The sequence below is a fragment of the Liolophura sinensis genome, chromosome 2, assembly GCF_032854445.1.
Source record: "Liolophura sinensis isolate JHLJ2023 chromosome 2, CUHK_Ljap_v2, whole genome shotgun sequence".
Taxonomy (NCBI): domain Eukaryota; kingdom Metazoa; phylum Mollusca; class Polyplacophora; order Chitonida; family Chitonidae; genus Liolophura; species Liolophura sinensis.
This window is the reverse complement of record NC_088296.1, coordinates 10305722-10377810: the sequence shown is the minus strand read 5'-3', so window position 1 is coordinate 10377810 and position 72089 is coordinate 10305722. Positions and strand designations below refer to the sequence as shown.

General features: G+C 39.1%; 2 protein-coding genes across 5 annotated transcripts; both read left to right on the top strand.

The window, feature by feature from the left end:
- The first annotated feature begins 13322 nt into the window (after positions 1-13322).
- LOC135462478 (adhesion G protein-coupled receptor E2-like) lies at positions 13323-32186 on the top strand. Its single transcript, XM_064739703.1, has 11 exons — positions 13323-13443; positions 19514-19645; positions 20708-20851; positions 26205-26333; positions 26805-26924; positions 28610-28744; positions 29069-29218; positions 29706-29840; positions 30360-30498; positions 30671-31042; positions 31861-32186. The coding sequence occupies exons 1-10, from the start codon at positions 13365-13367 to the stop codon at positions 30873-30875; spliced, it is 1368 nt and encodes a 455-aa protein (XP_064595773.1). The 5' UTR covers positions 13323-13364; the 3' UTR covers positions 30876-31042; positions 31861-32186.
- Positions 32187-32615: 429 nt separating this feature from the next.
- On the top strand, positions 32616-62550 carry LOC135462896 (fibrillin-3-like). 4 transcript variants are annotated; one of them, XM_064740195.1, is made up of 11 exons: positions 32616-32792; positions 47679-47810; positions 48870-49007; positions 54235-54363; positions 54835-54954; positions 56628-56762; positions 57087-57221; positions 57725-57859; positions 58537-58671; positions 59109-59232; positions 60022-62550. In XM_064740195.1, the coding sequence occupies exons 1-11, from the start codon at positions 32714-32716 to the stop codon at positions 60704-60706; spliced, it is 1947 nt and encodes a 648-aa protein (XP_064596265.1). In that variant the 5' UTR covers positions 32616-32713; the 3' UTR covers positions 60707-62550. The 4 variants fall into 4 exon arrangements, with proteins under 4 accessions (XP_064596265.1, XP_064596266.1, XP_064596268.1 ...); XM_064740196.1 differs by lacking the exon at positions 32616-32792 and adding an exon at positions 37784-38011; XM_064740198.1 differs by lacking the exon at positions 32616-32792 and having other exon boundaries at positions 47704-47810; positions 48183-49003.
- The last annotated feature ends 9539 nt before the right edge of the window (positions 62551-72089 follow it).

Here is a 72089-nt window from a genome sequence, read left to right as displayed (position 1 = left end):
CTCAGTTGCTATACAAGAAAGTGAAATAACCAGTCCTGTGTCATATCTTCTTCAAGATGTGTTGAGTGCGAGGGCACACATCCGGTCCTCTACAGACGTCTGTGGAGCAATCAGTCGCTTTAGTGACGACGAAGACGACCAGTCTTCACAGACAGAGAAGAATAATGATGCCAGAAATCGTTGCAGCTTAGACAAACAAGCATGCGACGAGCTCTATTCCAACCACAAAATTAGACAGAATAAAGCAAAGCAGTGCACTATAGGGAAAATGCCTGCAGATATCACTCGAAGTATCACTCGTTTTAACGATGACGAAGTCAATAATGCAGTGCAGGGGGGAAAGAATAATGGTGAAACTTGTTGCACCTTAGACATTAAGGAACACAACAAGCTGTATTCCAATCATAAAATCAAAAAGTAAAGCAAAGCAACCCATAATAAACACAGACGTCAGTGGATCCCAAGTTAAGTTTGTCTACAAAGACTGGCCAAAGCAATGAGAGACCCTACTCGGATTTATAATTTAAAGGAAAAAACGATAATTTGGACATGCTTAACGAGAATGTCGGCAACGAATTGTATTCAGATTCTACAATATAACGGAAGACCACACAACATGCTAGGAAGAATTCAGGTGGGTAATACAATTTATGTAAATTATGTGAAACCCCTCTTCTCAAAGTTTTGGAAAAGTCTTTTTTCCCAAAAATGATGACCGACACTTTCACACGAGTCCAGCTGATAACACGGAAATTTACGCGTGACATAAATTTCACGCAGAATCGAGTAGAGCAGTCAATCTGCTCAGGGACAAAAGTAACGCAGGACAGACTGTCCAGACGTAACTCGGACGTCTAGATACTTTCACTCCATCGACCCAGGGACAAGTTTAATGCAGAACAAGCTGTCCAGGCGTAACGTCAGACGTCTAGATACTTTCACTCCATCTACCCAGGGACAAGTTTAATGCAGAACAAGCTGTCCAGGCGTAACGCCAGACGTCTAAACACTTTCTCTTAATATTCTCATGAACAAATTTAATGCAGGGCAAGAAAGTCCAGACGTCTAGAGAGTTTTACTCAATCTGCTCAGGGACACGTGTAATGAACGACAAGCTTGTCCAGACGTAACGCCAGATGTCTACAGGCTTTCACTCAATCTGCTCAGGAAGAGGTTTAATGTACGACATGTTTGCTCAGTGACAAGCTTAATGCATGACAAGCTGTCAAGGCGTAACGCCTAGACGTCTGGATGCTTTCATTCAATCAAACGCCATTCCCTAACGCCGTGGCGTTCCTGCTTTCTGTCAGTCACCTAATATAGTGCAGTCACAGCTTTCTTTGGGTTTCCCAAATACCGTGACGTCCATGTTTTTGGTCGTCCCGTAATACCGTACTTGGTAATGGAACAGGTCGCACAGGAACACTTGTGCGCATATTGTATTGATAATATTCTCCTAAAATCGAAAAATTTTAGAAGCTACTTGTCTTTTACATACATAAATTAGGTTCGCTTTACATCACTGCCCAAAGCAAATAGGTTTGAACTTGTGACGCCGTGAGACCCACTGCTTAACTTCATCACTGATGTCCTCACGCGTACATATAAGCAGCATAAATCAGTAAGTTGGTTTAGTTGTCAACTGAGAACATCTTGTCTATGCTTTCAATAAAGAAAATACATGTGTATCAAGCATTGAAACAAATACGATATAGACAAACCCCGTTTTCTGACATCACTTCCTGCCTCATAGCCGCGACTTGAATAACCTTAGAGTTGTTCACCATATTTTGTCATTCGAACGACGGAGTTGCGAGAATTACGGAGACACCTCACAGATGTGTCGGATTTACGGTAAAACAGTTACCGCCGATACACACAAATTTATGCATCGAAACAGATATTTTTATACAAGACGTCAAACATAATAAACGTTATAGGTGAATAATCACAACGTCAATTCCCAAAAGGAACTACCAAAGAACTAAGAAAGCACAGGACGGAATCAGGCAAAGAGAAGCAGTAAACAGTTTTTAATGACGCTGGAAAGACCCAAGGTATGTTCTAGTCGACCGAGTGAAATCAGTATTTAATTTAAAATTGTGTACCATGTTAGAATAGAAGTTTGCGATAATAAAATGTGTATCTCAGTAATCCGTAGTTATTTACCAAAAATCCGACACACTTAGGGCTATTTCTTCAACAACTCCCGCAACAGGGGTCATTTTTGTTTGTTATCTGCTTAGTATTACATGTGTTGGTTTTCGGAGTTGCTACATATTTCGCTCTTAACATGCTACACGATTAATGTCTATGCCAACCTGTGTACCGACAACTCGAAGGACTCTGTCCCTGTCATAGCAGCAAGGCATGAATTCAGCTTTACCAACAATGCCTTGATATGAACGTTCCATGGGGCAAAGGGTCTGTTCTGAATTAACTCCCTTGTTACCCGACAGCGACTATGACGTAACGCGGGATTAGTTTTTGAGGCGAGAAATTATGCAAAATGGGTCCTCGCCTATAACAGCATGCTGTATGTAGATTATGTCACAACGGTGACAAATATTTTCTAGGTAACATAATGTATTAAAACACGATGTCGGTCTTTGAGAGTGGAAAAAAATGTGAGATCGTAAACGAAGTGGATGTTTTCAGTTTAAAAGTTCGCCGAAATTGCCTAGTGGCATTTCACAGATCCTGTGTGAAGACTTTTTATCAACGCCCAAAGGAATTCTTCAAGTACTACAAAACTATTCTGCAAAACTACAATGTAAAAGATGTCAGAAGGATAAACATTACTGCAACATTTACATTTACATGATTACATAGCTATGTTCGTATTATGTATCTCTATTCCTACAGTAAGTGAATACCTAAATTTATAAATTCGGGAATTAAATTAAATTAAATTAAATTATAGAGCTCTGGCTGTAAAGGCAAGTCAACATCCTGTCGTCCATGGAAGTGACACTTGACTCTTCCGGTAGTATTACGGATTCCGGTTAAGTTAGATTGCATACTCCTAGCTTTTGTTGTAAAGATTGACCAGTAACGTCTTCGTAAGCTGGCCTGGTGACACAGGATTGTTTTTCCTCCGTTTTAAAGCTGACATCTTCACTTGCATACTCCCTCCGACGATTTCGTCTCCTGGAATTCAATGTGTATTTAGTTAAGCAATATTGGAACAACATCTGAATAAGGAATATTTACAAACTCACATGTCCTGTGAGATTGTAAACAATCTTACGCTGACAACATGTACAAATATTTAGATCTGAGATCTTTTTCTGTCTTATCGACTGTAACTACAAAGAGATGGTATGTGGAATCGCTCGCAAACCCTATAAATGATTTTACAATGGATTGCAAAATGAGTTACACCTTGCAGAGAAATGCTAAGGCCATTGTGACTTTTCTGATTTGCAATCTCGATCAAATGCCATATTTTACTGGTACATAATGTTGGTTTAAATAAATGGAAAACGTACCACTCAATAACTTTTCCATGACGGTTAACAACAACCACTAGCAGAACAGCTTTTTGAGACCTTTAAATCGCACAACCGTGTTGAAAACTACTAACTATCAACCAAGTATTTCTGCTTAATGTTGATTTGGCGGATATGGTAAATATTTATATAAAGGGCCCAGTCGATTGTAAGCTTTCAGTTGAAGTCACGATGTTCATTGAATACAACCCTCTCGTGTAAGAGCGTGCCGATTGTCAGTTAGGGTAAATATCGTGATTCAAAGTGTCGCGTACACTCTTAGGAATCTGATCAAAAGCGGCGCACATACACTGCGATGTAATCAAAAGCAGTGTACCTACAGTGCGATTTGATCAAAAGAAGCGTACCAACGTTGTGATTTAATCAAAAACGACGAACCTACATTGCAATTTAATCAAAAGCAGCGTACCTACATTGCGATTTGATAAAATAAATGGCTTCCCTACATTGCAAATTAATCAAAAGTAGTGTACCTACGTTGCAATTTGATCAAAGCGGCATACCTACATTGCGATTTAATCAAAAGCGGGTACGTGGATTGCGATTGAATCAAAAGCTGCGTTCCTGCTTTTTGATATGATCAAAAGCGGCGTACCTAAAGTGCGATTTGATCAAAAGCGGCATACCAGCGTTGTGATTTGATCAAAAGCGGCGTACATATGTTGTGACATAAGACGAATAATTTAAGAGCGTAATTTCACATGACTTGTTGAAGTTGACAACTACCAGTGTCTGAACTCGGCGTATGAAATATATTCTCTTAACAAATCAATGCAACAAATCGCAAAGAGTAAACGCGTCTATATTTAGTTAAAATCAAGGTAGGCGTAAGACCCCTTTTTGCAAACGGCTACAGCATCCCATCACACAAGTAATACAGAACAGTGTTGCTCACCTTAAAACAACAACAACGAGGATGATGATATTCAGAAGAAACATCCCACAAACTGTCAGACCAATCGCCAACGCCGAGGAATCTGTGGCTGTATGAGTCGAACAAAGCAAGGGACAACACAGTATAGAAGAGCGTCCTGGTGAATGGTAAACTATCGTATTCAAAGTCATCATTAGACTTGTAGGACCTGGGTTTTATTCAGTGCTGAGACTAGTGACAGGAGATCGATTTCACCTCTTACGCTTCACTGTTTGCCAACTATTAGACTGTTGTCCTTGCTCTGGTTTTCTCTCAGTGCTGTTGTTTTATATGTTGCGGCAAAGAGCGTTGATTGCTATAAACGTTTTGTTGTCATTTAGGAAAATTTGAAGTTACATGGGGCAAGCATCTAAGAAATTATGAATAATACAGCCTTTTTGTATTGTGTGCCTGCATGAAACAGACTTCCGCCGTTGGGGTTTCCATTGTTTTCATGTAAATGTTATCAAAATTTGAATACAATCCAGCATTTCAAGTAATTTTATGTCAGGGACGTCTAATAAATTGCATTTATCACCAGTTAGTTTTGTCACTAATTCTATTTAAACCAAGTGTGATGTTAGTGACAGTATAAGTAGTATGATAAATGTAATGATCACACAGTATGCGGCGTAATTGTACACCGGTGAAGTCTAATATGTTGCAGTTAACATCACAGCATATTGTTTTAACCTGATTCTGCTTAAACCATTCTGCTAGTGGCGTCTAAGTTGTTGGTATTTATGCAAATACATAAACACTTCGAACAAAACCCCGAATGGAGGTAAATTCACAGTTGGTCGAAATTCTCTGCTTACATGTGACCATTTGTAAACTATCCCACTGTCGTCGCTGCTTAGTTTGTCAAGAACCTGTATAAAGCCCTATATTCATGTCTGCAGGAAACTAGACACTCTCGGGGATAATCACCTTCCAGCCTGGAGGAAACTAGACACCCTCGGGGATAATTACCTTCTAGCGCGAAGGAAACTAGACACTCCTGGGGATAATTACCTTCCAGCGTGGAGGAAACTAGACACTTCCGGGAAAAATTACCACCCAGCGTGGAGGAAACTAGACACTCGCGGGAATAATTACCTTCCAGTATGGAGGAAGCTGGGCTCTCCCAAGGATAATCACCTTCCAGCGTGGCGGGAACCAGACACTCCCGGGAATAATCACCTTCTACCGTGGAGAAAACTAGACATTCCCGGGGGTAATTACTTCCAGCGCGGAGGAAACTAGACACTCCTGGGGATAATTACCTTCCAGCGTGGAGGAAACCAGACACTCCCGGGGATAATTACCTTCCAGCCTGGAGGAAATTAGACACTCCCGGGGATAATTACCTTTCAAGGTGGAGGAAACCAGACACTCCCGAAGATAATTACTTTCCAGTGTGGAGGAAACTAGACACTCCCGGGGACAATTACCTTCCAGCGTGGAGGAAACTAGACACTCCCGGGGATAATTACCTTCCAGCGTGGAGGAAACTAGACACCCCCGAGAATAATTACCTTTCACCGTGGAGGAAACTAGACACTCCCGAGAATAATTACCTTTCACCGTAGTGGAAAGTAGACACTCCCAAGGATAATTACCTTTCAGCGTGGAGGAAACTAGACACTCCCGGGTATAATTACCTTCCAGCGTGGAGGAAACTAGACACTCCCGGGGATAATTACCTTCCAGCGTGGAGGAAACTAGACACTCCCGAGAATAATTACCTTTCACCGTGGAGGAAACTAGACATTCCCGAGGATAATTACCTTTCACCGTGGAGGAAACTAGACACTCCCGAGAATAATTACCTTTCACTGTGGAGGAAACTAGACACTCCCGGGGATAATTACCTTCCAGCGTGGAGGAAACTAGACACTCCCGGGGATAATTACCTTCCAGCGTGGAGGAAACTAGACACCCCCGAGAATAATTACCTTTCACCGTGGAGGAAACTAGACACTCCCGAGAATAATTACCTTTCGCCGTGGTGGAAAGTAGACACTCCCAAGGATAATTACCTTTTAGCGTGGAGGAAACTAGACACTCCCGGGTATAATTACCTTTCACCGTGGAGGAAACTAGACACTCCCGAGAATAATTACCTTTCACCGTGGAGGAAAGTAGACATTCCCGAGGATAATTACCTTTCACCGTGGAGGAAACTAGACACTCCCGAGAATAATTACCTTTCACTGTGGAGGAAACTAGACACTCCCGGGGATAATTACCTTCCAGCGTGGAGGAAACTAGACACTCCCGGTGATAATTACCTTCCAGCGTGGAGGAAACTAGACACTCCCGGGGATAATTTCCTTCCATCACCAGATACCCCTGAAGCGTTTTATATTATTACCAACGACCCAGAGTGAACTGAATACCGGCAATTTCTGTACACATCTACAGTTTTGCTAATACAGTTTTTGTTCTTGGTAATTTCATGACCAATCACCACCGCGTTGAACAAGGTTTACTTACGTAAGCAAAACGCTGGGAAGTTTCCTTTCGCGGCCAACAGAATACCGAATACAGTTTTACAACGACAATATTTTCCCTCCACACATGACGTCCCCTATCCGCAAATCCCACTGCATTTGTCACTCTCCAGACCTGAAGAACAAAGTTTTCTGAAAGTAGAACTACAGAGGGAGAGAACCCAACGAAAGCTAGAAGTAATTTACAGAATGGAATTCATCTTTTATTAAAGGCAATCCTCAGAGGCATATGTACAGTCTGCTGTGGCGCTGTAAATATGTCGAATCGAGCCAAAACTATCACTCCAACATTAGTAATCTTAGTTCCTTGCTGGTTTGTGTTGACAGTAATATACCGAAGGGTCCTGCATATGATGTGCACATATCTTACCTTGTAGCATTTGTTAGATCCTGTGTGTTATGTGACGACTTCAGCCAACGTCAAAAATTATTACTGCAAAAACTAGGGTGGCAAAGTTATTTCATCAAACGCCTTCACTCCAAGCATCTTAAGCTTTGCAATGAGTGTAGTTCTGTTGTAACCAAATATGGACAGAGCGTTCAGAAGCTCTGGCGCTCTGTTTCATGACTATTTAACTGGCGACGTTTTATTCATCGTGTTGAATTAGATCGGATGTTGGATATGTGAACAGTTGCAATCAGAACGCAAATGACATACATATTTTATCATCAACATCTGATATTGTATTATAGTGCAAGATCTGGTTTGCGAACGAGTGTTCCAGAACAAAGTTCAAGACAACCCATAAGACAACTAAGAATGCATGACACAGTTACAGCCTTTGTTTCGGTGTCCAAACTAGATGATCAGACAGTCTTGGCCATCTTTTATCACTTTGTCATTTTGTGAGCTCTGAGATAAAAGATGGCCTCGACCTCAGGGTGATCATCTAACCTTCAGTTACTGAAAAAAGGCGGTAACTGACTTGTACAGTGGTTTTATTGTTCAGAAGGGGTCATTCGTTCAATAAAATCACCGTTTTAGTGATTGAATTTGGAAGAAGTTTTCTAAATATTAATATCCACTAGAATACACATGTGACGCATACTTATAAGCTTGTTATAGGCTTCCATAGAAAGTTTTAAGGGGAGCAGTTTTCTAGAGCTTATACTAGCAGAAGATAAAATGAGAACTTCCCAGTACCTCTGATCGCAGAGAACTGGGCTTCGGAACTAAAAGATCTGATTTTAAATCACATTAAGTGAAGAAGCCAGGTTTTTAATGGAATCTGGGAAATCAGTACGTCACTTGAACACCTAGGGTCCACTGATAACCCGGTGGATACGTAGGGCGAACGGCTGGCGGCAAACAATGGAGACAGTGTGTAAATTGAGAAATTAAGGTGGATTCATGCAGTAAACAGTTTTCAGTGATGAAAGAAAGATGAATATTCTAGGCGAATGAATGTTCTCAGTCAGTATGAAAACCGTGTATCATGCTAGTTTATATAGTGTCGTCAGTCAAATATGACTTTATATTGGTAACGTGGTGTTATATAGGTGACGTGATTTAATATGATAAATATCCAGGGCTTTGCCCCGCGGGTTAAGCTTGCGAGGAGTCAAACCCTGCTCACCCAAATACGTATTAAACCACAGAAAAGCTCGATAAGCAATGCCCTAACACTTTTATGTAACTTACCCGGGATACATGTGTCCGTCAGAATGACCAATGGAATCAGAATCTGTCCCCACCGTTTTAGGAGCGTATGAGATTCCATGGTAGTCTGCTGTCAGCATTCCCAAAAATTGGACTCTTTTGTCTCTTTTTTCATAGTATCATACATACGGCAAGATCCTGATATATACTGTAAGCTATATGTATGTGTATATCCAGCATTTTATGCACAAGAAACTTAAATGGGTTATCGGCTTTGTGCTCACTGCTGATTTGAATGTTTTGAATGACGTTGGTTCTTTACTCGCTGTGACCTCTTTTCCCATACTCACACCTGTTCAGTGTGTTGTTTGTGACGACGTGAATTGGGGAGCTACGTGGGCTGCACGAAGAATACAAACTGATTCTAAAGTTAAAGATTCTAACGTCTGCCCATATTATGAACTGGTTCATTGTGATCGCCAGGGGTTTTGACAGATTTTTCACAAAGCATGTACGTCAACCGCTATGTCGCTGACTGCAAGTCGTCCGCGCTCTGCTGAATGCACCTGCTGTAGTTACCTCTAGCATGAGGCATTAGATTGGACTTGTTAACAAAGTCAAAAAAGTTTGACATCGATATCGATAAGTGAATTATCAATATCGATATATATTTTTCGATATCGGTAAATATTTCGCGATATCGATAATTTTCGATAAAATGTTAATTTGGTTCTCCGTAATTTTTGATCAGCCCGACGACGGTTTGGAATCTGATGTTGAAAATGATGCCGGCAACCAGCTGGAATCAGTGGATACAAAAGACTACACAGCATTGATAGCACAGCCAGAGCAGTGACGACAGTGTGATAGCTGGAAAATGGTATAATTTATATATTCTTGAGCACTGCATAAAACATCAGCTACTTAAAAAAAAAGAAAACACAGATAGATCACTTTGTTTCGACACCTATAACTAATTACCTCGGTAGACATCATGATTATTCAAAAGCATGTTGCATGCTGGACAATGACCGTGGAGAGTAATTTGTTTTACAGTGGCTCACACACATGTTTAAAATAGACCCATTTTCCAACATTCAACTCAAAAAGCATATTGCCAAGAGATCATGTAGCAGAAGAGATAAAATAAAATCCATTTATTAAAGTCATATTATACCAAAACGTGTAAAAAAGTTCAGCCATGGTAGTGTAAAAAATACTGAACTCCGCTCAATATCCAGCATGCCAGTGATTTCTGAATAACTTCTTCTTGTTGAAACCAGGCTTATGGAGCTTAACATAAAGAATAAGAAAAAGAAATTGCATTTCCCTTACAATGATATCGAAAATCAACATATCAAATTGTATATGTTATAAAGTAACGTGTCGGAAACAAAAGGTAATTCCTTTAATAGGGAATACCATAGATTTTATAGGGCGACATATAGGCAAAAAGTGACATTAGCCAAGGTTGGGGTTTCCTGACCCCATTTCCTGTCTCATCACCGTATCCCTGTGACCTCGGCGTTGTTCAAGATTTCAATACAAAAGTTGATAGTGGTGCCAGTGATGCAAACAGAATATGGACACAGGTCCCCATTACAACTTCCGTTTTTCGGGAGGGAGAATGTAATTCTGTGTATTTTAGGGTGTTTTAGGGTTTTAATTGTCTAAGTTTCGGGCAGGTGTGGGATTTAATGATAAAAGACTGAAAATCTGAGCGAGAAGCCTTTCCCCTTCCAGATGTGTTGACGAGTAGAGTTTTCATAACGCCGATCCATGTTGATGGCTTCAACGTGCACAAGCCATCTACGACTTTTGTGTGTCCACGAGCACCTATGTTTTATACAACAGAGCAGTACAATTTATAAACAGTTTTGTCCATTTCACTAATATACAAAGTGAAATTGTCACAATGTTCCCAAATACATCACATGCGGAAAAACTGTTGTATGAAATCCTCTGTGTCTATTTAAGATGTATTTCTCTTAAAACTTCAGGGAAATACTACTGAGTACGGCGTTCTGTGCGTTCAAGTTGGTGCGGTTGGTAGTGGGTTTCACCAGGCTCTGCCCCATTTCATCCGCTGCATCAAAAAAGTCAGCGACACCATTATCAAACCACGACATGAGGAACACTCTAATGGGCTGTTAGAACATCTCAACAATCAACACCGTGCCTCCAATATGCCATGAAGACAGAACCCAAGCAGCAGTTACAATCCTAGAATGAACCATATGTAAGCCAACCTTTATCGAAAACAAACCAGAACACCGTCATCTTATGCTACGATGGCTTGAAGAAGCCACACAACACAAACTATGAAATCACGGAACAAGTTAGTCGAATACCGACTCATTCTTATATCTCAAATCTTTATTTAGCTCAGCCATTTCTGCCTCCCGCGAAAAAGACACATTGGTACATATAACTGCCATGGATAACATACCATCAACAAACAGGGGAAAAAAACAATTATTACTGGTCTAGAGAGCGATGAATTTATCAGCCGGCATAGTGGTGAAAATAATTTTCATTTTGTCTGACAAGGGCTAGGCCACCTACTTCTAATTGTCTAATTTCTAAGTATATTGCTTATTTGTTCATTGTTAATGGATTTTACGTTACGTCTTAGTTCACAATTATTAACATGGCCATTGGATTCCTAATCCCAAGTGTTTGTCAGGCGCTAGCTACCTGCTATCCTCATTGTTCCACGCGTATGTTCATTGCTCGATGTAAATTGTTCGTCACATATGCCCATTGTTCAACACGTATGTTCGTTGTTCTAAACCTATGTCCATTGTTTATTTGTTCAATCCCGGTGAATGTTCATCGATGGAAACAATTTGTTGTGGTTAGAATAAAACCCTGGCTGAGGTAAGCTGACACGAGGCAGTATTTCACCAATTTCGTGTGACCATTTGCGAGCTGTCACGTTCTCGTTGAGGCTCTTGTTTTACTCCTGTGTTGTACGCCTTTAATTAAATTCTAATCCCCAAGGCTTTAAATAATTTCATTTTCATTCACCTGATAGTCACTAGCCAACCTGGTGCTACTTGTTTGACACCTATGACTGTCCCGTCACGATATGGCTGAACTACTGTGAGTTCAATTCCAGCTCATGCTGGCTTCCTCTCCGGCCGTACGTGGGAAGGTCTGCCCGCAACCTGCGGATGGTTGTGGGTTTCCCCCGGGCTCTGCCCGGTTTCCTCCCACCATAGTGCTGGCCGCCGTCGTATAAGTGAAATATTCTTGAGTACGGAGTAAAACACCAATCAAATAGATGCATAAATTAAAGTCATCTCATTTCACCTCTTTCACTATAATGTTCGAAGCCGTCGTATAAGTGAAACAATGTTGCGTACGGCGTAAAGCACTAGTGAAATGAATATGAAATAGATGATTGATTAATTGATTACGCTCAATGTTACCCAAGTGACGAAGTGAACCGTCAACATTTGGCAAGTTATGAAAGAACTTTACCGCGTGTGGCGTTCAAACTGGCACGCCATACTGGTGGAAGACAAACACCCGTACAATTGCCGAGTCCTGAGAGCGGGATTCTCTGTCCAAGACCGAGTTTGACCCAGCATCACGTGTATCCCGTTGTTAACAGTCGTTTCCTTCCCTGGTTGATAATTAAATGGTATGGCAGTGAATATGGAAGAATCCAAATGGCTGTCTGCATTATGCGTCACTAATTGGCTTCGTCATTGTATAGGCATATGCTCCAATGCGAATACACAGGCGTCTTGATGCAAGGGGAAATATCACGTCATCACAAAATCGATAATAATCAGAAACTCCATTAATACTTCATCATATAGTTATTAATTAATACTAATTAAAATTCGTAGACACTTTATTGCGAACATTAACTGTGAACGACCACAGCATGCAATCCTATAGAAATTTCTGCGGAATATTTAACATGCATCGACTAAACTACGGTGGCCAATACACGACATTCATCTTTTTCTAAGACCAACCTGTTATTAACTAATCTAGTTTAACCTATTGAACGGCCTTACTCTGCATGGAGAATCACTTGCGTTATATGATACACATGGATGTATTCAAACTAACTGACAAAAAAACAGGTTATAATTTGATTATTCTAACAAAGAACATGGAAACTCTTTTATTTCTTTGTATTGGCTATTACTTAAATGTTGGCATGGAAACTCGCATTGGCATTCCAGCCGTCAACCATAAATGTGACGTGCCATAATCACAGGACCATTTTCCAATATAACTTTCAAAACAAACCACCACAGAACTGAAATAGTATACACAGCAACAAACTACGGCGGTTCCAAAAAAGAGAAGCAGTCATCAACAATTCTCAGATGACGTATCCGTAAATCAGTATCTTAGTCGAGTACAATGCTACCTGGACGCCGTACTGAAAACATTTAATCTTAATGACATTTATATCTTTATACCGCAGCGAGATTCATGGGTGAAGGAAACTGAAAATGTCCAGATGAAACCAACACCTTTGGGCAGGTGCCTGGCAAACCTCCTGACTTAAAGTTAGTTTATACATTGTACCCACCACGAAATGCATTTGTAGTGCTGCGAGATGACGGTTCGTTAGGTACAGGTCCCACGTGATGTCAGACATTTACAGCAGCAGAAGGCTTACTTTTGAAAAGACTAGGAAGTTGTATCACAAAGCCGACGACCCATTTAAATTTCATGTATACCGACTTCTGCATAAGTTCACTCACATGCGTGCCCATACAGCTGAAAAGCTTATAGATGTGGATCCGGCTGTCTGTGTTTGTAATTGTGAAGAACCAGAGTCCAACTTACAGGAATTCTGACAGCAGACACTCATGGAATCGCAGAAGCCCACAAGACGCTGGGGAGAGATTCTGATTTCGCTGGTCATTCTGATATCGATATGTGTCCCAGGTAAGTTATACATGTAGTGTTAGAGCCAGGGTAGGTGAAACAGATTTCCTCAGATGTATACAGTGTATTTTCGTCTTTGTCGACATTAATGGAGCGATCTGAAGACTTGTATATTGACGTTAGCAGCTACACATTTTTCTTCCTACCCTACACACAGAGACAAACACTCAACCGTGTGAGTTTAGATTTGGAGGTACCAATTAAATGAGTCCAGCAAGCGGAAACTTGGATAGAATACGGGAACTCATTGATTAAGGACGTTTTAGCAAATATTCCCAAAGCTCTGTCATTTGACTTTCCTGTAGTACATCAGACGTATATAAGCGCCACACCAGGTGCAAGGCTTGTCTGATGTCAGCGTTTCCTCAAAGTCATGATTTGTTCGAGGCTGTTCTGGGCTTTACGTTTTGCTTGAGGCCAAGACTTGTGTGTGGACGGGCTTAACCGTTATCTCAGATTAAGATTGGATTGACTGAATATAATACAAGACTGGCAGTTTTACAGTGTAAAACCAAAGCAGCGACGAGAGTGTGATAACTGACAAATACCTCATGAGATCAGTGAAATCTGACCTCTTGTCAGCTTTCCTCAACTGGGGTTTATTCTGTTTATGTAAATAAACGTATATTCAGCTGTCTGTAAAATCAGTCACACTCGCTATCAAAATTGCATTTTCGTTTGTGACAAGCTCTACACATTGATATGTTGTACTATGTAATATTAATTGCAGTTAGAATACTTTTTCTAATTCTTTATGCTAAACCCCGTAAACCTGTTTTCAACACCAAGAACACATTGTCGTGGGTAAAGTCAAAACTATTCATAAAGAAGTGGCATGCTCCACGCAGTAGCATAGTGTACATTTATACTGATCCAGAAATACACTGCATTGCTTTTATTACCAAATTTCCTAACTTTCAGCTTTAAAACTTAAAACCAAGCTGTGGTGAGATAATATTCTACAAGAGGTTAAAAAAATTCAGAATTCATTCATCAATGTTACGTCCAGCCATTTCCAGCATGTCACTGTTTTTTTTAAATTATTATCACGTCATCACGTCATGTGTACAATAAAGAAAACTACAACAGAGAGTAAAACCAGAGCACTGACGACAGTAGTGATGACATTATGATAGTTGACAAATGGTCACTGGTAACCAGTGAAATTAACTCATTTAGTGTTTTATTCTAACTACTCATGTATGACTGTAAAGATGTCCATAGATACATTGTATATTAAAGGGTAAAACATCAATAAACACACTGTATCAAAGGGTAAAGATATCAACTGAGACATTGTCTCATAGTAGGGTGTAAAAATGTTAATAAAGACACAGTATCAGAGGGTAAAAATATCAATAAAGACATTGTATCATAGGACACAGATGTGAACAGTGTATCGTTTTAGCATGGGTAAAATATTAAAAAAGACAGTGTATCATAGGGTAGAGATGTCAACAAAGACATTGTATCACAGGGTAAAGATACAAACAAAGAAACTGTATCACAGGGTAAATATATCAATAAAGACATTGTATCATAGGGCACAGATGTCAACAGTGTATCGTTTTAGTATGGGTAAAATATTTAAAAAGACAGTGTATCATAGGGTAGAGATGTCAACAAAGACATTGTATCATAGGGTAAAGATATCAATAAAGACATTGTATCATAGGGTAAACATATTAACAAAGACGCTGTATCATACAGAAAACATGTCTGCAAAGACACCAGAGGCACTGTAAAGGATTGTAAAGATGTCAGTAAAGATACTGTATTCGAAAGAAAAGATATGAAAAGATATCAATATTTATCTAATTAACTGAAGTTTAACGCCGAGCTTCAGAAGACACTATACAAAGGTTAACGTTACCTAAGGAAGATATGCAATAAGGCTTGTATGTCAACGTCGATTTACCTGAAATAGCGGAGTGAGAGAAATTGTTAACAGACATATATTTGATCTTATCTTATCCAGTACTGTAAGACAAAATATTTTGAAAGAAAGTTTATGTGTTAGTCAAAGTGTTTAGGGTTATACATGTAGGCGGAAAGAAATGTTTGAACAATTCAACAGCTTTGGTCTAAAGTTGTTTTCCTGTGATTTTCTTTTCTGTAGCTAATCCTCTCTATGAACACGAAGCAATGGTTTTTTCTTGAGAACGTCATTCTGTTATATGAACCTACTAAGGAAATCGGAATTGGCCATCGTTGCTAGATCGCGGTTTTGTGGAAATTGACAATTCATGATTCGGTTATTACTACATGTCTGTTACAGTCAGCTAAATTTTAAATAAATGCATGCCCGTTACAACCACCAGGGAGAAGCAGCCAACAGTTTTCAATGATGAAGGCCAAATCAAATTGAATAAATCCCAAGTCGAATACAAATATATGAATATCTGATGCGCGTTGATCCCAGCTATTCATAAAACCACTAAATTGAAGTACTTAACCGATTGGTATTTACGACCGCGGCTAGCAATATGGTGTGAGGAAACGGGGTGAATATATTGAAGGAATATATATGCATACCTGTACAACGCCTATCCCCAGGTTAAATGGAATTAGAATCAACTATAACATCGATCACCAGATATCCTGACCAATGAATATATTTGCCAATACCAATGTTCCACTCACTGTAGATTTGGAGACGAATCTATTCTCATAACGATCTTTAACACAAACCACAAAAAACAAGGTGTATGAAATACGAAATGCGGACGGAATCATGCAAAGAGAAGTCATCAACAGTTTCCAATTGCGTTGAAAAGACCCAAAGAATGTTATAGGTGAATGAGTGAAATGGGTATTCAAATCGGGTGCCATGCTGGTATTGCAACTGAGCATATATCCAACGTGGTGGTGTGTTTCAACAGGATGAATATGTGGTCACCTACTTCCGAGTTTAGCGGAATTAGACACAATCGTAAGAAATTCTGGACGCTGTGTACATATTTACTTACAAGAGGATTATACTCACTGTAACACTTTGACAATTTAGAATGAAGTGTTACTGGTGGACTAAGCATCCCCGAAGTCTGGCCCCTTTGCTTTGTTTTAATATTATTGTACATTAAATCGGTTACGTGTGATCACACTGCCGTCGCTGCTCTGGGTTTTCTATCTCTGCTGTACATCTTAATTTTTTATATCCCTGCATACATGAGGATTCTAGTGGTGAATTAAACATCCCCGAGGCCTGGTTCCTTGGTTTTAACGTGATTGAGTGTTAAATGTGATCACAACAGCCCTTTGAGTAATTCTGGACCATTGACGTCTAATAAACAGTAATGAATAAAAATGTAATTTTTTTTTACTTAGTTCTGTTTAAGCCATGGTGGGTGGTTTACGTTACTACTATTTATGCATTTAAAAGAACAGTAAGGATAAAACCCTGAATGAGGTTAATTGACAACAGGCCGTATTTCACCGGTTTCCCGTGAGCATTTACTACCTGTCGTCCTGTCGTCGGTACTCTTGTATTTTCTCTATGCTGTACGTCTTAATTATTTTACATTTGCTATGTATGGATCTGTTAAGGGTAGCAAGTCATCAATATGGTGATTAGCGAATGAGAAATTTCGGGCTTGGTAACGGATTACGCTCTAAGAGATTCAGGATATATTTGTATTCATACGAGAAGATGCATAGGTCAGCCAAAATGGAGAACAATTTGTACCATAACATTGCTGATATATGGTCTCCCCGAAGTTTACATGGGTGTTACTATTCTAGCAACTCGATGATGTGAGCAAGGAGACATTCCCTTGAATGATAACATTTATATGTAGTGAAGCCGAAGACGGCTTTGTTTCCTTTGACTTTAATGTGGCGGTAACCAGTTTTATGCAATCAGTGATTAGAGAGAGCAGAGAAATCCCAAGAGAAAACGTTCTCACACGGTATTTGTGTTTGAGATCCTTGAACAGATATATATCTAAATATGACGCACAACAGAGGACATCCGTATCGACCCTTCTTCACAGCAAAGGGTTATAATAATATGATGACACCAAAGGATATCCGTGTCGACCCTTCTTCACATCCAAGGGTTATAATAATATGATGACAACAAAGAATATCCGTATCGACCCTTCTTCACAGCCAAGGATTATAATAATATGATGACAACAAAGGATATTCGTATCGACCCTTCTTCACATCCAAGGATTATAATAATATGATGCACAAAAAAGGATATCCGTATCGATCCTTCTTCACATCCAAGGGTTATAATAATATGATGCACAACAAAAGGATATCCGTATCGACCCTTCTTCACAGCCAAGGGTTATAAAAATATGATGCAAAACAAATGGATATCTGTATCGAACCTTCTTCACATTTAAGGGTTATAATAATATGATGCACAACAAAGGATATCCGTATCGACCCTTCTTCACATCCAAGGGTTATAATAATATGATGACAACAAAGGATATCCGTATCGACCCTTCTTCACATCCAAGGGTTATAACAATATGACGACAACAAAGGATATCCGTATCGACCCTTCTTCACATCCAAGGGTTATAATAATATGATGACATCAAAGGATATCTGTATCGACCCTTCTTCACATCAAAGGATTATAAAAATATGATGACAACAAAAGGATATCCGTATCGACCCTTCTTCACAGCCAAGGGTTATAATAATATGATGCACAACAAGGATATCCGTATTGACCCTTCTTCACAGCCAAAGGTTATAATAATATGATGCACAACAAAGGATATCCGTATCGACCCTTCTTCACATCCAAGGGTTATAATAATATGATGCACAACAAAAATATATCCGTATCGACCCTTCTTCACATCCAAGAGTTATAATAAAATGATGACAACAAAGGATATCCGTATCGACCCTTCTTCACATCCAAGGGTTATAATAATATGATGCACAACAAAAGGATATCCGTATCGACCCTTCTTCACATCCAAGGGTTATAATAATATGATGACAACAAAGGATATCAGTATCGACCCTTCTTCACAGCCAAGGGTTATAATAATATGATGACAACAAAGGATATCCGTATCGAACCTTCTTCACATCCAAGGGTTATAATAATATGATGACAACAAAGGATATCTGTATCGACCCTTCTTCACATCCAAGGGTTATAATAATATGATGCACAGCAAAGGATATCCGTATCGACCCTTCTTCACATCCAAGGGTTATAATAATATGATGACAACGCAGCATTTTGAGTAATTGTACACCTATGAGGTCTGATCAACAGCAGCCAACTTCACTGCATATTTTTACCTAATTTTTCTTAACCCATGGTGCTAGTAGGCGTGTGAACTGCTGCTGTTGAAGCATTTACGTGAACAGTCAGAACAAAGCCCTAACTCAGGTGAATTGATAAAAGGCTGTATTTCATCAGATACACGTGATCATAATGCCTCTCACCTTAATGCTGGTCACTGTCGCATAAGTGAAATATTGTTGAGTTGGGTGTAAAACACTAATAAATCAATAAATTTTGTAAAGCCATTCATCAACGGGCGGGATCTCTTGTTCTGCTTAGTTAGATGGTTGTTAGCTAAAACACCACAGAATGATCATATGTGAGGCTACAGTTTGGTGCAGATTACAAACTTTACGAAGTGGTTATACCTGCCGACTTTCAGGCCAATGAAAATACTTAGCTTGAAATCCCTAAATTTAGTTTTCGACTGTATCCCAGAAAGTCAGAAACACAGAAAAGGAAAAAAGGTTGACTCCGAATCACTGAACAGAAATACACTGAAATCCACAGAGAGAAAATCCAGGGCAGCGACGAGTTTGATGATTGGCAAATGGTCACATGTAATCGGTTGAACACGGCCTCTTGTCAATTTACCCCAGCTATCTTTTATTCTAACTGTTCATCTAAATGCATAATTAGTAGCAAACCACTCGCCCACGTGTTGGAAAGTGTTCAGTGATAATAACGAAATAGTAATAGTATTATTGCTTTATTTATTTATTTGACTAAATAATTCTTCTTTTCGCTTGAGTGATATGTCGCTTTGATATGACTTAGTTGCTTTCCTTGTACATATCATAGGTATGGAAACTATGAACTGTGGCAAGACAACATGTGGACATGGGACATCATGTGTGAAGGGTGGTTGTCGTTGTAATCAAGGTTATGCTGGTTTACGGAGTGTGCCTGAAAGTAATGTGCTATTTTGTTCCAGTAAGTTATCAGCATAAACAGGTATAAGTATACTTAATTAAAATTGGATTTAATGCTGTCTGTTTACTCAATAATTGTAAGGTTTTGCTTTAACAATAATTATATGTGTGTGTATTATTTACATGGAAGAACTTTTGTGTGAAAAGCGGCCGTAAGGGAGCTTGGAGCTTACGTATCTTGGATTTTTAGTTCATGTTAAATCTATGTCTAAGTTAGCCAATCCCATAGAAAATTTAAGTACTCTTACAGTTCTGCTTGCAACATTTTAAAAACGCAAAGTTCAAGAAGTTGTCTTTAATACTCTGAACAACATGTAAATTGTCATGCAATTTTAATCCAAAGGTAATTTAGTTCTACCTGTGTTTTCAAGTGCAGCTCATGCTATCTTCCTGTTCGGACGTACATGAGGTCTGTCAACAACGTGCGGATGGTCGTGGGTGTATCTCGGGATCTACTGAGAATAAATAAATACTACCTGTATTTAAAATTTGTTTTCAATCTATTACTTAGTATTGTGAATAATAGATTAATATAATGTGGAGAAACATTCGTCACAATTTAACAACCCAGATAGCAGTAGTTACCATAACAAGTATTTCCAGCCTTGAGCAAGTCAAGTTCTCGCCTGTAGACTATTTTGTTCCTTCACAGTATGACCATGGGAAGAAATTTTGCAAGTGGCGCCTGCCATGCATAATGAGCACTGTCACTTGGCCTGTTATCCCTCTGGCCAAGTATATCTCAAAATCTGGTTGTTATCTCAAACTCTTACCTTTGTCGTAGTTGCGTGTAGCACTGTTCTAGGCTCTGTTCGTTTTCCTCACACAAAAATGTTGGCCGCCGTTGTATAATTGAAATATTCTTGAGCAAGATGTGAGACACCAATTACATAAATAAATAAATAAATCAAAAGCAAGGAAATAACTGGGCAAGCCATGTGATACATTCTGACATGAGACGTGAGCTGATACGAGAACAATACACACTGTACCTCGTTCTAAGGGTAGTAAAAACATTCCATTGGGAGGAGAAAGCTATCTTAATACCCTTGTCTTCACACAGAGAGTTGTTGGTCTCAGTCTCAGACCTGTCCTGACAAAACTGCGTGTGAATTGGTACTCCTGTACACGAGGGCTTCGCTGGTATTCAAACGCCTGTGCGAGTGTTCATCTAAAGACAGATCGCCGTCTACAGGAGAATGTGTGGGTGAGTGTTGTCTCAATATGGAAGCGATTAAACGATAACTGAATGCATTATAGGCTTAAAGCGTTCATAATTAGTATACCTGTTGATAATGCTACACTATTTGCACATAGCTCTAAGTTAGAATTTTGTCCCCATAATAATACATATTATTGCACGTATAATCTCTTGTAATTTCCTCTTCCCTTCATTGGATATGAACACATCACGGGCGGTTCACCAATTCGAGATATTGCACTCCCTGGAGATCCAGTAGCAAACACTCGTCTGACCATACCAAAGATTTTAGAAATGGTACTTAAAGCTGCCTCGTTTGGCACTCAGCAAAAAACAAAGGAATGGATGAACCGGTGTCAGTATAACGTGACTGGGTGGGGTATTATGTCTGGTGTCTTCGGCATGATACTTCTCTGGCGACAACTGTTGTCCTGCCTCACGAAGACACAGTATATATGGACACCTAATGACTCCTTGCCGTCATATCACTGAAAAAACATACATACATTCACAAATACACACATACACACACATACATACTTTTTTATTTATTTATTTGATTGGTGTTTTACGCCGTACTCAAGAATATTTCACTTATACGACGGCGGCCAGCATTATGGTGGGTGGAAACCGGGTAGAGCCCGGGGGAAACACATGACCATCCGCAGGTTGCTGAAGACTTTCCCACGTACGGCCGGACAGGAAGCCAGCATGGGTTGGACTTGAACTCACATCGACCGCATTGGTGAGACACTCCTGGGTCATTACGCTGCGCTACACGCATACATACATACATACATACATACATACATACATACATACACCCATGCATACATACATAAATGCAATCAGTTTTTCGCGTCGTCTGCTTCAGTCAGCTTGGTATCTCACATTTGTATGGCGCTTAAACTAGAGGGCAAAATTACACTTTGTCGTGCCACAAAGTGGACCATCGTGATATGGTGCACTTTGAGATTGAAGTGACGGAAACGGTATAGTACAGCCTCACGACCTTATCAACTTTAGAAAAGGGTTTGCTTGTTGTTGAAGAAGACGTGTCCCGAGAAATTGTGTTCATTTTAGTTACGCTAAAGACACCGCTCTCTGACTCGAAGAGGTTATAGAGCATTTTCAACTGGATACTAAGGCGTTCTAAGTCAACGTTGGATCCATACGGCTCTACTCCATACTGTGAAATATTTGGAAGTTCTCCACTTGCCGCCCACAGAGGACTTTCAAAGCCACGGAGTACGTGCCTTCTCTTCTGATCAAACCTTCTCTCCAAATCAGACACAGGGGCGTCCAGTACTCGGAAGAATTGTCTGTGGAAGTAATCTTCTGCAGTGGAGAAGGAGTGAGGCGCCAAACAATCGTCGATTCTTCTTAGTGAGACCTTCTTCCTGGGAAGTGTTGGGCTGCCTGTGAAGCTCTCCGATTTAGTCACAACTTGGTTGTAAAACTCCCCTAAGTCTTTGTTACTGTGTTGCTTGCTAAATTGCTCTAACAAGGCGGCAGCTTTGAAGGCGCCTGCGACGGAAGTGTCTTTACCTTGTATTTAGATGGATAGCTGTTCGACTATAAAGAAAACATGGTAAACCATCTTCAATCGAAAACATGTGCTGAACTTCTCCATTAGGCACGTCTCCCATATTCATCATGTCTGACTGACTTCATAGTGTACAATAAGGCTTGCTAATTTGAGATGATGTCACTCTGACAGTCAACTCTGTTCGACAAGTGATCTGAGGAATCGTCTCGAATTTCCGGAAAGAAACAATTTGATATATGCCTGCGTTTGGTAGATGGAAAGTACGAGGTGCAGGAATAGTACCTAGGATTTTTCGAGCTGTCAGATATATACAGCAACACAATTACAGACGGCCAAAAAGATTGCCTTGTACGGTGTATCACAGATCTGCCCGGGACAAGTCTATGATGGAGCTGCAAATGTTTTTCGAACTATTCTGGCTGTTTTGTCCGTATATTAACTCCGTGTTCTCTTCTGAATGTGTTTCGCCCTTGACTGAATACGCTTTTCGCTTCCGCAGCCAAAACGAGAGCGTGGCTCCACGTTCTTTCATTACTTATTTATTTATTTGATTGGTGTTTTACGCCGTACTCAAGAATATTTCACTTATACGACGGCGGTCAGCATTATGGTGGGTGGAAACCGGGCACAGCCCGGGGGAAACCCACGACCATCCGCAGGTTGCTGGCAGACCTTCCCACATACAGCCGGAGAGGAAGCCTGCATGAGCTGGACTCACAGTGACCGCATTGGTGAGAGACTCCTGGGTCATTACGCCACGTTCTCTGAAGACATGAATAAAGGGAAAAACATATGCACTTCTGTTGCATCCTGTATATGTTTTTCGCATTTGTGATTTTTGTTACAACTGACATGATTACCTTTCCTTGGTGTGACAGTTTGTCAAATGGTGTTTAATCTACTTAAGCTACTTACATGACAAACAATGATGTTAATTTAGTAACTGCATTATAATTTACAGGTTTTATATTTGTATTTTAAATACACATAAAAGCAACTGGCTTTTTTAAATATCAAGCAAAATTACTAAAACGATCAAAAGTACGAAAAAGGGATATTTAATTTGATAAATGAATGTTTAAACATTAATAAGTGAACAAACAGCCAAAGAATATGTAAGGGAAGATAACTCAAATCAGATACAAGACTTGAAGAGTTTAATGGCGGCACACTGATGAACATCCTGCACTTACATAACCAAAGTATAAGGCAGGTAGCTCAGTACATGGTTTTCTCAGACACAATTATCACGCGTTGTGCACATTCCACACTACTATTCTCTGATTTCCCTTGGTACATATACTTTGTTTTTTTTTATTACTATAAATTTCAAACCACAACAACATTTCAATATTTTCAGTTACTAGGCAATTTCCTATAACAAGCAAACTAATTCGAACAGAGAAAACTCACTTTTATGCTAAGACTGAAGAAAACTGACCACACTTAACTACACTATGCACCCAGGCATTATATTTCTGATCGGCCCATACTCACAAATCAGAATTAAGGCAACACTCGCCCTAAATCAACTATGACCTATTTATACATCAGAGTTTCTGTTACAGTCTCTGTCACTCTGCCTCATGATTGTGTCTAATGCTGCTTAACCCGAGGCTTGGGGCTGTATATCCATGCCATTGAATTGTATCGCCACGTTGGATATGTTGACAGCTGCAATCAAAGCCCAACTGAGATATATATTAAGAACCTCCCATCTTTGCCATCTAAAAGAGCCGACATCCAGCTCCAGGCATCACGCTTCTAACTTAACTACGAGTTTGTCGCACACAACGCCATACGTCAAGTCTTCTCAGATGCAGAAGTGAGCGGGTGTTATTTTCACTACACCAGTGTATTTGGAGACAGGTCCAGAAGCTAGCTCTCCAAACATTATACCAAACCGACCCAGAACTCTTTCAAGTTTGTACGAAATCTGCGTACTTCCAGTACTTACCCTGCACCAAGTGGAGAGTATACGGAATGAAGCAACCACTTTATCGGCTGAGGTTGGCGGACTACGTGACCCAGGCCTGTATGGAGGGGAGATTTCCCAGATTAATATGGAATCATCGTGACAAGGGAGGACTCAGGAGTACCCACCACTTGGAAGGATGTCACAGAAAGGTAAACGCGACAGTAATGAAGGAGCTTACGGACATCAACATCTTGAAGAATAAAGAGGCAACCAATAAAAAAAGATGGCACAGCTTGAAGGAAGATGCCCATCAGCACTAAAGAAGCGGTGATACAGAAACATTAACGACGGACTTCGTAAATTGAAATGTCAGCTGGCTAACCCTCCAAAAGACTCCAATTGAAGCATGTTCGTACCTAATTAAATTGTAAAATTATATATATATATATATCTATATATATATATATATATATATGCTCACTAAAAGCATTTCTTAAAAAAAGCATTTCCATACATAACTGATATATTTCGTTTATGTACAGTGTGTACTTATTTACTGCGCATCAAATAAAATATTCGATGCCAAAATCACATCTGTTGAACTTTTTCCTTTAGACTGGAGTGTTCTAGCTGGACCAATATGTATGAAATTGCTTCTCATGTGAATGATCCAGGGGTCGTAATGGGCTTGACTCATGTAGCTTAATCCTAACTGATTCTGACCGCTATTCGCCTATCTGAAAACAGGTAGGCAAAATGCGAAGTAGGCGAGTATGTAAGACTCAGAACAGCTAAGGTACAAGAACATTTATACACTCATTGTCTTACATCATTTGAGTGTATAACAGGTTTAACTCCCCCGAAATGAGACACGAGACAGGTTGTACAGTATCAACTGCTTGACGGCGGCACACTGACGTACATCCTGCACACAGCCTAAAGTCATTAAAGGTCTAGTTACTGGTCCTAATTATAAAAATTATAACCTGTGTGCAGATGTCGTTGTAGAAAAACAGCTGGCGAGAACACATACGGTTGTTTCTGTTGAATCCTTTCAAAATCCTTTCTTCTTGTGCTGTAAATCCCCGCCTTCCTGAGGGTCAAATCCTCTAGATACTTGAAAAAAAAAACTGAACGGATATTGAATGACGTATTTTTACAATCATATGTAGAAGAGCAAACCATTCCCTGAAGAAATTTGACATGCTTGTTGTCACTCTTTTAGCTTTTTTTAACACTCAACTAAATGGCGAAGCTCTGGTAGCTCTTAAGGCTGAACTTTTATAATGTAATTCTGAGGAGACTATCGAGTGTTGGCGGAAAAAATGCATAAATCCGGTCTCGTTATATAGTGATTTTAAGTGCTACATTACTCAGTTTAATGTACACTTTTCATTATTTTTTTACACTGAAGTTGACAATAGATACATGGGCAGTTACTTATGAACAAGTAATAAATTTGGGCACAAAACCATTAAATTCTCATGCCTTCTTTTTTATAAAGCGGTTGACAACAACAATATGTGGAAAAACTTTTGTCACATTTTCAAAGACCATTAAATTGCAGACTCGTAAATAACTAGCTGTTCATCTACGTTATGGGCACAGCGACAAAACTGCTGTAAAAAGGGCAGCCATCTGTTGAATGAGGGCTCGTCAAAATATTGATCATGTCGACAAAACATCAGCTCGTATAACGCACGTTACACGCTAATATAACTTATATTAATCGTGTAAGTTCCCAGTAAAACTGTTATCCAATAATTACCGCACTTAACTTATAACATCTATGAAATGTGTTTTAATCCTACGGAATAAATTTTATTTTGTTTGGTTTGTATTTACTTCTCTTTTGGTTAAATTTGATCTTATGTTTCTGTCAATTCTCACAGATTTTACAGCTGACGGATGTAGAGGGCGTTGTGGATACAGGGCGACATGTGTACAAGGTGTCTGTGGTTGTACCGAAGACTCAGATATCCCGATATCTTTTCCAGATAGATCGCTTCAGTTTTGTCTACGTGAGTGAAGGTCATACACAAATTTAACAGTGTATCTATAATATAGTAATGCTGCTTCTCCTAGAAAAGCAAATGTGTACGTTTTTGTACCCTCTTGTACACACCCACACCCGATTGTGCCTATGAAAACCTGCCACCGTTAATGTTTTTCTGCGTGAATTAACAGTAAATCCTAGTTTACGTCTGTGTAACTACTTTACATAATGGCTAGCTCTCGCCCAGATTACAAAGTATAAGATAAACAACAACGATACTGGAAATGTCTTTACATTCTTTAAAAAAGAACGAAAGACGTATCGTTATGGGCGTATAGATTCAATCATAATGCACGAGAGCTGTCGCGGAATTTAGTAGACTGTACAACAGAAATACTTGTGAAATCATCTTACTTTTCTGTGGCGGTCAACACAATTTTGTGTAACTGGGTCCTGTTCGCGGGAAAATATACTGAACACTTTTTGTTGTAAACAGAAAGATGTGGGACTGGATGGGGCGTGTGTCCTGTCAACACCACGTGTGAAAAGGTCGGTGTAAGAAATTTGTGTCTTTGCTCAGCTGGAGCACAAAGGTCTGCTAAAGGACAGTGTCTAGGTGAGTAATACTTTACATCAGTCATAAGGTTTGATTCTCAGGGTACCTCGCTGGCTCTCCCACTAAGGCCACAGGCTCGAATCAGGTTTACACTTTTAGCTGCCGCGGTTTTATTTCTGGATGTTTGTTAGATGTTTGTAAAAAGGCCGTGCAATAAATTGGTTATGGTTTATTTATTTATTTGATTGGTGTTTTACGCCTTACTCAAGAATATTTCACTTATACGAAGGCGGCCAGCATTATGGTGGGCGGAAACCGGGCAGAGCCCGGGGGAAACCCATGACCATCTGCAGGTTGCTGGAAGACCTTCCCACTTACGGCTGGAGAGGAAGCCAGTATGAGCTGGACTTGAACTGACAGCGACCGCATTGGTGAGAGGCTTATGGGTCATTACGCTGCGCTAGCGCGCTAACCGACTGAGCCACGGAGGCCCCAAAAATTGGTTATGAAGATTACAGTTAAAAGTTCTAGTCGGGTGACTGTATATATCAATTTGCCGTGTAAAAATATTTCTAAAATTGACATGTAGTTGTTCCGGATGATGAATTGATTTATGGGCATGGACGACACTAGCAACTTGATTTAACCTGAAATTCTTAAAAATTTGTAGTTCCATGAATAAGAGATCAGTATGTTTTAAACTTCTGGATAGAGTAATCGCCCATATTTTGATCCATATTATTACAAGGAAAATTCAGTTACTTTTGATTCATGATGTTATACTCCATAAGCTTAGTTTTAACACTCATTGCTTCGGCTTACGTCATAATTATTCAAAAGCAAGTGACATGGTGGAAAATAGGCGTGGAGCGTAATCTGTTGTACAATAGCTGCACCAACGCGCGATTAGAACAACCCCCACTCCACAAAGTAACACAGCCTACATCACTGTCTTTGCAAGTGGGCTATATGGCTAAAATGTTCATAACATCCATTTGTGAATCCACACCGCCACGAGGTCATTGGGTTCTTACCATCGAAACCTTAAAATATCATAGGATAGAATGTCATGGAATAATAGAGTATTAAGAGTGCTTTTTATTATCACTGTGTTTAATATGGTGAATGTCCGATATGGCTACATACTCTGCTACATATGTGATTTGTATGACCCCAGTGAAGTTTACCGTTCAAAAAAATACCAAGGCAGATGACGACATTCACTACTTTAAAATGGTTTCCCCATAATCATGTTGAAAATACCGGATGGAAACCCTTTCGAGACGGTTTTACAATAATTACTTTTGTTTTCCCAACATTAAATGAGAGCTTATTTGCATATAACCAATCTTGAACTTTTTTTTAACTTAATGTGTCATAGTATTTATGGTTTCGTTAATACTTCCTGGCGAATAAGCTGATATCATCTACAAAGAGTACAAAGTCCAATCGGGCAGAAGAAGTAATTTTTAACATTGAAATAACGGCGTGAAACCTGAATCAAACAAATCTTTGATATAATGTAGACAGCGTATAAGACCTAGAATAGGCCTACAATCCATGACACGTTGGGATGTTACAGAAAAGCAGTAATTATAAAGGACATATTGGCTTCGATTAGAAAGGTAGTTTTGAAACCAGTGCTTTGTTGACCCCATGTGAAGAGTATATTGGCTGCATGTCATAGATGTGCCAAGTTCTTGTAGTTAATTATATCTCGCTTATGCTTAAAACGTCCTAACCAGATATTGACGAATGTGAAAAAAAGCCAGAGCGATGTGGCAACAACGCCGTTTGTGTAAACACGGAAGGCAACCACAGGTGCGCCTGTGCAGAGGGATACAGGCAGAGAGAGGGTAAAGAGGTGGGGTGCAATCTGGGTAAGCAAATGTAATCAGATGCAGTACAAAGGGTAGATAAAGGCGCTTATTCCGTAGGTCTGTCCACACGCATGATACAATGATGGCGTTTGTCCCTAACCCGTCATCCATTTAATCATCTAATGTGTCAAATAAATTAATTTATAATTATTTTAAAATCTACATATTCTTTTCTGTTTACTGATTTTGTGGAGAGATAAAGGTGCAAATTTCATAGTTGATAGGTATGCTTGCAACAAACGAAAAATGAACACCATATAAGATACAGGTTACATGTAAAAGTGTAGTTGTTTTGTAAGCTTATGTTTTACGTGTGCTATACAGATATTGATGAGTGTACCGAAAATCCAACCATATGTGGTAACAACTCCGTTTGTACAAACACGATGGGCAACTACACATGCGCGTGTGCGGAGGGATACAGGCAAAGAAAGGATGAAGAGGTGGGATGCAGTCTGAGTAAGCAAGTATCAGGTATCAACGGACGAAAGGGCAGATTCAGGCGGTTGTCCGTAGATCTTTCGATATTTACAGTACAATGTGGTGTTAGACGCTAATCCGTTATCCATTTAATGATCCAACGCGTCGCCATGTTTATAGCGCTGCCTCAGTAAATTATCATGCTAAAAACTTGGCCCCAACTCAGTTACGGAGAGATGATTGTGGTGACTCTATTGATAGGGTTACATTAACAATTAAGCCACATGGTGTCACCACTGCCTCTAAATAGCTCCGCAGCCTTAGCTCTCGTAAATATGATATACAGATGATGAAATCAATTATAATTACTCTGAAATTTACATATTCTTTTCTGTTTATTGATTTTGTTGAGAGACAGAGGTACAGATTTCATAGTTGATAGGTATGCTTGCAACAAACGAAAAATGAACACCATACAGACACAGGTTACATGTAAAAGTATAGTTGTTATGTAAGCTTATGTTTTACGTGTGCCATACAGATATTGACGAGTGTACCGAAAATCAAACCATATGTGGTAACAACTCCGTTTGTGCCAACACGGTGGGCAATTACACGTGTGCGTGTGCGGTGGGGTACAGACAGAGAGAGGGTGAAGAGGTGGGATGCAATCTGGGTAAGCAAGTACAAAGGACCAGCGGAAGAAAAGGCAGATTCAGGCGGTTGTCCGTAGATCTTTTCACACCCACAGTGCAATATGGTTTGATACCCTAAGGAGTTACAGAGTAATTATTCCGGTCACTACATTGGGTCGATTACATGTACATGAACAAGGATTGTAATTTAGACGTTCAATACTAAGAGAAAAACAAGAGCAGCAACCACAGTGTGATAGCTGGTAAATGGTCACACGTAGGCGGTGAAATGCGGTCTCTTGTCAGTTTACCTCAGAGACCACATGACATCAGCCCCGCCTCTAGGTAGTTCGGCCTGACGAAGTGCGGTATTTCTGTTCGCACTGTGTCTGATTCCTTCCATGCATAAATCTGTTGCATGTTTTTATCGGCTATTGAAGTAATTCTCAGTTCCCTTATAAAATATGTAACATTATAATGGGTTGTGGATTAAATACTACTGTGCTAAACAGTCATCAAGAAGCTCATAAACTGAGTTGTTGATGTTTACTACGTTTCAGTTGTTACTGCCGCAGCTGCATCTACAGCCGCACCTCCATCTACAGCCGCGGATTCCTCAACGTTGACGATCGGTCTGGCAGTAGGTATAGGCGGAGTGGTTCTTCTGGCTGTGGTCGCCCTAGCTGTTGTTGTCTCTAGGTGAGGAAAGGGATGTGCGCAAAGTTTTGTAAAAAAAATTACTGATCTGTCATGTTCATTATTCAAGCAATTGGCATAGAGATTTCTAATACGACGCCTGGACGTAAGAAATTGTTTATTTATGAATAAATATGATGAATGCCGAATATGTGCTAAATCCGTTGTATTACAGGAGAAATATGAGCTCAAGGAACCCTACAACAAGCCATAACACAGACCACTCCTATCAAAATGTCATTGGTTTGCCAGTACCGGAAAGGACCAGACGCAGTTATGGCACAGACTATGGAGCTGTTCCAGAACCGGGAGTGTCAGCGGCTAATCAGGGACCTGGATCTGCTGCTGACGTCTCTACCCGTAGTACTATCCCTCCCTAGAACATCAGTGAAGAGGCCCTGGCACGGCCAAGCAACGTTTGCGAAACTTTATACACAAATCTGACACAGCATTTTAACTGACTGAAAACGATTGCTGTATTGTAACAGTTGCATACAGCTAGTGGAACGCAACCAAACTGGATTCCTTACGAAGCAGGATTACGTTGGTAAGTTTGCCAACAACCTATGGATGGTGTAGGTTTCCCCCGGTCTTTCCGGTTTCCTCCCACCATAATACTGGCCGGTCTAACGCCCAATGACCAATGATGTTGCGTTCCATTCCCCGCTCGTTTGGGCGATTCCTAAGATATTTTTGTGTTCCACAGACATGCCACACTCTATATAGGCCTACTGGCCCTGTCGACGTAACCCAGGCAGATAGTAACTCCTAAAATAGTCAAGGCAAAGGCTAACATTCAAGCCGGTAAAATATTGACTTCAAATACAGTATAAAAGGCGGACGGCCAACTTTCAGTGGGGTTCTTCGGAATAGCACAGGGGTAACAATTACAACCACTGACACTAAAAGTTATCTCCCTTGTTGATTTAGGGAATTGAATGAGCAAATTAGTGAGTGACAGGTCTCCACATGTTACTTGAGCGTATGTTTTTCCTTACTATTCATGTAGTAAATTTGACAACTTGAACCTCACAAATATATAATCCATTACTTTCGCCTGGTACCTGTACCATCACTCGTACCTTGCACTTTCTTATCCAACATGTCAAAAAATCAACCTAGCATCGCCAGCATTGTTTTAGCTACGCATGCTGGAAGCGAAATCACAGCATTTCGTTACCTTGATTCCCTCTCGAGGGGTGGTATGTAACACTGGGCGAACCTTTTTCTGTTCTGTCAAAAACAGACGAAATTCTGATATATTCAACTAGGTGCAAAATAACATGGTAGAAATTGTGAAGTAAATCAACAACCTAAACTGCCTGTGTGACAGTATTATCCAGTCAGTTCTCCTTCACTTTTCAGACAGAAGAGAAATCTTGGACTGCCCGAATTGCGCATGTGTCACCCACAAACTCTACATCCTATTTTACAGCTTCAGTAACTCCGAGGATAAAGACACTAGAATACGACGAATTGACTCTTAACCTGTGTTAGTGACACGCCTTGTGAGTGGCATAGGACCATGGCAGACCCACAGCTACTAAGCTATCACTGTGTGGTACTATAATGAACTCTGACAATAAGCTATAGTCAAAATACTGTTTGGAAATCTTTGTGATGAGTGTTCCATGGTGGTAGGCCATAAATTACTATCCTGGGACAACCATGTAAATATATTACATTATGTAAATGCCAATATTTCACCATATGTTATTTGTCCTAATCACAGTAATATACAAAGGTGATTTCCGAACTAAATTTTACCTAATAAAATTACTGATTTACCTAATATACATCAACAACACATTCATACTGACTATACGGCGATAAACCCCAGTCCTATAAATAAATATTTCCAATGTGGTGATTAAATTTAACACAGTGAGCACAGAGTCACTAGCCCCTGCTTAAGCAGAACTATGCCTATTATAATGTTGTATATGGCTGTCATATCAGATCACACCACACATCCTACCACACAGGCGTATGTATGCAAAGCTGGGTCACACAGATAGAGTGCAGACGCCACGTGACTTACCTTCACAGTAGCAGTGGGCTTGCTTTTGACATAACAAGGAAGCATAAACACAAAGGCTTATGTATACCGACTTCTGCATGACTGCATACACATAGGTGCGCATATAGCTAAAAGCTTAACTGTGTGGACCAGGCTGTATAGGTATAGTCCTGTTTATAATTGTGACAGAAGACAATCATGGAATCTCTAAGGCTGCCAAGACGATGGGGACACATTCTGATTTCACTGGTCATTCTGACGGCAACATGTATTTCTGGTGAGTTAAAACAAAATTGGAAATATTTGAGCTAAGACAGGAGAAACAAATGGTATCAGTTGTATAGAGTGTTTTTTTTCTTGTTCAGTTTTTGCCCTTAGCTGAGCAACTTATACACTTCTACAGTGACGTAAGCAACTACAGTGACGTTAGCCCAACACCCAAAGACACCCAGTCAGCCCTGTAAGTTTAGTTATTGAGGTACCAAACATACCACCCGACCAGGCGGAGGCTGGAATCGAACAAAGCTACCTCATTGATTAAGGGCAAGTTGTCTTAAAGAAGAACCGTTTTGATACCTCTGTGAACGTGAATATCCCAGCTCGTAACACTTAAGCTGTGAAACTGTAGTTTACATTAAATAAATAATTTTTCTGTCATAAAGTTACCAGGTGTATTCAGGTTTGATCACAATCAATTTTTGTACGTGGGAAGGTCTGCCCAACAACGTGCGGATAGTCGTGGGTTTCCCCTGGATTATGGCAAGTTTGTTTCCACCAAAATACTGACCGTCATCGTATCAGTGAAATATTCCTAATGTCCTAATAACAGTAATGTTATTTCGTAAAACATTAGGTAAATAAATACATAAATCAAGTTTCCAAGAAAGATGCCTTTGTCAAGAAGTATATGGAACCCTCTGGTGGGATTTACATATAAAAGACTAAGTATATAATAAATACAAATAAAGCTGGGTCATGACATATGTCTGCATTATTATGCTTCATGTATCATAAGCGCTGCCCCACGCGCAAAACTTGCCTCTAGTGAACGTTTTTCTGAAGTCATGGTTTGTTTTAGGCTTGCCTGAGGTGAACTTTTTGTCTAAATTCGAGGTTTGTTTGAGGCTGGTCTGAAGTGAAGGTTTGTTTCAAGTTGTGGTTTGTTTAAAGCTTTTCTAAGCTCAACGTTTGTCTAAAGTCATCGAATGTTTGAAGCTTGTCTGAGGTTAATGTTTGTCTGAAGTCATCGTTTGTTTTAGACTGGTCTAAGGTTAGGGTTTTTCGGAAGTCATGATTTGTTTGAGGCTAATCTGAGATTTAAAATTTACCTGAATTGGTTTGTTGAAGGCTAGTCTGCGGTTTAAGATTTGTCTGAAGTCGGGTTTTTTTTAGGCTGATCTGCGGTTTAAGATTTGTCTGAAGTCGTGCTTTTTTAGGCTGGTCTGCAGTTTAAGATTTGTCTGAAGTCGGGGTTTGTCGGAGGCTGGTCGGAAGGTTAAAGTATGTCTGAAGTTAAGGTTTGTCTCAGCTTGAGCTTTGTCATGGTGAAGTTTGTTTTGGGTTAAAGTTTCCTTGAGGTTTAAGGTTTACGGCGTAAGGCTTGCTTCAGATTTAAGGTGTATCAGAGGTTTAACACAAGTAAACTTTTGTATTGGATTATGTTTTTTCCGTGAAGGTTTGTCTGACATTAGGATTTGTCTGAGGTTAAGGTTTGTCTGTAGTCTGTTCACCCCAACTAGGTTTCTATTCTAAATACTTAGGCTAGAAGTCCCTAGAACGAAACGTAAATAGTTCAAATGTAGTGATGGTACTTACAATTGATCAGACGTCATTGGTCATAAGGAACATCATATGGAACGAGTATTAAAAAATGTCAGTAATATCATTGTAGCACAGAGTAAATAAATTCATAAAAGTTCTGCAGCACGGGGCAAACATGTCAACAAGGACACCACACTGAGGACTTTTTAGCCCCAACAATGTTGTGACGCCCACTTTCACTTAAACCGAATAACTTGTGTCAGTTCTTGGAGAGCGCTATTTTGTTACACTGAGCTGGTTATGGAAGCTGGATTAGACCTTCATCGCCTCATTGTAGTATAATTACCCCTCGATGCTGGTATCATCGGAGAGCGATGTAACAGTGTCATCACGGGAGGCGATAGTACCGAAGAGACTTTGAAGCGATCACATCATGTCAGCGTCGCAACATTTTTAATTTTATTATCGACTCAAGATACTTTTCCGCCCACTCAAATTGTAATTTAATCTATCAGGATTCTAGTGCAAGACTAAGCCTCCACGAGCCTGGTCCATCAGCATTGTTTTCATGAGATTATTTACTAAATGCTACGACATTGCAGCAACAGAGTAAATGTAGGCCAGAGAGGTTTTATGAATAGCAGTAAACATCATTTTTTCACATAGCTTACCTTAGGCCACAATGCTCGCATAGGGCATGAAGAGTAATATTTAAGCATAACATGAACAGTTATAATAAAACATAACAGAAGAAAATTAGTTTTTATCACGTCATCACAAAATTGATAATAAATAGAAGCTCCATTAATACTTCCTCTGATGTTAAACTACCAGGCAAAAGAAAGGCTCCACCCACTTCTTGAGCCCATAAAACAAAAACAAAGGCAGATGAAAGAATTAAGAAGATTGGTTTATAAACAAGAATCATTGTAAAATATTCCCTCAAAAAAGCTTTAAAATATTGGCATTCAGTTGGCCACAGAACACAATGAAAGAGACAAGGGTCAGAAGAAAAAATTACACAAATGTAAAGTTAACTGGCAAGTGCATGTAAAGTCAAAGAATCCACAGAAATGAAGGACTACAGTTATCAGTAGCGAGTGTGGCCACCCTGGGCATCAATGCAAGCAAGCACACGCATCCGCATTGACGTCGTCAGTCGCCGGATGACGTCAATAGGGATAACGTTCCATAGGTTTAACAGAGCTTGCTCAAGTTTCTGTTGGTTAGTTGGAGGAGGCACCAGCTGTCTCAAACGGCGGTCAAGGTGATCCCAGAGATGCTCAATGGGGTTCATGTCTGGTGAGTTGGCTGGCCAGGGCAAGACGATGACGGTCTCGAGGTAGCCTGTAACAATGCGGGCAGTGTGAAGTCTTGCATTGTCGTGTTGCAAGATCGATTCTCTTGGCTGTCGTTGGAGGAAAGGAACGACGACAGGTCTCAGTACCTCATCAACGTATCGCTGGCCAGTCAGATTACCTCGCACAATAACCCGCTGCGTCTTCATTTGGTCACAAATCCCTCCCCAAACCATGACGCCTCCGCCTCCAAACGGATAAACCTCTCTTACGCAGTTTGGCGCGAGACGCTCGCCTCTTTGTCGGAAAACTCGAACTCTGCCATCGTTCCTGAATAGACAGAATCTGCTCTCGTCTGTAAACAGCACTCTCGCCCAATCACGTCGCTGCCACCGACGTACAATACGTGTGTGTAAAAGGGTCAAGGCCATCCCACGGAAGGGGCGGTAAGGTCCTAAACCAGCTGAACGAAGACGACGCAGTGTTGTTCTGGGGCTGATGGCCTAGTGCCGTCGCCGCTGTTGACGTCGCCGTGACGAATCGGTTTCGGAGGTGGATCTGCCGGATGTAGCGATCTTCAGCCGCAGTTGTTACCCTCGGTCTTCCCGATCTTGGTCTGTCTTGGGTCTGGCCTGTCTGCTGATAGCGTATCAACAACCTCCTGATGGTGGTTTGGCTGCAGTTGAACGTTCTTGCAATGTGATGTTGCGAGACTCCCATGGTGGACATACTGATGGCCTGGTCTCGTTGCGCTTGCGTAAGTCTTGGCATACTGTTGGTGTTTTTTCGGTCACTGAATGTCTGCTCTTTCGAGCAAGAGTATTTATGCAACATTACCGCACGTGCATCACGAGCCATGCCTCAAAAGGACGTTTTGCATTTGGTCGCAATTTCACAATTCCAATTGCTGCATTCGTGACGATCCATTCTGGTAGAGGAAACGATGTAGTCATACACTAAGTCCTGATTACAATCAAACCCTGAACCGCGCTTTTACTTTTTTATGACAAAAAATACGGTGAAACCTTTCTTTTGCCTGGTAGTTTATATCTCCTAACGAGCCATCATAAAGTTAGGAATTAATAATAATTAAAATCCGTGTGCACTTTATTCCGTATATCAACTGTAAACGACCAAAGCATGCAATGCTATAGAATTTTTTTACGGAATATTTAGCATGTAATGACTATCATATTTGACGGGCTTACTCTGCATTGAGAATCACTTTCGTTATATGACACGCATGGATGTATTCAAACAAAAACACAGTATTATCATTTGAGTATGCTAACAAAGAACATGGAAAATCTTTTATTTCTTTACATTGGTTATTATTTCATTCTTGGCGTCAAAAGTGACAATCGCATTCCAGCCGTCAACCATAAAATTGACGTGCCACAATCACAGGACAATTTCCAATATAGCGTTCAAAACAAACCGTCACAGGACTGAAATAGTACTAGGGCGGTTTCAAAAAAAAAAAGCAGTCATCAACAATTCTAAGATGACGTATCCATAAATCAGTACCTTAGTCGAGTACAATGTTAACTGAAAGCCGCACCGAAGACATTTTGTCTTAAGGTTATACCGCAGCGAGATTCATGGGTGAAGGAAACTGAAAGTGTCGAGAGTAAACCACCGCCTTTGGACAGGTGCCTGACAAAACTTCCTGACCTAAAGCTAGCTTATACATTGTACATACCACGGAATGCATTTGTAGTACTGCAAGAGGCCATATGTTCACGATCCTGTATTTATTTAATTCAATGGTGTTTCACGCCGTACTTAAGGATATTTCGTTTATTCAACGACGGTGAGCATTACGGTGGGAAGAAACATAACAGAGCCCGGGGAAATCCCACGATCATCCGCGAGCTGTTGCCAGACCTTCCCACGTACGGCCCATGATCCTTTAGTTCATGTACATGTTAATGTGTTACTCAGTGAAGTTGTCGTGCATGGCGCCCATATACCATCTCAGTAAACATGAACCAATAACAACTTTGTAAAACATATTATTCTCCTTTGTGGGCTGTGACACAAAGCTTTATTGTACATAGAGAACATAGGCACACATAAAGAAAGCTAGGTCACAGTCCATAACAAACGTAAGGCACAGGTCCTCCGTGATTTTAGACATATACAGCAGCGAAGGGGTTACTTTTGAAAAAACAAGCAAGTACCATCACAAAGCCGACGACCCATTTAAATTTCATGTTTACCTACCTCTGCATTAGGACGCTCACATGCCTGCACATATAGCTAAAAGATAATAGGTGTGGATCCGGCTGTCTAGGTTTGTAATTGTAAAGAACCAGATAAGAGTCCAACTTACAGGAATCCTGACAGCAGACACTCATGAAATATCAGAAGCCCACAAGACGCTGGGGAGAGATTCTGATTCCGCTGGTCATTCTGACATCGATATGTGTCCCAGGTAAGTTATACATGTAGTGTAACCGTGTTAGAGCCAGGGTAGGTGAAACAGATTTCCTCAGTTGTATATTGTGTATATTGTGTAAGACTTGTGTATTGACGTTAGCAGCCACACATTTTTCTTCTTACCCTACACACAGGCAAACACTCAACCGTGTGAGTTTAGATTTGGAGGTACCAATTACATGAGTCCAGCAAGCGGAAACTTGGATAGAATACTGGACCTCATTGAATAAGGACGTTTTAACAAATATTCGCAAAGCTCCGTCATTTGACTTTCCTGTAGTATATCAGACTTATATAAGCGCCACGTCTGGTGCAAGGGTTGTCTGATGTCAGCGTTTTTTTCGAAGTCATGATTTGTTCGAGGCTGTTCTGGGCTTTACGTTTTGCTTGAGGCCAAGACTTGTGTGTGGATGAGCTTAAACGTTATCTCAGATTAAGATTAGATTGACTGAATATAATGCAAGACTGACAGTTTTACAGTGTAAAACCAAAGCAGCGACGAGAGTGCGATAACTCACAAATACCTCATGAGATCAGTAAAATCTGACCTGTTGTCAGTTTTCCTAAACTGGGGTTTATTCTGTTTATGTAAATAAACATATATTCAGCTGTCTGTAAAATCAGTCACATTCGCTACCAAAATTGCATTTTCGATTGTGACAAGCTCTACACATTGATATGTCGTACTATGTAATATTAATTGCAGTTAGAATACTTTTTCTAATTCTTTATGGTAAACCCCGTAAACCTGTTTTCAACACCAGGAACACATTGTCGTGGGTAAAGTCAAGACTATTCATAAAGAAGTGGCATGCTCCACGCAGTAGCATAGTGTACATTTATACTGATCCAGAAATACACTGCATTGCTTTTATTACCAAATTTCCTAACTTTCAGCTTTAAAAACTTAAAACCAAGCTGTGGTGAGATAATATTCTACAAGAGGTTAAAAAAATTTAGAATTCATTCATCAATGTTATGTCCAGCCATTTCCAGCATGTCACTGTTTTTTTTTAAATTATTATGACGTCATCCGAGGCAATAAGTTCTTTCCGCGGACACCGAGCTTATGTAGCTTAACATTATATATTAGTGTTCTAAGTTAATTTTTTTGCCAGAAAGTGGACGTCCACCATATCCATGTGCAGAATGTGTTAATTACGCGTCACTGACTAAAGGCAATATTGAATACAGGCAGAAAAATAGTTCTGCATAAGCCGCGGTGTTATGTGAGGTGTAATTTGCTACTGTATAAGCATTTACATGAACAGTTATAATAATAAATTAAATAATGTACATTCACAGAGGCCGTATTTCACCGGTTATGTGTGATAATTTCCCAGTTATCACACTGTCCTTTCTCCTCTGGTTTTGCTCTCTATGCCATAGCCTGTTATATACTAGCAGCTGATAAATAGGGCGGGTGAGGACACTGTTGTAGAGAGTAAATATATCAGCATGTCTTGACGCCAAATCCGACATACGTATGCCTCTCACCGACTGTGAGTTAAGAAGCGCCCCAGATCGGTTATTTTAAAGACCTATTTCAAAATTAACCTGTAGTGGAGAGTAAATAGGTCAGCATATCTTATGTAAATAGAGCTTGTAACATTTAGCGAGGCTCATGGACTCGCAGAGTGCATAATTTCCATTTGAATACAAATGTATAATTTCCGGTTGAATACAAATGTATAATGTGAACTTAAATACAATTATATAACTATGAAACAAATCGCCAACCAGAGTGTTATCTCCATAACATAAAGACGTTTGATGGAGTATCCTTGACACACGACTTAAGTAATCGGAGACGTATAGTGAAATCAACGGATCGAATCGGTGCCAGAAGGCGAGATATGTGTACAATAAAGAAAACTACAACAGAGGGTAAACCCAGTGCTATGACGACAGCAGTGATGACATTATGATACTTGAAAAATGATCACTGGTAACCAGTGAAATTAACTCATTTAGTGTTTTATTCTAACTGCTCACGTAGAACCGTAAAGATGTCCATAGATACATTGTATATTAAAGGGTAAAACATCAAGAAACACACCGTATCAGAGGGTAAAGATATCAACTGAGACATTGTCTCATAGTAGGGTGTAAAAAGACATAGTATCAGAGGGTAAAGGTATTAACAAAGACATTGTATCATAGGGCACAGATGTCAACAGTGTATCGTAGGGCAAAGACATCATTGAAGACATTTTAGTATGGGTAAAATATTAAAAAAAGACAGTGTATCATAGGGTAGAGATGTCAACAAAGACATTGTATCACAGGGTAAAGATACAAACAAAGAAACTGTACCAGACGGTAAATATATCAATAAAGACATTGTATCATAGGGTAAAGATATCAATAAAGACACTGTATCATAGGGTAAACATATCAACAAAGACACTGTATCATAGGGTAAACATATCAACAAAGACACTGTATCATATGGAGAACATGTCTACAAAGACACCAGGGACACTGTAAAGGATTGTAAACATGTCAGTAAAGATACTGTATTCGAGAGAAAAGATATCAATATTTATCTAATTAACTGAAGTTTAACACCGAGATTCAGAAGACACTGGACAAAGGTTAACGTCACCAAAGGAAGATATGCAATAAGGCTTGTATATCAACGTCGATTTACCTGAAATAGCGGAGTGAGAGAAATTGTTAAGAAACATATATTTGATCTTATCTTATCCAGTAATGTAACACCAAATATTTTGAAAGAAAGTTTATATATATTGAAGGAATATATGTGCATACCTGTACAACGCCTATCCCCAGGTTAAATGGAATTAGAATCAACTATAACATCGATCACCAGATATCCTGACCAATGAATATATTTGCCAATACCAATGTTCCACTCACTGTAGATTTGGAGACGAATCTATTCTCATAACGATCTTTAACACAAACCACAAAAAACAAGGTGTATGAAATACGAAATGCGAACGGAATCACGCAAAGAGAAGTCATCAACAGTTTCCAGTTACGTTGAAAAGACCCAAAGAATGTTATAGGTGAATGAGTGAAATGGGTATTCAAATCGGGTGCCATGCTGGTATTGCAACTGAGCATATATCCAACGTGGTGGTGTGTTTCAACAGGATGAATATGTGGTCACCTACTTCCGAGTTTAGCGGAATTAGACACAATCGTAAGAAATTCTGGACGCTGTGTACATATTTACTTACAAGAGGATTATACTCACTGCAACACTTTGACAATTTAGAATGAAGTGTTACTGGTGGACTAAGCATCCCCGAAGTCTGGCCCCTTTGCTTTGTTTTAATATTATTGTACATTAAATCGGTTACGTGTGATCACACTGCCGTCGCTGCTCTGGGTTTTCTATCTCTGCTGTACATCTTAATTTTTTATATCCCTGCATACATGAGGATTCTAGTGGTGAATTAAACATCCCCGAGGCCTGGTCCCGTGATTGAGTGTTAAATGTGATAACAACAGCCCTTTGAGTAATTCTGGACCATTGACGTCTAATAAACAGTAATGAATAAAAATGTAATTTTTTTTTTCACTTAGTTCTGTTTAAGCCATGGTGGGTGGTTTACGTTACTACTATTTATGCATTTAAAAGAACAGTAAGGATAAAACCCTGAATTAGGTTAATTGACAACAGGCCGTATTTCACCGGTTTCCCGTGAGCATTTACTACCTGTCGTCCTGTCGTCGGTACTCTTGTATTTTCTCTATGCTGTACGTCTTAATTATTTTACATTTGCTATGTATGGATCTGTTAAAGGTAGCAAGTCATCAATATGGCGATTAGCGAATGAGAAATTTCGGGCTTGGTAACGGATTACGCTCTAAGAGATTCAGGATATATTTGTATTAATACGAGAAGATGCATAGGTCAGCCAAAATGGAGAACAATTTGTACCATAACATTGCTGATATATGGTCTCCCCGAAGTTTACATGGGTGTTACTATTCTAGCAACTCGATGATGTGAGCAACGAGACATTCCCTTGAATGATAATATTTATATGTAGTGAAGCCGAAGACGGCTTTGTTTCCTTTGACTTTAATGTGGCGGTAACCAGTTTTATGCAATCAGTGATTAGAGAGAGCAGAGAAATCCCAAGAGAAAACGTTCTCACACGGTATTTGTGTTTGAGATCCTTAAACAGATATATATCTAAATATGACGCACAACAGAGGATATCCGTATCGACCCTTCTTCACAGCCAAGGGTTATAATAATATGATGACACCAAAGGATATCCGTGTCGACCCTTCTTCACATCCAAGGGTTATAATAATATGATGCACAACAAAGAATATCCGTATCGACCCTTCTTCACATCCAAGGATTATAATAATATGATGCACAACAAAAGGATATCCGTATCGACCCTTCTTCACATCCAAGGGTTATAATAATATGATGCACAACAAAGGGATATCCGTATCGACCATTCTTCACATCCGAGGGTTATAATAATATGATGCACAACAAAGGATATCCGTATCGACCCTTCTTCACAGCCAAGGGTTATAATAATATGATGACAGCAAAGGATATCCGTATCGACCCTTCTTCACATCCAAGGTTTATAATAATATGATGACATCAAAGGATATCCATATCGACCCTTCTTCACATCCAAGGATTATAATAATATGATGCACAACAAAAGGATATCCGTATCGACCCTTCTTCACATCCAAGGGTTATAATAATATGATGCACAACAAAAAGATATCCGTATCGACCCTTCTTCACATTCAAGGGTTATAATAATATGATGCACAACAAAGGATATCCGTATCGACCCTTCTTCACATCCAAGGGTTATAATAATATGATGCACAACAAAGGATTTCCGTATCGACCCTTCTTCACATCCAAGGGTTATAATAATATGATGCACAACAAAGGGATATCCGTATCGACCATTCTTCACATCCGAGGGTTATAATAATATGATGCACAACAAAGGATATCCGTATCGACCCTTCTTCACAGCCAAGGGTTATAATAATATGATGACAGCAAAGGATATCCGTATCGACCCTTCTTCACATCCAAGGTTTATAATAATATGATGACATCAAAGGATATCCATATCGACCCTTCTTCACATCCAAGGATTATAATAATATGATGCACAACAAAAGGATATCCGTATCGACCCTTCTTCACATCCAAGGGTTATAATAATATGATGCACAACAAAAAGATATCCGTATCGACCCTTCTTCACATTCAAGGGTTATAATAATATGATGCACAGCAAAGGATATCCGTATCGACCCTTCTTCACATCCAAGGGTTATAATAATATGATGCACAACAAAGGATTTCCGTATCGACCCTTCTTCACATCCAAGGGTTATAATAATATGATGACAACAAAGGATATCCGTATCGACCCTTCTTCACATCCAAGGGTTATAATAATATGATGCACAACAAAGGATATCCGTATCGACCCTTCTTCACATCCAAGGGTTATAATAATATGATGACAACAAAGGATATCCGTATCGACCCTTCTTCACATCCAAGGGTTATAATAATATGATGCACAACAAAGGATATCCGTATCGACCCTTCTTCACAGCCAAGGGTTATAATAATATGATGCACAACAAAGAATATCCGTATCGACCCTTCTTCACATCCAAGGGTTATAATAATATGATGCACAACAAAGGATTTCCGTATCGACCCTTCTTCACATCCAAGGGTTATAATAATATGATGCACAACAAAGGATTTCCGTATCGACCCTTCTTCACATCCAAGGGTTATAATAATATGATGACAGCAAAGGATATCCGTATCGACCCTTCTTCACATCCAAGGGTTATAATAATATGATGACAACAAAGGATATCCGTATCGACCCTTCTTCACAGCCAAGGGTTATAATAATATGATGCACAACAAAGGATATCCGTATCAACCCTTCTTCACAGCCAAGGGTTATAATAATATGATGACATCAAAGGATATCCGTATCGACCCTTCTTCACATCCAAGGGTTATAATAATATGATGCACAACAAAGGATTTCCGTATCGACCCTTCTTCACATCCAAGGGTTATAATAATATGATGCACAACAAAGGATATCCGTATCGACCCTTCTTCACATCCAAGGGTTATAATAATATGATGCACAACAAAGGATATCCGTATCGACCCTTCTTCACATCCAAGGGTTATAATAATATGATGCACAACAAAGGATATCCGTATCGACCCTTCTTCACATCCAAGGATTATAATAATATGATGCACAACAAAAAGATATCCGTATCGACCCTTCTTCACATCCAAGGGTAATAATAATATGATGCACAACAAAGGATATCCGTATCGACCCTTCTTCACATTCAAGGGTTATAACAATATGATGACAACAAAGGATATCCGTATCGACCCTTCTTCACATCCAAGGGTTATAATAATATGATGACAACAAAGGATATCCGTATCGACCCTTCTTCACATCCAAGGGTTATAACAATATGATGACAACAAAGGATATCCGTATCGACCCTTCTTCACATCCAAGGGTTATAATAATATGATGACAACAAAGGATATCCGTATCGACCCTTCTTCACATCCAAGGATTATAATAATATGATGCACAACAAAAAGATATCCGTATCGACCCTTCTTCACATCCAAGGGTAATAATAATATGATGCACAACAAAGGATATCCGTATCGACCCTTCTTCACATTCAAGGGTTATAACAATATGATGACAACAAAGGATATCCGTATCGACCCTTCTTCACATCCAAGGGTTATAATAATATGATGACAACAAAGGATATCCGTATCGACCCTTCTTCACATCCAAGGGTTATAACAATATGATGACAACAAAGAATATCCGTATCAACCCTTCTTCACATCCAAGGGTTATAATAATATGATGAGATCAAAGGATATCCGTATCGACCCTTCTTCACATCCAAGGGTTATAACAATATGATGCACAACAAAGGATATCCGTATCGACCCTTCTTCACATCCAAGGGTTATAATAATATGATGACAACAAAGGATATCCGTATCGACCCTTCTTTACATCCAAGGGTTATAATAATATGATGACCACAAAAGATAACCGTATCGACCCTTCTTCACATCCAAGGGTTATAATAATATGATGACAACAAAGGATATCCGTATCGACCCTTCTTCACATCCAAGGGTTATAATAATATGATGACAACAAAGTATATCTGTATCGACCCTTCTTCACATCTAAGGGTTATAATAATATGATGACAACAAAGGATATCCTTATGGACCCTTCTTTACAGCCAAGGGTTATAATAATATGATGCACAGCAAAAGGATATCCGTATCGACCCTTCTTCACATCCAAGGGTTATAATAATATGATGACAACAAAGGATATCCGTATCGACCCTTCTTCACATCCAAGGGTTATAATAATATGATGCACAACAAAGGATATCCGTATCGACCATTCTTCACAGCCAAGGGTTATAATAATATGATGCACAACAAAGGATATCCGTATCGACCCTTCTTCACATTCAAGCGTTATAATAATATGATGACAACAAAGGATATCCGTATCGACCCTTCTTTAAAGCCAAGGGCTATAATAATATGATGCACAACAAAAGGATATCCGTATCGACCCTTCTTCACATCCAAGGGTTATAATAATATGATGACATCAAAGGATATCCGTATCGACCCTTCTTCACATCCAAGGGTTATAATAATATGATGCACAACAAAAAGATATCCGTATCGACCCTTCTTCACATCCAAGGGTTATAATAAAATGATGACAACAAAGGATATCCGTATCGACCCTTCTTCACATCCAAGGGTTATAATAATATGACGCACAACAAAGGATATCCGTATCGACCCTTCTTCACAGCCAAGGGTTATAATAATATGATGACAACAAAGGATATCCGTATCGACCCTTCTTCACAGCCAAGGGTTATAATAATATGATGCACAACAAAAATATATCCGTATCGACCCTTCTTCACATCCAAGGGTTATAATAAAATGATGACAACAAAGGATATCCGTATCGACCCTTCTTCACATCCAAGGGTTATAATAATATGATGCACAACAAAGGATATCCGTATTGACCCTTCTTCACTTCCGAGGGTTATAACAATATGATGACAACAAAGGATATCCGTATCGACCCTTCTTCACATCCAAGGGTTATAATAATATGATGACAACAAAGGATATCCGTATTGACCCTTCTTCACAGCCAAGGGTTATAATAATATGATGCACAACAAAAATATATCCGTATCGACCCTTCTTCACATCCAAGGGTTATAATAATATGATGACAACAAAGGATATCCGTATCGACCCTTCTTCACAGCCAAGGGTTATAATAATATGATGCACAACAAAAATATATCCGTATCGACCCTTCTTCACATCCAAGGGTTATAATAAAATGATGACAACAAAGGATATCCGTATCGACCCTTCTTCACATCCAAGGGTTATAATTATATGATGCACAACAAAGGATATCCGTATCGACCCTTCTTCACTTCCAAGGGTTATTACAATATGATGACAACAAAGGATATCAGTATCGACCCTTCTTCACATCCAAGGGTTATAATAATATAATGAACAACAAAGGATATCCGTATCGACCCTTCTTCACTTCCAAGGGTTATAACAATATGATGACAACAAAGGATATCCGTATCGACCCTTCTTCACAGCCAAGGGTTATAATAATATGATGACAACACAGCATTTTGAGTAATTGTACACCTATGACGTCTAATCAACTGCAGCCAAATTCACTGCATATTTTTACCTAATTTTTCTTAACCCATGGTGCTAGTAGGCATGTGAACTGCTGCTGTTGAAGCATTTACGTGAACAGTCAGAACAAAGCCCTAACTCAGGTGAATTGATAAAAGGCTGTATTTCATCAGATACACGTGATCATAATGCCTCTCACCTTAATGCTGGTCACTGTCGCATAAGTGAAATATTGTTGAGTTGGGTGTAAAACACTAATAAATCAATAAATTTTGTAAAGCCATTCATCAACGGGCGGGATCTCTTGTTCTGCTTAGTTAGATGGTTGTTAGCTAAAACACCACAGAATGATCATATGTGAGGCTACAGTTTGGTGCAGATTACAAACTTTACGAAGTGGTTATACCTGCCGACTTTCAGGTCAATGAAAATACTTAGCTTGAAATCCCTAAATTTAGTTTTCGACTGTATCCCAGAAAGTCAGAAACACAGAAAAGGAAAAAAGGTTGACTCCGAATCACTGAACAGAAATACACTGAAATTCAGAGAGAGAAAATCCAGGACAGCGACGAGTTTGATGATTGGCAAATGGTCATATGTAATCGGTTGAACACGGCCTCTTCTCAATTTACCCCCAGCTGTCTTTTATTCTAACTGTTCATCTAAATGCATAATTAGTAGCAAACCACTCGCCCACGTGTTGGAAAGTGTTTTTCGGCTTTGTTCAGTGATAATAACGAAATAGTAATTGTATTATTGCTTTATTTATTTATTTGAATAAATAATTCTTCTTTTCGCTTGAGTGATATGTCGCTTTGATTTGATTTAGTTGCTTTCCTTGTACATATCATAGGTATGGAAGCTATGAACTGTGGCAAGACAACATGTGGACATGGGACATCATGTGTGCAGGGTGGTTGTCATTGTAATCAAGGTTATGCTGGTTTACGGAGTGTGCCTGAAAGTAATGTGCTGTTTTGTTCGAGTAAGTTATCAGCATAAACAGGTATAAGTATACTTAATTAAAATTGGATTTAATGCTGTCTGTTTACTCACTAATTTTAAGGTTTTGCTTTAACAATAATTATATGTGTGTGTATTATTTACATGGAAGAACTTTTGTGTGAAAAGCGGCCTTAAGGGAGAAAGCTTACGTATCTTGGATTTTTAGTTCATGTTAAATCTATATCTAAGTAAGCCAATCCCATAGAAAATTTAAGTACTCTTACAGTTCTGCTTGCAACATTTTAAAAACGCAAAGTTCAAGAATTTGTCTTTAATGCTCTGAAATACATGTAAATTGTCATGCAATTTTAATCCAAAGGTAATTTAGTTCTACCTGTGTTTTCAACTGCAGCTCATGCTATCTTCCTGTTCGGACGTACATGAGGTCTGCCAACAACGTGCGGATGGTAGTGGGTGTATCTCAGGATCTACTGAGAATAAATAAATGCTACCTGTATTTAAAATTTGTTTTCAATCTATTACTTAGTATTGTGAATAATAGATTAATATAATGTGGTAGAAACGTTCGTCACAATTTAACAACCCAGATAGCAGTAGTTACCATAACAAGTATTTCCAGCCTTGAGCAAGTCAAGTTCTCGCATGTAGACTATTTTGTTCCTTCACAGTATGACCATGGGAAGAAATTTTGCAAGTGGCGCCTACCATGCATAATGAACACTGTCACTTGGCCTGTTATCTCTCTGGCCAAGTACATCTCAAAATCTGGTTGTTATCTCAAACTCTTACCTTTGTCGTAGTTGCAATAGCACTGTTCTAGGCTCTGTTCGTTTTCCTCACACAAAAATGTTGGCCGCCGTTGTATAAGTGAAATATTCTTGAGCAAGATGTGAAACACCAATTACATAAATAAATAAATAAATCAAAAGCAAGGAAATAACTGGGCAAGCCATGTCATACATTCTGACATGAGACGTGAGCTGATACGAGAACAATACACACTGTACCTCGTTCTAAGGGTAGTAAAAACATTCCATTGGGAGGAGAAAGCTATCTTAATACCCTTGTCTTCACACAGAGAGTTGTTGGTCTCAGTCCTGTCCTGACAAAACTACGTGTGAATTGGTATTCCTGTACACGAGGGCTTCGCTGGTATTCAAACCCCTGTGCGAGTGTTCATCTAAAGACAGATCGCCGTCTACAGGAGAATGTGTGGGTGAGTTTTGCCTCAGTATGGAAGCCATTAAACGATAACTGAATGCATTATAGGCTTAAAGCGTTCATAATTAGTATACTTGTTGATAATGCTACACTATTTCTACATAGCTCTAAGTTAGAATTTTGTCCCCATAATAATACATATTATTGCACGTATAATCTCTTGTAATTTCCTCTTCCCTTCATTGGATATGAACACATCACGGGCGGTTCACCAATTCGAGATATTGCTCTCCCGGGAGATCCAGTAGCAAACACTCGTCTGACCATACCAAAGATTTTAGAAATGGTACTTAAAGCTGCCTCGTTTGGCACTTATACGACGGCGGCCAGCATTATGGTGGGTGGAAATCAGGCACAGCCCGGGGGAAACCCATGACCATCCGCAGGTTGCTGAAGACCTTCCTTCGTACGGCCGGACAGGAAGCCAGCATGTGTTGGACTTGAACTCACATCGACCGCATTGGTGAGACACTCCTGGGTCATTACGCTGCGCTACACGCATACATACATACATACATACACCCATGCATACATACATAAATGCAATCAGTTTTTCGCGTCGTCTGCTTCAGTCAGCTTGGTATCTCACATTTGTATGGCGCTTAAACTAGAGGGCAAAATTACACTTTGTCGTGCCACAAAGTGGACCATCGTGATATGGTGCACTCTGAGGTTGAAGTGACGGAAACGGTATAGTACAGCCTCACGACCTTATCAACTTTAGAAAAGGGTTTGCTTGTTGTTCAAGAAGACGTGTCCCGAGAAATTGTGTTCATTTTAGTTACGCTAGACACCGCTCTCTGACTCGAAGAGGTTATAGAGCATTTTCAATTGGATATTAAGGCGTTCTAAGTCAACGTCGGATCCATACGGCTCTACTCCATACTGTGAAATACTTGGAAGTTCTCCACTTGCCGCCCACAGAGGACTTTCAATGCCACGGAGTACGTGTCTACTCTTCTGATCAAACCTTCTCTCCAAATCAGACACAGGGGCGTCCAGTACTTGGAAGAATTGTCTGTGGAAGTAATCTTCTGCAGTGGAGAAGGAGCGAGGCGCCAAACCATCGTCGATTGTTCTTAGTAAGACCTTCTTCCTAGGAAGTGTTGGGCTGTCTGTGAAGCTCTCCGATTTAGCTACAACTTGGTTGTAAAACTCCCTTAAGTCTTCGTTACGGTGTTGCTTGCTAAATTGCTCTAACAAGGCGGCAGCTTTGAAGGCGCCTTCGACGGAAGTGTCTTTACCTTGTATTTTGATGGATAGTTGTTCGACTATAAACAAAACATGGTAAACCATCTTCAATTCAAAAGATGTGCTGAACTTCTGCATTAGGCACGTCTCCCATATTCATCATGTCTGACTGACTTCATAGTGTACAATAAGGCTTGCTAATTTGAGATGATGTCACTCTGACAGTCAACTCTGTTCGACAAAGTGATCTGAGGAATCGTCTCGAATTTCCGGAAAGAAACAATTTAATATGTGCCTGCGTTTGGTAGATGGAAAGTACGAGGTGCAGGAATAGTACCTAGGATTTTTCGAGCTGTCAGATATATACAGCAACACAATTACAGACGGCCAAAAAGATTGCCTTGTACGGTGTAACACAGATCTGCCCGGGACAAGTCTATGATGGAGCTGCAAATGTTTTTTTGAACTATTCTGGCTGTTTTGTTCGTATATTAACTCCGTGTTCTCCTCTGAATGTGTTTCGCCCTTGACTGAATAGGCTTTTCGCTTCCGCAGCCAAAACGAGAGCGTGGCTCCACGTTCTTTCATTATTTATTTATGTATTTGATTGGTGTTTTACGCCGTACTCAAGAATATTTCACGTATACGACGGCGGTCAGCATTATGGTGGGTGGAAACCGGGCACAGCCCGGGGAAAACCCACGACCATCCGCAGGTTGCTGGAAGACTTTCCCACATACAGCCGGAGAGGAAGCCTGCATGAGCTGGACTCACAGCGATCGCATTGGTGAGAGACTCCTGGGTCATTACGCCACGTTCTCTGAAGACATGAATAAAGGGAAAAACATATGCACTTCTGTTGCATCCTGTATATGTTTTTCGCATTTGTGATTTTTGTTACAAGTGACATGATTACCTTTCCTTGGTGTGACAGTTTGTCAAATAGTGTTTAATCTACTTAAGCTACTTACATGACAAACAATGATGTTAATTTAGTAACTGCATTATAATTTACAGGTTTTATATTTGTTTTTTAAATACACAGAAAAGCAACTGGCTTTTTTAAATATCAAGCAAAATTACTAAAACGATCAAAAGTACGAAAAAGGGATATTTAATTTGATAAATGAATGTTTAAACATTAATAAGTGAACAAACAGCCAAAGAATATGTAAGGGAAGATAACTCAAATCAGATACAAGACAGGTTGAAGAGTTTAATGGCGGCACACTGATGAACATCCTGCACTTACATAACCAAAGTATAAGGCAGGTAGCTCAGACACAATTATCACGCGTTGTGCACATTCCACCCTACTATACACTGATTTCCCTTGGTACATATACTTTGTTTTTTTTTTATTACTATAAATTTCAAACCACAACAACATTTCAATATTTTCATTTACTAGGCAATTTCCTATAACAAGCAAACTAATTCGAACAGAGGAAACTCACTTTTATGCTAAGACTAAAGAAAACTGACCACGGTTAACTACACTATGCACCCAGGCATCATATTTCTGATCGACCCATACTCACACATCAGAATTAAGGCAACACTCGACCTAAATCAACTATGACCTATTTATACATCAGAGTTTCTGTTACAGTCTCTGTCACTCTGCCTCATGATTGTGTCTTATGCTGCCTAACCCGAGGCTTGGGGCTGTATATCCATGCCATTGAATTGTATCGCCACGTTGGATATGTTGACAGCTGCAATCAAAGCCCAACTGAGATATATATTAGGAACCTCCCATCTTTGCCATCTAAAAGAGCCGACATCCAGCTCCAGGCATCACGCTTCTAACTTAAGTACGAGTTTGTCGCACACAACGCCATACGTCAAGTCTTCTCAGATGCAGAAGTGAGCGGGTGTTGTTTTCACTACACCAGTGTGTTTAGAGACAGGTCCAGAAGCTAGCTCTCCAAACATTATACCAAAGCGACTCAGAACTCTTTCAAGTTTGTACGAAATCTGCGTACTTCCAGTACTTACCCTGCACCAAATGGAGAGTATACGGAATGAAGCAACTACTTCATCGGCTGAGGTTGGCGGACTACGTGACCCACACCTGTATGGAGGGGAGATTTCCCCGACTAGTATGGAATCATCGTGACAACGGAAAACCCAGAAGTACCCACCACTTGGAAGGATGGCACAGAAAGGTAAACGGGACAGTGATGAAAGCGCTTACGGACATCAACATCTTCAAGAATAAAGAGGCAACCAATAAAAAAAAGATGGCACAGCTTGAAGGAAGATGCCCATCAGCACTAAAGAAGCGGTGATACAGAAACATTGACGACGGACTTCGTAAATTGAAATGTCAGCTGGCTAACCCTCCAAAAGACTCCAATTGAAGCATGTTCGTACCTAATTAAATTGTAAAATTATATATATATATATATATATATATATATATATATATATATATATATATATATATATATATATATATACATATGCTCGCTAAAAGCATTTCCCTACATAACTGATATATTTCGTTTATATACAGTGTGCACTTATTTACTGCGCATCAAATAAAATATTCGATGCCAAAATCACATGTGTTGAACTTTTTCCTTTAGACTGGAGTGTTCTAGCTGGACCAATATGTATGAAATTGCTTCTCATGTGAATGACCCCGGGGTCGTAATGGGCTTGACGCATGTAGCTTAATTCTAACTGATTCTGACCGCTATTCGCCTATCTGAAAACAGGTAGGCAAAATGCGAAGTAGGCGAGTATGGAAGACTCAGAACAGCTAGGTTACAAGAACATTTATACACTCATTGTCTTACATCATTTGCGTGTATAGCAGGTTTAACTCACCCGAAATGAGACACGAGACAGGTTGTACAGTAACAACTGCTTGACGGCGGCACACTGACGTACATCCTGCACACTACCTCCTCACTTGTGCGGTGGGAGTTATTCCCCTTAAATCATCAACAAACGGTCATAATACTATACACACCTTCCTACAAATACAGCCTCACGCGCTAAACATTTTTTGTGTATACCTTCGGAGTCATGAATGGATGTCATGGCCGATAGCTTGGGCAAGACGTTTGTGGAGAATATACGCCTCATTAAAGGTCTAGTTACTGGTCCTAATTATAAAAATTATAACCTGTGTGCAGATGTCGTTGTAGAAAAACAGCTGGCGAGAACACATACGGTTGTTTTTGTTGTATCCTTTCTTCTTGTGCTGTAAATCCCCGCCTCCCTGAGGGTCAAATCTTCTAGATACTTGAAAAAAATAACTGAACGGATATTGAATGACGTATTTTTACAATCATATGTAGAAGAGCAAACCATTCCCTGAAGAAATTTGACATGTTTGTTGTCACTCTTTTAGCTTTTTTTAACACTCAACTAAATGGCGAATGTCTGGTAGCTCTTAAGGCTGAACTTTTATAATGTAATTCTGAGGAGACTATCGAGTGTTGGCGGAAAAAATGCATAAAACCGGTCTCGTTATATAGTGATTTTAAGTGCTACATTACTCAGTTTAATGTACACTTTTCATTATTTTTTTACACTCAAGTTGACAATATATACATGGGCAGTTATTTATGAACAAGTAATAAATTTGGGCACAAAACCATTAAATTCTCATGCCTTCTTTTTTATAAAGCAGTTGACAACAACATGTGGAAAAACTTTCGTCACATTTTCAAAGACCATTAAATTGCAGACTCGTAAATAACTAGCTGTTCATCTACGTTATGGGCACAGCAACAAAACTGCTGTAAAAAGGGCAGCCATCTGTTGAATGAGGGCTCGTCAAAATATTGATCATGTCGACAAAACATCAGCTCGTATAACGCACTTTACACGCTAGTATAACTTATATTAATCGTGTAAGTTCCCAGTAAAACTGTTATCCAATAATTACCGCACTTAACTTATAACATCTATGAAATGTGTTTTAACCCTACGGAATAAATTTTATTTTGTTTGGTTTGTATTTACTTCTCTTTTGGTTAAATTTGATCTCATGTTTCTGTCAATTCTCACAGATTTTACAGCTGACGGATGTAGATGGCGTTGTGGATACAGGGCGACATGTGTACAAGGTGTCTGTGGTTGTACCGAAGGCTCAGATATCCCGATATCTTTTCCAGATAGATCGCTTCAGTTTTGTCTACGTGAGTGAAGGTCATACACACATTTAACAGTGTATCTATAATATAGTAATGCTGCTTCTCCTAGAAAAGCAAATGTGTACGTTTTTGTACCCTCTTGTACACACCCACACCCGATTGTGCCTATGAAAACCTGCCACCGTTAATGTTTTTCTGCGTGAATTAACGGTAAATCCTAGTTTACGTCTGTGTAACTACTTTACATAATGGCTAGCTCTCGCCCAGATTACAAAGTATAAGATACACAACAACGATACTGGAAATGTCTTTACATTCTTTAAAAAAGAACGAAAGACGTATCGTTATGGGCGTATAGATGCAATCATAATGCACGAGAGTTGTCGCGGAATTTAGTAGACTGTACAACAGAAATACTTGTGAAATCATCATGCTTTTCTGGGGCGGTCAACACAATTTTGTGTAACTGGGTCCTGTTCGCGGGAAAATATACTGAACACTTTTTGTTGTAAACAGAAAGATGTGGGACTGGATGGGGCGTGTGTCCTGTCAACACCACGTGTGAAAAGGTCGGTGTAAGACATGTGTGTCTTTGCTCAGCTGGAGCACAAAGGTCTGCTAAAGGACAGTGTCTAGGTGAGTAATACTTTACATCAGTCATAAGGTTTGATTCTCAGGGTACCCAGCTGGCTCTCCCACTAAGGCCACAGGCTCGAATCAGGTTTACACTTTTAGCTGCCGCGGTTTTATTTCTGGATGTTTGTTAGATATTTGTAAAAAGGCCATGCAATAAATTGGTTATGGTTTATTTATTTATTTGATTGGTGTTTTACGCCTTACTCAAGAATATTTCACTTATACGAAGGCGGCCAGCATTATGGTGGGCGGAAACCGGGCAGAGCCCGAGGGAAACCCATGACCATCCGCAGGTTGCTGACAGACCTTCCCACTTACGGCTGGAGAGGAAGCCAGCATGAGCTGGACTTGAACTCACAGCGACCGCATTGGTGAGAGGCTTATGGGTCATTACGCTGCGCTAGCGCGCTAACCGACTGAGTCACGGAGGCCCCAAAAATTGGTTATGAAGATTGCAGTTCTAGTCGGGTGATTGTATATATCAATTTGCCGTGTAAAAATATTTCTAAAATTGACATGTAATTGTTCCGGATGATGAATTGATTTATGGGCATGGACGACACTAGCAACTTGATTTAACCTGAAATTCTTAAAAAATTGTAGTTCCATGAATAAGAGATCAGTATGTTTTAAACTTCTGGATAGAGTAATCGCCCATATTTTAATCCATTTTATTACAAGAAAAATTCAGTTACTTTTGATTAATGATGTTATACTCCATAAGCTTAGTTTTAACACTCGTTGCTTCGGATTACGTCATAATTATTCAAAAGCAAGTGACATGGTGGAAAATAGGCGTGGAGCGTAATTTGTTGTACAATAGCTGCACCAACGCGCGATTAGAACAACCCCCACTCCACAAAGTAACACAGCCTAAATTACTGTCTCTGGAAGTGATCTATATGGCTAAAATGTTCATAACATCCATTTGTGAATCCACACCGCCACGAGGTCATTGGTTTCTTACCATCGAAGCCTTAAAATATCATAGGATAGAATGTCATGGAATAATAGAGTATCAAGAGTGCTTTTTATTATCACTGTTTAATATGGTGAATGTCCGATATGGCTAGATACTCTGCTACATATGTGATTTGTATGACACCAGTGAAGTTTACCGTTCAAAAAAGTACCAAGGGAGATGACGACATTCTTTACTTTAAAATGGTTTCCCCATAATCATGTTGAAAATACCGGATAGAAACCCTTTCGAGACGGTTTTACAATAATTACTTTTGTTTTCCCAACATTAAATGAGAGCTTATTTGCATATAACCAATCTTGAACTTTTTTTTAACTTCATGTGTCATAGTATTTATGGTTTCGTTAATACTTCCTGGCGAATAAGCTGATATCATCTACAAAGAGTACAAAGTCCAATCGGGCAGAAGAAGAAATTTTTAACATTGAAATAACGGCGTGAAACGTGAATCAAACAAATCTTTGATATAATGTAGAAAGAGTATAAGATCTAGAATAGGCCTACAATCCATCCGTTGGGATGTTACAGAAAAGCAGTAATTATAAAGGACATATTGGCTTCGATTAGAAAGGTAGTTTTGAAACCAGTGCTTTGTTGACCCCATGTGAAGAGTATATTGGCTGCATGTCATAGATGTGCCAAGTTCTTGTAGTTAATCATATCTCGCTTATGCTTGAAACGTCCTAACCAGATATCGACGAATGTGAAAAAAAGCCAGAGCTATGTGGCAACAACGCCGTTTGTGTAAACACGGAAGGCAACCACAGGTGCGCGTGTGCAGAGGGATACAGGCAGAGAGAGGGTAAAGAGGTGGGGTGCAACCTGGGTAAGCAAATGTAATCAGATGCAGTACAAAGGGTAGATAAAGGCGCTTATTCCGTAGATCTGTCCACACCCATGATACAATGATGGCTTTTGTCCCTAACCCGTCATCCATTTAATCACCTAATGTGTCAGATAAACTAATTTATGATTATTTTAAAATCTACATATTCTTTTCTGTTTACTGATTTTTTGGAGAGATAAAGGTGCAGATTTCATAGTTGATAGGTATGCTTGCAACAAACGAAAAATGAACACCATATAAGATACAGGTTACATGTAAAAGTGTAGTTGTTTTGTAAGCTTATGTTTTACGTGTGCTATACAGATATTGATGAGTGTACCGAAAATGCAACCATATGTGGTAATAACTCCGTTTGTACAAACACGATGGGCAACTACACATGCGCGTGTGCGGAGGGATACAGGCAAAGAAAGGATGAAGAGGTGGGATGCAGTCTGGGTAAGCAAGTATCAGGTATCAACGGACGAAAAGGCAGATATAGGCGGTTGTCCGTAGATCTTTCGATATTCACAGTACAATGTGGTGTTAGACGCTAATCTGTTATCCATTTAATGATCCAACGTGTCGCCGTGTTTATAGCGCTGCCTCAGTAAATTATCATGCTAAAAACTTGGCCCCAACTCAGTTACGGAGTGATGATTGTGGTGACTCTATTGACAGGGTAACATTAACAATGAAGCCACATGGTGTCACCACTGTCTCTAAATAGCTCCGCAGCCTTAGCTCTCGTAAATATTATATACAGATGATGAAATCAATTATAATTACTCTGAAATTTACATATTCTTTTCTGTTTACTGATTTTGTTGAGAGACAGAGGTGCAGATTTCACAGTTGATAGGTATGCTTGCAACAAACGGAAAATGAACACCTTACAGGCACAGGTTACATGTAAAAGTATAGATTGTTATGTAAGCTTATGTTTTACGTGTGCTATACAGATGTTGACGAGTGCGCCGACAATCAAACCATATGTGGTAACAACTCTGTTTGTGCAAACACGGTGGGCAACTACACGTGCGCGTGTGCTGTGGGGTACAGACAGACAGAGGGTCAAGAGGTGGGATGCAATCTGGGTAAGCAAGTTTAAAGTACCAGCGGAAGAAAAGTCAGATTAAGGCGGTTGTCCGTAGATATGTCCACACCCACAGTACAATGTGGTGTTAGACCCTAATCAGCCATTCATTGATCCAGTGTGTCACCATGATTATGACGTTGCTTCACTAACGCATCATGCCGAAGGCTTGCTCTCATCTCAGTTACAGAGTAATTATTCCGGTGACTATATTGAGTCGATTACATGTACATAAACAAGGAGTGTAATATAGACGTCCAGTACTGAGAGAAAAACAAGAGCAGCAACGGCAATGTGATAGCTGGTAAATGGTCACACGTAAGCGATGAAATGCGTCCTCCTGTCAGTTTACCTCAGAAACCACAAGGTAACAGCGCCGCCTCTAAATAGTTCGGCGACCTTAGCGATTGAACAAAACACAATATCCCATTACTACAATTGCCTATATATATATATATATATATATATATATATATATATATATATATATATATATATATATATATAAATTTACAACTTCTGTTGCTTGTCATGTATATTTTATACTTTCATGGCTATGCTTGCAAGAAACCTGAAAAAGTTATTGCACAGTTTGTATTTTACGGAAGAAAGTTTTTTTAATTCCATCATTTATCCACACACATATACATATTCCGATATTTCACACGTGCCATATAGATATTGATGAGTGTACCGAAAATCCAAACACATGCGGCAACAATTCTGTTTGTGTAAATACCGAGGGCAACTACACGTGCGCATGTGAGGAGGGATTCAAGCCGAAAGAGGGCGAAGAGTTGGGGTGCAGTAAAAGTAAGTAAATGCTGAACAACAAACAAATGTGGTTTTCGACTGCAAATCAGGGCACCAGGAAGTTTTTGCCCCAGTTTGGAGTTTAACCCCAAGGAAACGAACAGTTGCATGTTGCCCTGATTTCAACTACTGAATATGTCCATGCATCAAGTAGAACAGTGAATTCAAGATTTTCTGTTCACTTTGCTTTTGGTTTAATTGGAGAATTCTCTACCCATTTATTCGAATAAAACTTTCTCATGACCAGCAGTCGGGATTTCTGTTCGTCCTGTGTCTGATTTCTTCCATCCATAAATCTGAACATTCCCCGTTTTATGGGCTATTAAAGTAGTCAAAAGTTTCCCAATAAAATATAAAACGTAATAATAGGACGTGGATTAACGCTACTGTGGTAAACAATCATCAATGAGTTGTTGTCGTTGTTGACTACGTTTCAGTCGCTACTGCCGCAGCTGCATCTACAGCCGCGGATTCCTCAGCGTTGACGATCGGTCTGGCAGTATGTATAGGCGGAGTGGTTCTTCTGGCCGTGGTCGTACTAGCCGTTGTTGTTGTTTTCAGGTAACCAGTGGGATTGTGCCCAACGGCAGACATTAATGAAATCCGGCCTTGAGATACGATTTTATAGTTTATTTTTGAGCCTTATAGATAAACATTTTAGTTGCCTCATAAATATAATCGTACAGCAATGATTCCAAAATTTTAACTTCCAGTACTAAAAGCTAAGCATTGTAACGAGGTTTAATATTTTGACTTTGTGGAATTCCCCCCAGATGTGATTAATCTCAAAACATCATCATTAAGTTGTGGCACTTAAAAGAAATGTCGAGAAATATTCTAACCTTAGTTATTTTGGAAGATGGGGCTACAGTTTTTTTTTTCTGACATGTTTTAAATCTGGAAATACACACTATCATACTAGTGTGACCGGAAACACGATGTTGAATTACTCGTAACCAACGTTTTATATAGCAAAATGGTAAAAGTACAACGTGACATTACTCTGGACATTGTACTCTGGGCGGGGCTACATAAATACTTCTACCTGATTGGTTACAATTGACAATTAACTAGTCTTAACAACATGGCGGTGCTTTCTGCGGGTGTTTGCTTACTTGGAACCGTGATATCTCCATTACACATTCATTTGTAATATTTTGATTGTTTTGTCTTTACATTTGGTCAGTCAGTCAGTCGAAGAGCGAGAGAAGTGTGTACATATATTTTGATTAGAACAGTTTTTTGTTTTAACATTATATCAGTCACTTCATGCCAGCGTTTCTATTTGTAAATATTCCTTCATAAATTAAATAATTACAAAAGCAAATGTGTTTAATTTTTGAATTCCAGGGCAAGAAATCGTTCGAGCGGTGGTATTAGAGAATGTATAGGATTAGAAATGCAGGGGAAACGTTCTGACGTCATAACACACGAATATATCACTACTCAATCTGGACAACAACGAAGCGGAGTTACTAATCCAACATACCCAGTACTACCGGATGTGTTGGGTTCCAGTACACAGTTGCCATCCGGCACTGACGTCCGCTACGAGGAAGTTGACCTACCGCCACAGGCAGAACTGAATCACGATGCACAGACTTTGTATAGCTTAGCAGGAAATTTCGACGATCAGAAGCCTAGTGAGAATGAACATAAGGATCTGTATTCAGATCACAAGATTGCAGACAACAAAGCCAAACAGATGGCTACGGAGAAAAGTCAGGCCTCAGAAACTTCCCCGAGCGAATCCACGTATAATGTTTTGTCCAAACCTCACGTAAAATCTTCCATTGCAACCACCAACACCGCGGACAATTATAACACACTGTATGGTTTAAAACCAAACGATGAAAGCCTAAAAAATATTGAGCCCGGGCAGGCCGGATACGGAAATCCACATAGAAACGATGACGTCCAATATGACACAACATACAGCGCTGTCAGACAAATTGGGGACAATCGCGCACAGCTGACAAGCAATGGCCAACAAGATGGTTATGAGTATGATGAACTTAAGGTACAGAAAGTTTAAAACGAACAGTTCACAAGCGTATAGTTTAAAGTCACTTGCTGTCATTCGGACAGTCCTGTGAAGGACCCATTAAAAAGTTTTAGAAGACAACACACGACGTGGAAAAGGGTACAAGGTGGAAATGTCACAAAGTAAAAGGTGGAAATGTCACAAAGCACAAGGTGGAAATGTCACAAAGTACAAGGTGGAAATGTCACAAGGTACAATGTGGAAATGTCACAAAGTACAAGGTGGAAATGTCACAAAGCACAAGGTGGAAATGTCACAAAGTACAAGGTGAAAATGTCACAAGGTACAATGTGGAAATGTCACAAAGTACAATGTGGAAATGTCACAAAGTACGATGTGGAAATGTCACAAAATTTTATGTGGAAATTTTACTAGGTTCGATGTTGAAATTTCACAAAGTACAACGCTACCTTAGTATTCGTGTCATTCGCTACGAATATGTGCATATAACACAAACGTACTTATACTTGATTATGATGGCATATTTTGTATGTTTCTCCAAATTATTAGTGGGGTTTGGCATTTTGGACTAGGAACGTACTAAGCCAGTATGTAGCTATATTTTTATGGAACTGTGCTGTAATAGGAAATATGTTTTTCGTCATAGCGTTTTTTTTTTGTAAGAAATCAGTAAATATATTTTACTGTCTTTGTTGGGGTAGCTCTTCCTCTCCGGCCGTACGTTGGAAGATCTACTTGTAACTTGCGGATGCTCTTGGGTTTTCCTTAGCCCGGTTTTCTAAAACACCAATAAATAAATATATCATAAACAAGTCAGAGACATCAAGAAAGCTCTGCACCCTTTCCTCTTTTAAAGCTAAACTAGCTCAGAGGCCTAGTTGAGTGGCCTAGTTAAGTGTTTAGATGTGTGCTCTAGTAGTGCTCTCTATCTGTGAAATCTAGTTATGTACTTTGACAGTATGCTGTACAGCATTAGTATACTATAGTTGTGTACCCTTGATGTGTACTCTAGCTTTGTTGTCTAGTTTTATACTTCATTTTTGTTCAACAGTTGTGTATTCTAGACGCACAATTTAGGTGTATAATCAGGTATTATTATTTACTTGTATTTTCTGGTTCACCTTAATGTAATGCTCGGGCTTTATGTATGCTCTTCCATAATCTAGTTGTGTACTCTGGTTTATATGTACTATGTTTATGTTAGATTTTATGTCACGACCAAACAAGACAAATTTTACTGACTGTGTTCAGGTTATGACATCAAAATGATACAAAATTTGTACAAAGTAAAATGTTAAAAAGTTTAGTTGACCTGTTATTGCTAATATCACCTTACATGTATGTATTTGAAATTTTAGTAATCTTTTTGTTATATTGATTTTTGTCATCTCTTTACGAATATGTCTATAACAACATTTTTTCCTTAATATAGTGTTTGATTACTTGGAATATAAAATCTGCGTACCGTACTTAATATGAATTAATGTGCATTCGTAGATATAGTTTGCTTCTTTGAAACTTGAATGTATGTTTATACATGTCGTAATGTATGTTGATTATGTCGTGTAAGCGTTGTGTAGCCAACTGGCCTCTCAGTCACGTCGACGAATGATCTATATGGGATGGGATGGGCGTCCTTTGATGTTGTTCGCACTGGCCATGCTTGGGTGTACATTTTTTAAATTTTATTCTACTTTTATAATAGTTGGTGGAATCGGGTTATCAGAAGCCGGTTATTCAAAAGTCTATGTAAAAAGTAACGGAACTTTCGGTCAGTCAAGTAATAACTGATTAATATTACACTATTCAAGATCACTGGATACACCTGGCAGTCTAGATCACATCAGGACGTGTATATATCGTATTGTGGTAAGACCAGATATATATATATATATATATATATATATATATATATATATATATATATATATATATATAACAGTTTTTGATTTATGTCTATATGTAGTCTTGTATTGTCTATATACATTGTCATGTAACAAAGTTATTGTTTTGTTTCTGTGTGTATTTTTGTATTGTCTATATACAGTGTATATATCCGTGGACATTGTAAATGTATTTCAGTTATTTTAATTCTGTATTTCACCAAAAGCTTGGTAAAAATTCACTTTCAGAAAATTATATAGGCCTTAAAATAATACCTGAAATGCCATAGCCCAAGTTATAATAAAAGTTTGGTATGTAAAAATTTTTATTTTCGGAAACACATAAGGCCTTAAATAATACTGGAAATGGTATAACTTGAATTATGATAAGTTGTTCTGGTAAGAAATAAAGCAAATTTGACAACAATCACTTAAATGGTTCTAAAAGATGAGAGAACCAGTCAGATTCAAGCAAACTGAGTCAGATGAAAAATGCTAAATTTTGGGTGAAATATAGTACATCGTTTAAATTGAATTATCTGGTGTTGTAATCGTGTCTGACCCATTGTTGAAAAGCCTCGTCATTCAGTCACCTTACACTAAGCTCGAATAAGTAGAGATGACTTCAAACAACAACGATTGTGTCACGCTGGTACGTTTACCTCCCCGGATAATATCATGTCAAGCTGTTTATTTCCGCAAATAAAAGATTTGAACTTGCTTACATGATAGATTTGCTTCTGATTTATATAAAGGTGAAGTATCCAGATTTCCTTCTGAATTCTAAAGGAGATGAGTCTGGTGAAAGAGAACGGCAGCATGAAAAATAGCATTGCAATATTTTCTTTATATCTGAGGGGTAAAACAGACTGATTTAAACACCTTCGTCGTTGCTTGTGTAAACCGATAACACTGAACCTTGGTTCGTACCTGGTCATGTTTCACTTTTAGGGATATATCAGGTAACAAAATAGAAACCGCTACGACTGTGTGACACCCTGAATTATATCTTTGCATTAGCCCGACAGTAGAAAGCCTGTCCCTCAATCCGCTTCCGACTATACCTGTATGGATATATATCTAATGGCGTGTGGCTTTGTATAAAACTTTGAGACATCATATTGTCTTTAGCTTTCTTGAGTATTTATAAGGTCTCAGAAATGCTCAGTTCATCAGCAGAATCTTGGTGTATTCAGGAATACAGAAGTCAACTCTTTTCAGATGACAAAAAGACGTAAGGAATGTTCACATCGTGCACATCGTTAGTACAAAGCCGTACTAAGGTCTTTTTATCTAAGGGTCGTACATCAGCAATGAGATTCCTGGGCGAAAGAAGTCGAAATCAATAAACCGTCGCTTTGGACAAATGCCTGACAAATTTTTGACTCAAAGCTAGTTTATGTATTGTACCCATCATTTTGTATCTAATACGTCTCATCCCGGGGCTGTATATTCATCGCGATGAAGTAGATCGCCACTTGGGATGTATGAACAGTTGCAATCAAACTGCTGCCGAGATACATATTTTGTTATCGACAACTAATATTCTAGCATGGTATACGATCCGAGTACTGATTTCACTCATTCGCCTAGAACATACTGTGCGTCTTTCCTACATCACTGAATATGGTTGACCGCTTCTTTTTGCATGGCTCCGGCCTATTTTTGTACTTTACATGCTTTGTTACTTCTGTAGTCGTCTGTGTCAAACGTTGTTTTGGGAATTGGCTATGCGATTAATTTTTAACGTCCTTATTGGTTGATGGCTGGTATATGAATGTCTGTTTCGACGCATAGATTTGTATTACTGCAAGAAGCTATACACTCATGATCATGTAGTCAAAGTACATATAACCACTACACTCAGTGAATTCGTCGTGCATAGCAAACCATATTATTTTCTGTGGGCTGCCATATAAAGTTACATCAAACGTCCTACAGAGGCTTGAAGAGCCTAGGGAATCGTTTCACGAACAGGGTGTAAGTCACAAGAGGCTGTATGCATTTACGAGCACGTAAGTCTCCGTGCGAAAGCCACTTACGTGTGATAATTTCATTCTCGCCGTTAAGCGAAAGAACTCTTTAGTGAAAGGGGTTAAGAATAGTACATATAACAAGGACAACGACAACAGGTGCGTGTGGCAAAACACTGGAGCGATCCAAAAGGGCCTCATCCACCTAAGTCATTATGTATCGCATGGCGATAACAGCACCGTATATGTTACAAAATTACCACAGACATCAGAAACAACCACCTTTGAGTGAATACATCGAATATTTTTGGATGCTTTTGTCCAGAAGGCTACGTTAGATGTTTTGTGCACAGGCTATTTACTCCGACATGGGTGATCATGTCAAGCTTCCAAACATCGTTCCAGTAGTACGAAGTAGAAAACGAAACGTGACCGGACTTATCTACCTTTATTAGGTGTGACACTAGATGACGAACCTATGTGACGTGGGAGCAGCTGGTCGTCTGCTTTTCTGTTACAAGTCTAAATCTTCAATACAGTCTTGATCATCATAAATCAGGTAAAAATAATCTTCCCTCAGCCAGGCTAGCAGGGTGTATCACCGGTAAAGTATGCATTTTGGCCAATTTTTTACCCTTTTCAACTGGAGTTATAATCTCTCAGTAAAGAGAAATGTGTAAATTAACGAATTACGATGACTTTTACTACCGTAAACATTTTCAAAGTACTGCCTACTGTCACTTTGTCTTGCAAACCACAGATGGCGATTTCACATCTATCCTAAAACTAGAACAGTATACAGGGAGGAGTCAGAAGAAGTAGCAAGAGATAAATTCCACACCTATAGCATTGCTCGTCTGATAATTTGGTAACACTCTCCTGATGAAAATAATTAAGCGTAAAAAAACTGAAATTGGTTGAAATAAATGTCTTTCTGTCTGTACCATATGTACCAGCGAATTAACATAATACTATCAGGGCATAGAAACTGTAAAAATGAATAAATTGACTGTGACAGTTTAACAGATTAATCTATTTTTAAACAGAATGGAAGTTACACCTGTAAAGAAAAACAGGTGCCAGAATTTCTCAGAGAAGGAAGTGAGTGTGCTGATGAATGAGGTGGGGGGTAATGTTTCAGTTATTCAAAGTAAGTTGCCCTCTTCTGTCTGCATTATCAGCAAAAACCAATTTAGGCAGCAGATCACTGACAGGTAAATTTAAATGGATTCTGAATGTGCCAATGTTTGCTTGAAATTAAAAATAATAATAGTAAAGAGTGTGGGAACTAGAAGCTAATAGTCATAGAAAACTTTTGTCCGTTATCTTCTTTTTTTTACAAAGAAAGTGCAAATATATATATAAAAATATTACAACTCATTAATACACATTGGTAAGCTTTTCATACTATTGTGTGTGGTAAAGCACAATCCAGTGGGTTACAGACATATTTCCTAACAACAAAGTGCAGTGTAGCAGCTGTGACACACCACCCATTGAGGTGGTAATATTAGTGATGTTATATTGCAACACGCAACTATGTCACTGGGGGGACTAGGAGCCACCAAATGATAATAGAAAAGCCAGTGAATGAAAGGGTTGTGCTAGTTCATAACTTGATAATCATTGTTTAGAAAGCATTGTGTTACTATGACATCGCAGTTTAGTTGTCAACTCTGATTCTTTGTAGCATTACAAAAAGTCAGTCATATCACAAAACCATGTCATACAAAGCTGAGTATTAGGGTAATGGTAGAATTTTTTCAACAGATTCATTGCTGGAAATACATCAGTCTTAAGAGAAAGGGAGGAGGTCAAACGAAATTGGCATGATCTAGTGTCAATGACCAGGCGGAAGGAGTCTGTTAGACAGAGGGAGACGAAAAGAACCGGAGGTGGTGGGCCCTCCCCTTTACTTACGGAAGTTGAGGAGAAGGTTGGATCCGTGAAACTACTTTAAATGTCACTTTATGGTGTAATTGTACATGTATATAGGCTATACAATAATCATTCACTGGATTGCATTGGACAAAAGACAATGCAGGATGAAATTATTGGGGTGTCAAGCTTAAGTATACAAGTTTTTTTCTTTCACACTCCATATACTTCATTTTAGGGTGCATTTGTCTATCTCATACATCAGTCAATGACTGATATGTTCAAGTTGCCCTGTAGAACAACAAGTAAACGTTTGTTGCAGGTAGCCCTGAAGGCCTTCAGACCTACATGTGCACATTTAGTTCACTTTGGTGTCTTTCTAACAAAATGCTCATTCATTATGGTAAACAAATGTACTTTTATTATGTTCCGAAATGAGTACACTTATATCACATGTGTAAGATATGTACGAGGAACGAGTTAATAAATTAAGTAAAGAATATCATAAAAGAAAATTATATACCCAACTAAGATGTCAAATTCATGTTTTTTATCATTTCATGTTTTTGGATATTTCAGATCTTAAGTCTGATCCCGCCAGTTATGGTGGAAGGGATAGAAGGTGGGTAGAGTCGAAAGGTGAGTACATTGAACTTAAAAAACTAGCATGTACAGTAATATGGACATATGAAGAGATTAATAACAAAGAAAGTTCAGCAAACCATTTATAATGTAACAAAGGCCAGTGCATCACTGACTATTATTAATACTATAAATTACGTATATCTTTGATTCACACTAACAAGACTAACAAGACAAATGTCGGTTTTTAGTTCCAGGTATAGTGAATCCTGGACCTACCGAAATGATAGAGGCAGCTGTGGATATTCAAGGTAATACGCGTACAAAATACATGTTTCATATCTAATAAGGAGTTTACAAGAGAAAATAAGGAAAGTGAATGTTCAAGAGACATAAAGAGCAAATAACATATTTCATTTCATTAAATATAAGCGTCAAGTCCGACATTCCTATACCATTCGTAGTCCGTAAAGGGCGTTCCAAGTCGATAATCGCAAGATCCATTTCCACAACAACGTTTAACACTAACTCCCGAAGACAAAGGTATGTAAGAAATTATACAAATAAGAAATAAAGCCGGTAACACACAAGAGAGAAGCGGTCATCAGTTTTCAATGATGCCGGGTAGACAATGAATATTCCAGGCAAGAATTCCATATCAAAGTTCAAATTCGTAGTCCGTGAATGAGTTCCATGTCAGTCAAATAACAGCTAAACAAGTATCTCAGTCGCGCTTTCATTGCAACTGTTCATAAAGGCATCAATGCTGATGTAATTAGCATGGCTACCTTTACGGCCCCTAGCCTCAGGTTAAGCGGTATTAGATACAGTTTGAAAATGACGAGCGTTACAGACCCTAACCGATCAGATTATGATTCAAAAGTAACGGACGATTACGTCTTTCCCGTTAATATGTAATGATCTCATGCTACAAAAGGCGCCATCTATGATGTTACACATGACATACATGATAGACGATTACACTGGGCAACCAGCGCCATCTATGTTGTTAAATACCATGTACGCGATAGATATGTACATAGGGATAACAGCGCCATCTATGTGGTTGATCACAATGCAGATCGCTAGAGATTCTGAACGCTCTGTCCATACCTGCCTACGAGAGTGTTATATTCATTGTAAAATTTGAGAAACTTAGAATGAAAGCGTCTAATGGAGTATCCTTGACAAACTAGTTTTTGAACTAGCAATTTGTGACGCAGATTAAAATCATCACCATTAACGCAAGATCTGACAAATGCTACAAGGCGAGATATGTATACGCCACATGCAGGACCCTTTGGTATATTGATATCTAAATAAGGATAATTTACAATATCAAAATTGAAATTATCCCTTTTGTCATAAAGGCGGCGTGAAAGGAGACCTTGTCCGTCTTTGTACAGATATAGATCCAAATAAGATGTACCATCAGGACTATCTGTTGTCTCCTTTAAATCCAGTGAAGGCGGATAGATTTCCTTTACCGCTTCAGCAATATGGGGATTATTTAACGCCAGTAGATCATCAATATACCGCTTGGTAAATGAAAAGGATCGAGCTTTAAAGATATTACTTTCAAGTAATTTCTGCATATAGTCGTATTCATATGAAACAGGTATAGGTCTGCCAACAGAGGCGCACAATTGTTACCCATTGGAATACCTATGCACTGTTGGTAAATGGTATCTCCGAATTTCACATAGATGTTATTAATGAGAAATTCAAGTAATTCAATAAATAATGTAACATCCCATGAGTGGTAACCTTTATAAAGAGTAGAACTAAAGAAAGCCTTATTGCTTCTGACGTTAATGTAACGGTGACCAGTTTTAGTAAATACCGAGACAATTAACGACGATATTCTTTCAATAAGATCTTTGTGAGGAATCGTAGTATAGAGAGTAGAGAAGTCCCATGTGGATACGTCTTTGTACGGTATATGCATATGAGCATCGAGTTCTTCTGTAAGACGTTTGGAGTTGTTAAGAATCCACATGCAGTTGACACCTGAATTTTTTGTTATGGCACAACAATACTTATTCCAAAATGACTTTACTTCTTGTAACGCTCTCGTAAGTAGGGTTGACAAAAGTTTGGTGGTACAGCTTCTAAAACATGCAATAAATAGAGCCTTGTATGGGGATTTATGCATTTTAGGAATCCAGTAAACTTGTGGTATTTCTGTGTGACGGGTAGGTATATTAATGCGCCTTTCTTTAAGAAAGGTTTTGTGTTTATTAAATAGTTCCTCCAGAGTGCATGTAGTAGCAGAATACGTGGATGTCGTTGTAGATGCACATAGCTCTTGAACAAGAATTTGATAATAATAATTCTTACAAATAAAGATGACATTATTAGGAGCTTTGTCTGCTACACTGATGACAAATTTACTATGAAGGTCAGCGAGTGTTTCTTGCACAGTGGAATCCTTCAGAACCTGTTTAACTTTAGGTAGAGCATCAACGTCTGTACGGTGTGTAGCTAAACTGACCTTCTTTTTCACAGTCTCAAGCCAATCGTTAAATACCGAAGAGTCCACTTTCTCCAAATTTGAATATTGTTTAACATATTCCTCAAGCGCCAAGATGATATTTTTTGTTAGATCGAATGTTGACATTTCTCTTTTCTCTACATTTAGGACCTCTCACAAAGAGATTTCTTAGATCATGACGCTTAATGATATTAAGATTGAAGAAAATATTTGAGCTGACCTGAACCATGAAAATCCATGGTTCAGGCCCTCAAAACTCGTATATGAACACGTGATATAGTGCATGATATATGTATGCACACATGTAGTATAGACACATGATGCATCCCCACACTATATTAGCATATATGTGATATGCACATGTGCTTTACGCATGGATGATTTACGTATATATTACGCGTACAGATTTTTTATACAAGCTTGTTTTTCACACATGTGACATGCAAACATAAGGTTGATCCTCTTGGTAATGTAGGGATCAGTATATGTACTGGAAAAACAGCTTTGGGTGAAGGAAATTAGTTATTTTGCATAAGCTGAATTTGTTCCATCAATCCTTTTTTTTTCTACTGTGACGGCGAGAGTGATACATAAGGCGAATGAGCCAGGGGAAGCCATATCTGGCAATTACATCTTACCATTTTAGAAATCGGGAAATGCGCAGCCGATGATGGCATATGTGGTACGAATTCAGTCTGTATGAACATCCAGGGAAGTTACACTTGTCGTTGTCCGGATGGATACAAACAAAGTAGCGCGGAACAGGTCGGCTGTGACATGGGTAAGATTCAAAACTTTCATTATTTCATTTGACAAATTCTTCCATGTATGACCAGCACATAGGCTTGTCGCATTTCCGTTTTCACCTTACGTCAGATTAGGGCCAGTACAGCATGACTGTTTTGAGGTGTTGTACAGATAGGCTGTTAAATACATTTATCTATTTGATCGGTGGTTTACGCCATACTTAAGATTATTTCACTTATACAACGGTGCGCAGCTGTATAGTGGGAGGCAACAGAACAAAACCTTGGGAAAACCCAGTTAATTACAACCATGGATATCTATGCTACAACATATAGTTTCTCTTTGCTGTATCTGTGAAAACAAACGTTGTGGGATTTCCAAACTAAGGGGAATAACTCTCCCCGGAAATAAAATCCAATAAAAATTAACTTCGTTACATAACTTTTGGGGATGTTTAAATGAGCTCAGAAGAAACATAGTAGTAACAGTTTTTTGTTGGAATTTCTTTTGTTTTCATGTTCCGTTAATTCAGTAATGATGTAGGAATGGTCCTCCTCTGCAAGCATGAAATATATTGGTGCCATTGTAGGCATGCAGACAAAGTAAAACTGGCCAAATGCAAACTGGCTGACATTTAAACAAAATAAGTAAAAATCTGATCCACTAAGATATAAATAATTATATGAATGTGAACAGTTGCACAGTGTGAACATTTGCACAAACTGCCTTACATGTGCCACTACATGAAGAATTGTTCAGGTTTTAAACACCACTCGGGTAAATGGAAAATAATGAATTGGTGGAGAAAGTTCAGGATCTCTGTCATCGTCGTTTCTACTTACGAGTTTCCATGGGCTAGGGATTACACAGCATCCAAGTATTAAAAGGGATTTCCCAACGATTTCAAAGTTTCTAAAATGTTAGTGGTTATAAAATTGACAAATATGGACAGAGCGCACAGGATCTCTGCTGATGTGTGTTATAATTGTAATTCCCCTGAAGCGATACTCAGAGAAGGTATAAGCATCCATTATAATGATTTCTGATTTTATATTTAGTTCATATTTAGAAATATTTAATTTCCCATGAAAATGGACTTTTATCAGTTATTTGATTTATTTATTTATTTATTTATTTATTTGACGTTTTCCGCTGTGCTGAAGAATATTTCACTTATACGACCGCAGCCAAGTAAAACCTCAATCATACTATCCTATAAATCTGTTCACATTGCATTACACCATAGCATTATTTTACATTGCATCATACTGTACGCGTAGCATTATGTTACATTGTAGTTTAACGTGTCTTTATTTTACATTTCCAGAGTATCCATCACTTGTGATCGGTACATGGGGAGTTACAGGAGGAGTGGTTATTATTGGCTTGACCGTCCTGGCCGTCGTTGTTGTTGTGAGGTAAGGACAGCTAATTTCTCACGTTCTTCACGTTTCCCTATACATATCCATATGATGTATGCCATGCGTTAGCAGCTTCATCATATTTAAAGTAGCTTAATTACACAAATATTGACTATAAAGACACCGTAACTCTCAGCACTGGCCATAGAGAAAGATTCAGGTCTCCTTTTTTTGTTCCAAAACATTTGGCACATTGCATGTTTAGCAAATTTTGCGCCTATCAGTAATAAGACTGGTTCAAACACAAAGGGAAAAAATCTGTCAGCATTAGACATGTTAGACAGTTTTTGTAACGTAATTGAGGATCTCTGTTCGTACTGAGTAGATAAAAATTTTGAGAAACAATTACTACAATCTGAAGTAGATGTGTCAATAACTTCGTCATCGTTCCCAAAAGGAACTACCAAAGAACTAAGAAAGCACAGGACGGAATCA

Bases quoted from the DNA above. Each gene is read 5' to 3' on its own strand.
- LOC135462478 (XM_064739703.1), top strand. From the start codon at position 13,365: ATGGAATCGCAGAAGCCCACAAGACGCTGGGGAGAGATTCTGATTTCG. The intron at 13,444-19,513 runs GTAAGTTATACA...TACATATCATAG, and splicing joins GATATCGATATGTGTCCCAG to GTATGGAAACTATGAACTGT. The intron at 29,841-30,359 runs GTAAGCAAGTAC...ACTACGTTTCAG, and splicing joins AGAGGTGGGATGCAATCTGG to TTGTTACTGCCGCAGCTGCA.
- LOC135462896 (XM_064740195.1), top strand. From the start codon at position 32,714: ATGGAATCTCTAAGGCTGCCAAGACGATGGGGACACATTCTGATTTCA. The intron at 56,763-57,086 runs GTAAGCAAATGT...TGTGCTATACAG, and splicing joins AGAGGTGGGGTGCAACCTGG to ATATTGATGAGTGTACCGAA. The intron at 57,860-58,536 runs GTAAGCAAGTTT...CGTGCCATATAG, and splicing joins AGAGGTGGGATGCAATCTGG to ATATTGATGAGTGTACCGAA.